Genomic DNA, 71,455 nt, shown 5'->3' with positions numbered 1-71,455 from the left:
AGTGTTTGAAAGTCTGGAGCAGATGTCAGCAATCTGAAATACATATTCATACAGTCATAGAATGGGTTAGGTTGGAAGAGACCTTAGAGATCATCTGCTCCAACCTCCCTGCCATGTGCAGGGATGCCTCTCAACTAGACTCCAGGCTTCATTCAAACTGGCCTTGAGGAAGGGAAGGGAAGGGAAGGGAAGGGAAGGGAAGGGAAGGGAAGGGAAGGGAAGGGAAGGGAAGGGAAGGGAAGGGAAGGGAAGGGAAGGGAAGGGAAGGGAAGGGAAGGGAAGGGAAGGGAAGGGAAGGGAAGGGAAGGGAAGGGAAGGGAAGGGAAGGGAAGGGAAGGGAAGGGAAGGGAAGGGAAGGGAAGGGAAGGGAAGGGAAGGGAAGGGAAGGGAAGGGAAGGGAAGGGAAGGGAAGGGAAGGGAAGGGAAGGGAAGGGAAGGGAAGGGAAGGGAAGGGAAGGGAAGGGAAGGGAAGGGAAGGGAAGGGAAGGGAAGGGAAGGGAAGGGAAGGGAAGGGAAGGGAAGGGAAGGGAAGGGAAGGGAAGGGAAGGGAAGGGAAGGGAAGGGAAGGGAAGGGAAGGGAAGGGAAGGGAAGGGAAGGGAAGGGAAGGGAAGGGAAGAGAAGAGAAGAGAAGAGAAGAGAAGAGAAGAGAGCAGATTAGAATAGAGCAGAGTGGAATAGAGCAGAATAGACTAGACCAGACCAGGTTGGAAAAGACCTCAAAGATCAAGTCCAACCTATCACCCAACACCATCTAATCAACCAAACCATTGGCACGAAGGGCCTCATCCAGGCTCTTCCTAAACACCTTCTGTGATGGTGACTCCACCACCTCCCTGGGCAGCACATTCCAATGGCCAATCTCTCTTTCTGGGAAGAATTTCTTCCTAACACCCAGCCTAAACCTGCCCTGGCACAGCTTGAGACTGTGTCCTCTTGTTCTGGTGCTGCTTGCCTGGGAGAAGAGACCAACCCCTTCATGGCTACAACCTCCCTTCAGGTAGTTGTAGAGAGCAATGAGGTCACCCCTGAGCCTCCTCTTCTCCAGGGTAAACAATCCTAGCTCCCTCAGCCTCTCCTCACAGGGCTGTGCTCCAGACCCCTCCCCAGCCTTGTTACCCTTCTCTGGACACCTTCAAGTGTCTCAATGTCCTTCTTAAACTGAGGGGCCCAGAACTGGACACAGGACTCAAGGTGTGGCCTAACCAATGCAGAGTACAGGGGTACAATGACTTCCCTACTCCTGCTGGCCACACTGTTCCTGATGCAGGCCAGGATGCCATTTGCCTTCTTGGCCACCTGGGCACACTGCTGGCTCATGTTTAGGTGGCTGTCAACCAGTACCCCCAGGTCCCTCTCCCTCACACTACAGCAAGTTGCTCACAGCCACATCCAGCCTGGCTGCAAAAACCTCCAGGCATGAGGCTTCCACCACCTCCCTGGGCAACCTGTGCCAGGCTCTCACCACCCTCATGAGGAACAACTTCTTCCTCACATCCAATCTGAATCTACCCATTGCTAGTTTTATTCCATTGCCCCAGTCCTATCCCCATGCAACATCCTGAATGATCTTAAAGCTCTCTTCCAAGCTAAGATATTCTGTGATGCATGAGTGGGGGAAAGGGATTTCCTAATTGGAAGCCATTTAGCTAACCACCAATAACCACAAATGGTTAGAGGGGGAAAAAGTCCACAAGCCTAGGAGGGGCTGAGAGAAATTATCCTTAAAGAAATGCAAGGAACTCCAGCAGCTTTCATGAGAATTTCCACTTATTCTCCTGACAAGAGTCTACACCTGCAAAAGGAAACTAGTTTGGAAAATGAAATTATAAAGGCTGTTAGAACTTGGTAAGGAGATGCTTTCTATTTGTGTCTGAGAGGAATAGTGATCAAATAAATTAAGGTTAAGGTTATTGGAAGCTCTTTCAGAGTGGCTTTGGTTGGGAATTCATCAAAGGAGAAACTAATTTCTCAAATTATCAGAGTAGAAACTAATTCATCAATGCAGAAACTAATTGCTCAAAGTTGAAACTAATTTATCCAAGTAGAAACTAAATATAAATGGGGGGGGTGGGGAGGGGAAAGAAACAGAGGCTTTCTCTTGCTTATTTCAAAGCAAAACCCAACTGTAATAAAAATGAGGCTGCCATTATTTAACCTCTGAGTTCGCCCTCTCAGAAGCTGTTTGATTCAAAGGAAAAAGTGATGTGCAGCTGAAATTCAGTGTCCTGGTTAAGAACAAAACCAACAAGATGGGAAAGAAATTAGAGTGTCAAACTTCCCTGCAGAAGAGTAATTGAGCTTTTTACTGGCTGTAACAAAGGGCCTTTAAACCTGTGCTGAGCCATTGGAGGCGCTGGGTTTGAATTGAGGGGCGAGAGGCAAATGATGATGCATCGCTTCAATTTGGTTGACAAATGCACTTTGTTTAATTAGCTGCAGGACTTGATAGACTCCCAGCAAATATTTAGTGGTCTGTCCTCTGAGGAATGATTTCCAATAGGAAGGCTCTGTGACAGCAATCGATTCAAGCTCTGATTGTGTGGTGGGTTGAAAATTCTCTCCCCCCCCACCCCCCTTCCCCCCCCCCCAACATTAAATTTGCCAGAGCAGCTCGGGTGGAAGCAAAAGAAACTGTAGTTACAGGCAAAACTGCAATCTGCAATGAAATGCTATCAATAGAGAAGAATAGAATAGAACAGAACAGAACAGAATAGAATAGAACAGAATAGAACAGAACAGAACAGAATAGAATAGAATAGAACAGAATAGAACAGAATAGAACAGAACAGAATAGAACAGAACAGAACAGAATAGAACAGAACAGAATAGAACAGATCAGAATAGAACAGATCAGAATAGAATAGAACAGAATAGAATAGAACAGAACAGAATAGAACAGAATAGAATAGAACAGATCAGAATAGAATAGAACAGAACAGAAGAGACCTTCAAGACCATCACGTCCAACCCACCACCCAACACCATCTAATCAGCTCGACCACGGCACCAAGCACTCCACCAAGTCTCCTTCTAAACACCTCCAGTGATGGCAACTCCACCACCTCCCAAAATGTGCAATATTTACAGGTATTTACAATTAGCAAACAGCACAAGGACCCCCCCCCCCCCCCCCCAGCCAAGGACCAGGGGAAGCTACCAGCTTCTCCCTCCCTGCCCTCCCCCTTGCCCCCTGTACAAAAGGGACAAGAGAGAGAAGCAGAGATGTTAATACCAGTCACAACAAAAGCAGTGCAGCCAAGGTCAAGCAGAAGCAAGTTAGTACCTCCCAGCCCAAGGAAGAGAGAAGAGAGAGAGATTGTTTTGGTACAACTAGTTTAAGTCCCTTATCTCTTCCAGTGGGATTGTGTAGAGCTATCCCTCACATCTGATCACTTTCACCCAGCAGTGACCATCAGGCTTTGCTGTCACCTTTCTCCTTATTTGTCAGCTGAGAGAAGGAAACTGATTTTTCCTCTGCTGAAGTTTAGGCAGCAGTTCCACAGCTAGAAAACCCTCAGCTGCTGTCAGCTGCTGAGCTCCCCTAAGCTGAAGTAGTGAAGTGGCACACCTACAGCCACCAGTGACAGACAGCTCTCCTGACACCACATGGCAGCAGGTCAGCTCCTCCAAGCAGTTGAAAGGGCGATGGCAATAGCCTCCCAAACACTCTTTAATCATTATTCTGTTCCCAAAGGTGTTGCAGCTGATTGATACACTAAAATTTCATTCTAGATGGTGATACAAAACCCCTAGCTCCCCTACTCTTCTGTTTGCTACCCACACCCAGCCAACGTTCTGCCTAGCTCAGACTGCCAGCTTCACTTCCAGTCACTGCACAAGCAACATTAAGCGAGTGTGGCACCCAAAACACTTGGTGTTTGATGTAGAAAACAACCAAACCCACAGAAACCCTGACTTATTTCTCTTCCTTTCAATCTTGAGCACTAAGAGATGCATGCTTGGTCAAAAGCACAAGGGAAAAAATAGCCATCTAATCAAAAAGTAATCATTATTTCAGTCACAGCATCACAAGGTGTTAGGGGTTGGAAGGGACCTTCTGAGATCTTCAAGTACTAGAACAGGACCACAGAATGAAGCACAGGTCACACAGGAACACATCCAGATGGGGCTGGAAAGTCTCCAGAGAAGGAGACTCCACAACCTCTTTGGGCAGCCTGTTCCAGTCTCTGTGACCCTCACAGTGAAGAAGTTCCTCCTCATGCTGAGGTGGAATCTCCTGTGCTGGAATTTATATCCATTGCTCTTTGTCCTATCCCAGGGCAGAGACTGAGCAGAGCCTGTCCCCTCCCTCTTGACCCCCAGCCCTCAAATATTTAGAAACATTTATTGAATCCCCCCTCAGCCTTCTGGTGGGGGGTGGGGAATGGGAATCCAATCCACTCCAACTGCTCATATCAAAGTTTGCCTTCTTGAAAGGCAGCTTATTTACACTTGTGGGAAATCAATCCCAGAGGTGTCACAAGTAGTAAAATTCAGTCCTGTGTCCAGTTCTGGGCCCCTCAGTTTAGGAAAGATGTTGAGTTGCTGGAAGGTGTCCAGAGAAGGGCAACAAAGCTGGGGAGGGGTCTGGAGCACAGCCCTGTGAGGAGAGGCTGAGGGAGCTGGGGTTGCTTAGCCTGGAGAAGAGGAGGCTCAGGGGAGACCTTCTTGCTCTCTCCAACTCCCTGAAGGGAGGTTGTAGCCAGGTGGGGGTTGGGCTCTTCTCCCAGACAACCAGCACCAGAACAAGAGGACACAGTCTCAAGCTGTGCCAGGGGAGGTTAAGGCTGGAGGTGAGGAAGAAATTCTTCATAGAAAGAGAGCTTGGCCATTGGGATGTGCTGCCCAGGGAGGTGGTGGAGTCACCATCACTGGAAGTGTTTAGAAAGAGCCTGGATGAGGCCCTTAGTGCCATGGTCTAGTTGATTAGGTGGTGCTGGATGATAATTTGGACTTGATGATCTTGAAGGACTTTCCCAATCTGGTTAATTCTATTCCATTCCATTCCATTCCATTCCATTCCATCCTATTCCATTCCATTCTATTCTACTCCATTCCATTCCATTCTATTCCATTCTATTCTATTCCATTCCATTCTATTCAACAGGCAAATTGGTATCACCCCTCCTGTTCAAAAAAATCATTTGAAACCAACATTGTCCAAGTTATTACCGACTCTGTGATGAATACAAAGCTGAAGGAACAAAAGGAGTCATCCCTGACCTAGAGATTTGCTGGAGCAAAGCATAGAAGCATCAAGAATATGAAACTGAAAGGGTGTTCTGCTGAGCCCATCACCCATTAGTCACCCTTTAGTTTTCTGATCAGTAACTCCCATTCTTCTTGGGACAGAAGGTGGAAAGTCTCCCTTCCACCCTGCCTCATCCCCCAGCTCCCAGCACCATCACAAGCCACTGCCTCCACAAACTCACTGTCACTTTCCACTGGATGTTTAGACATCAGATTAGGCTTCCTTCTCCCCCCAACAAATATTTGGTTCTGTTAGTCACTGGAAAGCACTCCCAGAGGGATGCAGTTTCAAGGGAATGTTTGTGACAACAGAGTGTTTGGCACCACATGAACTGCAAACAGGATTATTTGCTCAGTTTCACTGCCTCTTATTTCTGAATAAAAGGTGACTATCTGTAGCACTGTGGCCACCTGAACACCACCTCCAAGCCAGCAACACTTGTGGCAGAAGAGCACTGCCACACCAGAGGAAAACAACACAGATAAAGAGCGTTTAGAAAGAAAACAGCAACAGGCACTCAAGTATCAGAGAATGGTTTGAGTTGGAAGGGACCTTAAAGAGCATCAATTCCAAACTCTCTGCCATGAGCTGGGACACCCTGCACTAGCACAGGTTGCTGGAGGCTTCATCCAGCCTGGCCTTGAACACCTCCAGGGAGGGAACACCCACAACCTCTCTGGGCAACCTGTTCCAGTCCCTCACCACCCTCACTCTGAAGAGTTTCTTTCTAATCAACCCAACAAGGTGCTCTGCTACTAGCTCTGGAGTTAGATATTCTCTCAGTCCTCTTTCTCCCAGAGGAAATTTCCTTTCCTCCCAGAGGAAAAAGCTGCTCTCCAGGCACAAATGGATGCTGAGATGAGAGCCAAAACGTGCAAAATCAAGAGATCACATACTGGGACAGGCTGCCCAGGGGTGTGGTTGGGGCCCCATCCCTGGAGGCATTCAAGATCAGCCTTCATGTGGCCCTGGGCATCTTGCTGTAGTTGGAGGTGTCCTTGGTAAGTGCAGTGAGGTTGGACAGGATGACCTTTGAGGGTGCCTTCCAATCTGGTGCAGTCTGTGATTATGGCTGCCTTACCTGGATTAGGCCATTTAAAAGACTGAAATTCACTACTAATGTTGAAGGAAGTCAGTTATTTATTTGTAGTGTGGCACTGGTCACCACAGTCCAGCCTTGCCTTAAACAGACTCCCAACTGTCCTTCAGCTAGGTTTCATTCTTCTCCCAAATAACTAGGTCTAGAACAAGAGGAAATGGCCTCAGGTTGCCCCAGGGAAGCTTTAGGGAAATTTTCTTCACTGAAAGAGTGGTCAGGCACTGGAACAGGCTGCCCAGGGAGGTGGTGGAGTCCCCAGCCCTGGAAGTGTTCAGAAAATGTGTGGCCAGGGCACTCTGGGTCACTTGGTGCCATGGTCTAGTCATGAGGTCTGCGGTGACAGGCTGGACTTGATGATCTTTGAGGTCTCTTCCAACCTTGGTGATACTGTGAAGAAGGGATTTGATGTAGCACTTGAAGCCATGGTTTAGTAGTCATGAGGTGTTGGGTGACAGGTTGGACTTGATGAACTTTGAGGCCTTTTCCAACCTTATTGATTCTATGATTCTATGGATTAATGGCCATGGTGTTGGGTTGATGGTTGGACTTGATGATCTTAGAGACCTTCTCCAACCACACTGATTGTACTTACACATCACAATGTGCACCTTTTGGTATCTGGAGAGACAAGGCTGACTCTGCTTGCCAACAATTGCTGTCTACAACTACCTGAAGGGGGGTTGTAGACAGGCAGGGGTTGGTCTCTTCTCCCAGGCAGCCAGCACCAGAACAAGAGGACACAGTCTCAGGCTGCGCCAGGGGAGGTTCAGGCTGGAGGTCAGGAGGAAGTTTTACACAGAGAGAGTGATTGTCCATTGGAGTGGGCTGCCTGGGGAGGTGGTGGAGTCACCATCACTGGAGGTGTTTAGGAGGAGACTTGACAGGGTGCTTGGTGCCATGGGTTAATTGATTAGGTGGTGTTGGATGGTAGGTTGGATGCAATGATCTTTGAAGGTCTCTTCCAACCTGGTTTATTCTATTCTATTCAACACCCTGAACCCCCCTGTCAGTCACAACATCTGGCAGCTTTATCTGGGTTGTATTTATACAAACATCAATCCCACACTTGATGCCAGCAGAGTTTTGCTATATTGCGTGATCAATCACATCTTAAGAGGTAGCACACCTCAGCTCTCTGCAGATTAATTCTGCCAGAAAGGAATTTCTGCTCAAAGGTTAAATAAATCATCAAATATTTATACCCCACTGCAACTGCCTCAGCTTACATCAGCCCAGGCTCATCATCCTCTTCATCTTCAGAACAGAGACACTGAAGTGAAGAATTGTGACAGAAAAGGAGGAGGAGGAAATTAATTTTGCCATCTATGAAAGGATAAAGCAAATTTTAAACCCAAAATATGCAAGAAGTACAACAACCATGCCCATACTATTTCTTATATTTCACATATCACAGAAACATTCAGGTTGGAAAAGCCCCTCAGGATCACCAAGTCCAGCCCAGAACCCTACTCCACAAGGTTCACCCCTAAACCATAGCCCCAAGCACCACAGCCAAACCACCTTGAAACACATCCAGGCTTGGGGACTCCACCACCTCCCTGCCCAGCACATTCCAATCCCTGACCACTCTTGACATGAAAAAATGTTTCCTAATGTCCAGTCTAAACCTACCCAGTCACATCTTGAGGCCACTCCCTCTTGTTCTATCTCTAATTACCTGTGAGGAGAGACAAGCACCAACCTCTCCACAATGTTCTTTCAGGCAGTTGTAGACAGCAACGAGGTCTCCCCTGAGCCTCCCTCCTCTGTTTCACACTAACCATCCCCAGCTCCTTCAGTTGCTCTCCATCAGATTTATTCTCCAGGCCCTTCCCAGCTTCATTTCCCTCCTCTGCCCTGGCTCCAGCACCTCTACATCTCTCTTGGATTGAGGTGCCCAGAACTGGACACAACACTCCAGGTGTGGCCTCCCCAGAGCTGAGTCCCAGGGGACAATCCCCTCCCTGCTGCTGCTGGACACAGCATTGCTGATCCCAGCCAGGATGCCTTTGGCTGTCTTGGCCAGCTGGGCACACTGCTGGCTCCTCTTCAGCTGCTTGTCCATCAGCACCCCCAGGTCCCTTTCTGCCAGACAGCTTTTGAGCCACACTGCCCCAAGCCTGGAGGACTGCTTGGGGAAGTGTCTTTGTGTTGTCCCCACCCAAGAAACCACTTTGAAAGTCAAGGGCAAAAACAGGGATTTTTTTTTATGAGAGATGTTTGTCATCTCCTCCTCTCTGCCATCAGCTCCAAGACTGCAAAAGCCTAAGATCACACACAGGAAGAAGAAAAATCCTCCAATAATTCTTCTACAAGCACATTTGGTTTACATTCTGTTGCTTCATTGGATATCATTTAATCAGGGGCCAGCCAGCCAACTCTCCCTCTAATGATTTTGCTCCTACAAGTAATTTCTTTAGTGATTAGGAGTCTATTCATATCAAATGGGCTTTATTATTGCATTAATAATTCAGCAACTCCAACAGCAAAAGAGGGGGAAAAAAAATACATGAAAAAGAAAGAGAAAACCACAGGCAAGTAAATTCCAATCCCTCCACCAACCTGCCTGCCAGGTTGCTTCCCCTCCCACCACAGCTTTGTTTCTTCTCTGGTGTCACATATTTGATGACCTCTTAGAGGGCTGTTAAGAGGCAGAAAAAGGTTAAACACCCTGGGCATCTTAGATTGCTGTTGAAATCTCAGGTTCCATGGGAAATAAATGTCTGCTGCCTTTATTAATCACTGTTCCTTGGAGCTACTCAGCTTAAGTGTTTCTAAATAGCTTATAAATCAAGGCAAAGCTCGTGAAGAGTCTCGATTCTGTGGCCCTACATCGGGGCAGAGCTGCAGATCTTTCTGGAATGTGTTCCACAATTCCTCACCACAGTGACAGAGTCATCTCCAAGCAGCCACACTTCCTGACTGCTGTACAGAGCATGCTTCAGCTAAGAGGCTGCAGCTTACACACAATTCAGGTGGCACGACCTGGGTCAACACATTGCAGCCCTGTAGCTGTCAGGAGTGGACAAGGCATGCTGTGCATTAATGCAGCCTTAATGAGAGCAACAAAGAGCCAGAAACAAAGGCCTCGAGCACAAGCCCTATGAGGAGAGGCTGAGGGAGCTGGGGTTGCTTAGCCTGGAGAAGAGGAGGCTCAGGGGTGACCTCATTGCTCTCTACAACTACCTGAAGGGAGGCTGTAGCCAGGCACAGGTTGGTCTCTTCTCCCAGGCAAGCGGCACCAGAACAAGAGGACACAGTCTCAAGCTGTGCCAGGGGAAGTTTAGGCTCAAGGTGAGGAGAAAGTTCTTCCCAGAGAGAGTTGTTAGCCATTGGAATGTGCTGCCCAGGGAGGTGGTGGAGTCCCCATCCCTGGAGGTGTTCAAGAGGGGATTGGATGTGGCACTAGGTGCCATGGTTTAGTAGTCATGAGGTGTTGGGTGACAGGTTGGATTTGATGATCACTGAGGTGGCCCTGGTGGCCAAGAAAGCCAATGGGATCCTGGGGTGTAGTAAGAGGAGTGTGTCCAGCACATCCAGGGAGGTTTTCCTCCCCCTCTACTCTGCCCTGGTGAGACCACACCTGGAATATTGCATCCAGTTCTGGGTTCCCCAGTGCAAGAGGGACAGGGATCTGCTGGAGAGAATCCAAGGGAGGGCTACCAGGATGCTGAAGGGACTGCAGCACTGCCTGGTGAGGAGAGGCTGAGAGCCCTGGGGGTGGTTAGTCTGGAGAAGACTGAGAAGGGGTTTAATAAATGTTTCTAAATATCTGAGGGCTGGGGGTCAGGAGGGAGGGCACAGGTTCTGCTCAGTTACACCCTGGGATAGGACAAGGGGCAATGGATAGAAACTCCAGCACAGGAGGTTCCACCTCAACATGAGGAGGAACTTCATTGTGAGGATCACAGAGCACTGGAACAGAGAGGTTGTGGAGTCTCCTCTGGAGACTTTCAGGTGCAACCTATGCTGGATTCTATGGCCCTACTCTGGCAGGGGGGTTGGACTTCATGATCTCTGGGGATCCTTTCCAACCCCTGACATCCTGTGAGTCTGTCTGTGATCCTGTCTGCTGTGGCCTCTGTTGGCAACATTTCAGTGGTAATGCAAACAGAGCAGGGTGCTCACTGTGCAACCTTCATGGGAAGGTCAGCTGCACCACTGGAGGGGGCTCAGAGGTCAAGTCCATGCTTGTGAAGGACACAAAAGGTAGACTGCCAAGAAGCTGTGGTTGATGGGGACTGGGAGTGGAAGGGCCACTGGTCTGTCCATTGTAGAAGGTTGTGGAGACAGCACTGGAGTGAGCAGAATCATAGAACCACAGAACCATTCATTAAAGGCTAGTAGTCACGGAGTCCCCATCCCTGGAGGTGTTTGAGAGCTTGTAGTCATGGCACTTTGGGCCACCTTTTAATGGCCATAGTGGTTGATGGCTGGACTTGATGAACTCAGAGGTCTTTCCCAACCTTGATGATTCTATGATCCAGGACCAACTGGGCTTCCTTCTCTCCCCAGGGTTTGTCTGCTCTTTTTAAGTTTAAGCAGGAGTATCAAGTATGATCAAAACTCAGGGAGAAGATGTCCTTTGTACACAGTGTTTACCACACTTATTATCTTCTATTAGTCACATTTTCTCTCCTTAACAGAGCTATTTTGTGGATGAATGGTGAAGCATCAAGCACTGATATTTTCCCATTTCTACATAATACAACTGAGTGCTTCCAGCTGCAGCTAACAGAGCTCACACACCACACCTCCCTAGCTGAGCATAAGCAAACCCAAATATCCCCAGACCCTCTGTTCTCTCACAAATGATTTACCAAGAGGCAACAGAAACACACACACAGGGTATAACTGCATGGCTTTAAGTAACCCCCAGCTCACCTGAGCTGTCCATGCTTGTGTCAAGCCTAGATGATGATGTATCTGCAGCAGAAAGGACTGCAAACCTTGGACAGCTTCCTCCTCATCCTCCTCCATCTATGCCCTTACACACATCTGTCCAGCTGGGCAAGTTCTTCTGGTGCTAGATTATAACTGGTCTTGAAATGACCTGCTGCATTCCAATCACATTAAACATCAAATCAATGAACACCTCTTCTTCTTTCACCTGGCATTGGATTGGCTCACAGTGGAATGTAATACTGATTCTGATCATCCTTAACCTTAGGCTGCTCATCTTTAGTTACTTTCTGGATGCTACCCAGTGCCCACGACAGGCAGAAGCTGTCCCCCAAGGTGCATGTCAAATTCTGTGGCCATTAGGCCATCCTCCATTACATACCAGGGCAAGGAAATTCTTTGCCAGGAGACAAATCCTGCTTTGCTATCTCTGTTTCTCAAGAAACTCGATTTTTCCAAAGCCAGTGGCTTGCTTTCAGTGCAGTGCTGCCCCAGCACCTGCTTGGCTCACAGCAGGTTTTGTGCACGTGAGCTGGACTCCTCATGACCACTGCTTCAACACCAGTCACCACATATCCCACCTCTGTTACAGAATGGCTTAGGTTGGAAGGGACCTTAAAGGTCATCTATTCCAGCCTCTCTCCCATGAGAGGAACCCCTCTCAACCAGATCTGGCTGCTCAAGGCTTCATCCATCCTGGCTTTGAACACCCTCAGGAACGAGAGGTATCCACACCCTCCTTGGGCAACCTGATTCAGCATCTCTCCACCCTTCCAGTGAAGAACTTCTTCCTAAAATCCAATCCAAACCTACTGTCCCTGCAGATGAATGCAGCCTTAAATGTTAGATGTTACCACATGAAATCACAGGCTCACAGCATGTTAGGGGTTGGAAGGGCCCTCCTGAGATCATTGAGTCCAACTGCCTGCAGAGCAGGACCGTAGAATCCAGCACAAGTCACACAGGAGTGCATCCAGATGGGGCTTGAGAGTCTGCAGAGAAGGAGGCTCCACAACCTCTCTGGGGAACCCCAGCTCCCTCAGCCTCTCCTTGTAGAGCTGTGCTCAAGGCCTCTCCCCAGCCTCGTTGCCCTTCTCTGGACACCTTCAAGTGTCTCAATGTCCTTCTTAAACTGAGGGGCCCAGAACTGGACACAGAGTTCCAAGAAACAAAGAAACAAACCCACTTTGCACGGAGAAGAAAGCTTATTCTGTCTAGGAGTGTAAAACCCAAGCACACCCAGCATCCTTAGGGCAGCCTCATTAGGAGCTGGGGCACTGCAAGCCAGGAAGATTTGTTTGTCCTACCGTAAAGCTAGCAAGACTCCCATATACTACTCAAGATTTTGACAACAGAAATATTTCCAGGCTACTAAAAGAACCAAACTGTTCATGCTTAATAACCACTGCTGAGCTGTGTCCATTCCTCCTTGATTTACAAAACTGCTTTCTACAAATACATTAGGTTGATGTATTTAATGAAGAATGTCTGGGGAAACCATGGAAAGAGTTGCCACTGCAATTCGTCCTGAGGTGTCCTTCAAGCCACACCACAGAATCAGGTTGGAAGGAACCCCCTTGAAGGTCATATTCCCCAACCCACTCCCCCCCTGCAGTGAGCAGGGACATCCCAAATTGAATCAGGTTGCTCAGGGCCCCATCAATTTTAACCTTGAATGTCTCCAGGGATGGAGCTTCCACCACCTCCTTGGGAAATCAGTTGCAGTGTTCCACCATCTTCACTGTACAGAACTTCTTCCTAATGTCCAATCTAAGTCTGCCCTGTTCTAGTTTCAAACCATTGCCCTTCATTCTATCACTACAAGCCCTTCTAAATAGTCCCTCCCCAGCTTCCTTGTAGCTTCCTTCAGATACTGAAGTGCTAAGGTGTCCCTAGCAGGATTAAAATGTAGGTGTCCAGGATTAAAATGTAGGTGTCCAGGATTAAAATGCAAGTGTCCAGGATTAAAATGCAAGCGTCCAGGATTAAAATGCAAGCGTCCTTTGCACCTCACCCCTCTCTAATTCAGATGATTCATGGTGTAAAACTCCAAACAACTTTGAAAGACCCAGCAGTCTTCTTCCCCTCTGCAAGCTTCCCAGTGCTGGAAGTTCCTAAGCAGGTCACAAATAGTAATTCCTGTTGAATCAGTGCCACAATGTGTGATGCTTTCACTGAAGAATGCAAGTCCCAGTGGACTTCCCTCTCAGGTGGAGCTGGAGGATTTAATTCATTGGATTCCTACTGAATTCCTATCAAGTTTCATTGATGTGTGTGGATATATATGCAAGTGAAGATATTTATATGTATGTAGGATTGTTTAGCCTGGAGAAGAGGAGGCTCAGAGGAGACCTTATTGCTACCTGAAGGGAGGTTGTAGCCAGGTGGGAGTTGGTCTCTTCTCCCAGGCAAGCAGCACCAGAACAAGAGGACATAGTCTCAAGCTATGCCAGGGGAGGTTTAGGCTTGAGATGAGGAGAAAGTTCTTCCCAAAAAGAGTAATTTGCCACTGGAATGTGCTGCCCAGGGAGGTGGTGGAGTCACCATCCCTGGAGGTGTTCAAGTGGGGATTGGATGTGGCACTTGGAGCCATGGTTTAATAGTCATGAGGTGTTGGGTGACAGGTTGGACTTGATCTCTGAGGTCTTTTTCAGCCTTGTTAATTCTATTCTATTCTATTCTATTCTATTCTATTCTATTCTATTCTATTCTATTCTATTCTATTCTATTCTATTCTATCCTATTCCATGTTTTCCAACCTTATTGGTTCTGTGATTCTATATATATGACACGATCAATGTTGCTGTCAAGGAAGTTTTCAGCTAGATGAAGGCTGCATGTGTTGACACTCATGTGGGACTGTTCTCAAGACAAGTTTGTTGTCCATGACTCCACTGAGGTGACTGAAGGCACCCAACAGAAGGGCTCTGCTGCAGATAAATGACTTTATCCTCCTGCCTTTACACACCCCATGCACAGAGCCAGCCCAAGGAACCTGCCGCTTGTCTTGGTCTGCTGCTGCCTCTGCAACCCCATCAGAGAGGACCACCAGGTAGTGAGCAGCTGTTTCTTAGACATCTCTAAATGAAGATTTCCTCTTTTTTTCTTTTTTGAAGGTATAAGGATGAGGAATGTGATGAGAAATAGCCTGAAGAGCCCAGTCACAGCAGGAGGGAGCAGAAGACATGGCTGTGCTGAGAGATGCATCCAGCTGCTGAGCCTGTGGGTGTACCTGAAGGATCCAGACAGGTTGAAAGATGAGGGAAAGTGTTCCTGTGCTGGATACATCTGAGTGATGAGAGAAGTTTGCAAAAGTCAATCAGAGGAACAAAAAAAAAAAGTGCTTGGAGAAGATCAGCTCTAGAAGAAACTAAGACAAATGAGGGGAATCAAATCACAGTTGAGATCTTGGGTATGAGAACAGAACAGAATATAATAGACCAGACCAGACCAGGTTGGACTCAATGCCCTCATCTAGATCATCAATAAAGATATTAAAGAGCATGGGCCCCAGCACTGATCCCTGGGGCACACCACTGGTGCCTGGCTGCCAGCTGGCTGTGGCACCATTCACCACCACTCTCTGGGCTCAGCCTCCAGCCAGTTCCTAACCCAGCTCAGAGAGCTGCTGTCCCAGCCAGGGGCTGACAGCTTGGCCAGGAGTTTGCTGTGGGGGATGGTGTCAAAGGCCTTGCTGAAGTCCAGGCAGACCACATCCACAGCCTGCCCCACATCCACGAGGCACTCACCTGGGCATGGAAGGAGATCAGGTTGGTGAGGCAGGACCTGCCCTTCCCTCTATGCCACTAAGATCCTGAGGGGACTGGAACATCTACCTTAGGAGGAAAGGCTGAGAGAGCTGAGGCTGTTTAGCCTAGAGAAGACTTGAGGGAGTAGCTCATTAATGCTGTCCAGAGAAGGGCAACAAAGCTGGGGAGGGGTCTGGAGCACAGCCCTGTGAGGAGAGGCTGAGGGAGCTGGGGTTGCTTAGCCTGGAGAAGAGGAGGCTCAGGGGAGACCTTCTTGCTCTCTCCAACTCCCTGAAGGGAGGTTGTAGCCAGGTGGGGGTTGGTCTCTTCTGCCAGGCAAGCAGCACCAGAACAAGAGGACACAGTCTCAGGCTGTGCCAGGGGAGGTTTGGGTTGGATGTTAGGAAGAAATTCTTCCCAGCAAGAGAGATTGGCCATTGGAATGTGCTGCCCAGGGAGGTGCTGGAGTCACCATCACTGGAGGTGTTTAAGAAGAGCCTGGATGAGGCACTTGGTGCCATGGTTTAGTTGATTAGATGGTGTTGGGTGAGAAGTTGGACTTGATGATCTCAAAGGTCTTTTCCAACCTGGTTAATTGCAATCACTTCTAATCCTGCTCTAGCAGAGGAATTTGACTAGATGATCTCCCTTCCAACCCCTCCCCTTCAGTGTGATTTTGTGTGTGAGATGTGAAGAGCAAATAGAAAGAAAAGGAATAAAAAAGGGGGAAAAAGCCAAGAGAGAGGGAAATAAGGCCAACCATGAAGGAAAAAGTGTCATTAGATGTAGTGTGAGAAGTTGTGCACAGTGAGAAAGACAAAAGATGGCAATGGGAATGGTATGGAAATAAATAGTCTGATGTTAGCCAGATCCAACTTATTTGTTGGTGGATTTGCTCCTTTCTTTTTCCTCTCTGTTGGGAAAGAGGAGTGGGGAAGAGGGGAGGGATTCTCAGCCTGGCCCCTGTCTGAGCTCTTAAGTCCCAGTTAAGGCTCAAACCACCACAGTACTACAGGCAAGCACTAATAAGGAACAGAATTTTACCATACAGTTTTCCAGTTCCCCAGAAAACCTGCATCTGGTTGGGAGTCAATAGCTGGCAGAGCCTGAGTAAAAAGTATGAGCATTAATAAAGCCAAGTGATTGTGGTGTGCAAAGGCTCCAAGTCCAGAGGGATGCAGTGGCAAGCAGCAGCCCCTCACTGGTACAAGGCAGACGCTTTCCTCGACCCAAACACAGCCAACTTTCCATCCTTCAGCAACCAAATGCAAACATGCATGCTGTAGGTCTTGAGCAGGGCACTGTGGCAGACAAAAATAGCTCTGCCTGCAAGCCTTATCTCTACAGGCTCACAGCGTGGCAGTTGAGAAGCACGAGGAACACTTCCCATTCCTCCCCGGAACATCGAATCACACGCTCAGCCCCTGGCACAGTAAAACTAGCTGTGCAACCAGTGATGTGATTAGAGGAGCACATCAAGTCCTTGTAAAGATACTTGGCACTTTGGGATTCTCCAGACACAGCTCAAACCTCCAGAAAAGCCACAGTGCACAGCACATGGCAACAGGAGAAACAGCAGCAGAGAAGAAGAAGAGAGGGCACAGCGCCCACAGCTGAACTGAAGTGTGCAAACCTGGTGTATCTGGTATTGACTCTTCAGCAGCGTGCAGGGGAGAAGATTACAGAGCTGAGCTGCAGAAGGGTTAGAGGAAATACAGGTGTTGGAAATAAAAAGAAAGAATAGCTTTTTTTTTTATGGCTTGAGTTGGAAGAAGCAGCGAGAGCAGGCATCAAAGAGCTGTTTTCTCCCAGCCCTTTCCAACGTGCACGACCTCCCAGCTGCAGAGAAAGCCAACATTCTTCTTTGTTTTGGATCCTGCTGAAGTGCTGTCACAACAGCAGTCCAGGGAGATTAAAAGGCACCCAACACTGCAGTCACACTTTAAGCTCACCAAGCAGTCTGCTGTTCTCTGATAGCTTCTATTTTACTACAGAAATGTCTTCACATGGAAATGACTTGTGTGTGCAAGGAGAAGCTTCTCTCCTGAAGATGGCTGTGGCAATACCTCAAAGAAAACCCCAAAGAAAGCATCTGGTTGCCCACTAGAAGATGGAATGCTCTAATTTGCCCTTGTCTTGTATTTTCTGCTTTTCCTTTTTCGTGGCAGATAGATACAGATGAAAGAAGGAAGAGGTAAAACACAGTGAGAAACAGCAAGGAGGAGAAGGGCAAGGAGAGCAAAGTTAATTGCAGCACAAGATGCAAAGAAAGAAGAGGGAAAACAGTGAGAAACAGCAAGGAGGAGCAGTGCAAGGAGAGCAAAGTTAATTGCAGCACAAGATGCAAAGAAAGAAGAGGGAAAACAGTGAGAAACAGCAAGGAGGAGAAGTGCAAGGAGAGCAAAGTTAATTGCAGCACAAGGAAAGATGCAAAGAAAGAAGAGGGAAAACAGTGAGAAACAGCAAGGAAGAGCAGTGCAAGGAGAGCAAAGTTAATTGCAGCACAAGGAAAGATGCAAAGAATGTGAGGAATGCCAGCAAGCAAATAAATCAATAATCTACAGTCATCATCTACATTCCTGAGTTACCTTGCAAGCCCTGAACGCTCCTGACAACAGCAGAGATTTCCAAGGATGACTCCCCAAGCAATTTCCTTCTGCCAGCACCTTTCTGTTAACAAGGGAACCTCTCTGAAGGGAGCCTGCACTACCTCTCTTAACTTTTGTTAATACAAGCTTGGACCTTGCACTTCAATACAATACCTTGGACCAGCCCTTGGACCTCAATACAATCCCTTAGACCTCAATACAATACCTTGCACCAGCCCTTGGACCTCAATACAGCAGCTTGGACCAGCCCTTGGACCTCAATACAGCAGCTTGGACCAACCCTTGGACCTCAGTACAATCCCTTGAACCTCAATACAATACCTTGGAGCAACCCTTGGATCTCAATACAATAGCTTGGACCAACCCTTGGACCTCAATACAATCCCTTGGACCTCAACACAATACCTTGGACCAGCCCTTGGGCCTCAATACAATAGCTTGGACCAGCCCTTGGACCTCAATACAATACCTTGCAACTCAACACAATACCTTGCACCAGCCCTTGGACCTCAATACAATACCTTGGAACAGCCCTTGGACCTCAATACAATACCTTGGACCTCAATACAACACCTTGCAACTCAACACAATACCTTGGAACAGCCTTTGGACCTCAATACAATACCTTGGACTTCAATACAATCTCTTGGACCAGCCTTTGGGCCTCAATACAATAACTTGGGCCTCAATACAATAACTTGCAACTCAACACAATACCTTGCACCAGCCCTTGGACCTCCTTACAATACCTTGGACCTCCTTACAATACCTTGGACCAGCCTGGACCAATTTCCAAGCCCAAATGAATGTGGTGCTCATTAGCTGAAGAAACCATCAAGGTCATTACCAAGCAACTGCAGGGATGATGAACCATGTTCCCCCCCTCACCACTGCCCTCTAAAACACAGCAGAGCCCAGCAGCTCATGTGGAATAACAGCACAGATCAATAAAGCCAGCAGACTAATGTGGGTTTATGGGTGTTTTTCTTCACAATGGTATCAGCATGCTATAAAGTAAGAGTTTTATGGAGGAACTGGAAGCTGAGCAATGGAGACAAGAGGACATAAAAGTCAGGATTCCTTAGAAAGTTGGAATTATTCTGTATCATTAATGGGGGAGGGAGGAGAAGCCTTAAACCCAACAAAGAAAAAAACAACCACCACACCAAACAACACTAAAAATAGAAACCAACCAACCACAACAGCCACCAAGAAAACCCCAAACCAACCAACCAACCACATCAACAGCTACACACAAAACCCCCAAACAAACAAAACCAACAACCAAACAAAAACCCTACCAAAACCCCCTCAACTACACATCTAAAAGCACAGGATTGTCAGGGTTGGAAGGGACCTCAAGGATCAGCCAGTTCCAACCCCCCTGCCATGGGCAGGGACACCTCACACTACAGCAGGTTGCTCACAGCTACATCCAGCCTGGCTGCAAACACCTCCAGGGATGAGGCATCCACCACCTCCCTGGGCAACCACTGCCAGTCTCTCACCACCCTCATGGGGAACAACTTCTTCCTCACATCCAATCTGAATCTCCCCATTTCTAGTTTTGTTCCACACACACACCCCCCCCCCAGTCCTATCACTCCCTGACACCCTCAGAAGTCCCTTAAAGGACTGCATGCAAACCTTTAAGCAGATGAAGGTAGCATGAACCCTGGTGATTTTCAATAGAAGAGTTACAATACCTTGGCAAGGACAATATCATGGGCAGGGACACCTCACACTACAGCAGGTTGCTCACAGCCACATCCAGCCTGGCTACAAAAACCTCCAGGCATGAGGCTTCCACTACCTCCCTGGGCAACCTGATCAAGGATATGGCACAACAGAAGTGAATTTACAGGTCACAGCCACTAGCAGCAGGTGGAAGGACCTTACTGACAGCTACCCTAAACACATGTCAGGAGGGGTGTGCTTCAGCTTAGCCCGGGGCTTGCCCTGTGAACAGAGCATCACAAGAGGCTGAGTTGAACAGTGTGCTTACAGTTTAACCCAAAGAAGAATCTAGATCAGCCTGTGGTGCAAACTAAGCTATGATGGGTGGGGAGCAACAGAAATTCATCTCAGAAGTGTAATCCTGAGCCAGTGTCAAACCAGATCGATCCAAAGCTGCAAAACAACTCTGATTCTACACCTAAAAAGAACAAAACAAAAAAGCTTCTGAGTCCCATATCTAAGTCTGTCTCAGTCAAAATCGAGGTGGGAGGATTCCACATGAGCACTTTTCATAGAGTGGAATCATAGAATCAATAAGGTTAGAAAAGACCTCAGAGACCACCAAGTCCAACCTATTACCTAATACCCAACACCTCCTGTTAACTAAGCCATGGCTCTAAGTGCCACATCCAAGCCTTTTCTGAACACCTCCAGTGATGGTGACTCCACCACCTCCCTGGGCAGCACATCCCAATGGCCAATAACTCTCAGTGAAGAAATTTCTCCTCACCTCCAGCCTAAACCTCCCCTGGCACAGCTTGAGACATTGTCCTTTTATCTCAAGACACAACCATAATTCTCTCCAAACTGCTCTGCCACAAAGTAAAGTGCAGAAACCTATTTCTGAGCTGGATTGCACAATATGCTTTTGCCACCCTTGCAAATGAAGCTGATCCAATGAGATTAGGTAGCTGGGGGCATCTCTTCATGTGACTCAAGGAATTTCTTAATGCTCCTATGAAGTGCAGCAATTAGAACAAGGCTGTTTTCAGGGCCTCTCTGCTGCTGGACTCCCACCAGCTGTCCATGTGTATTTGGACTTCACAAGCAGCTTTTAACTAATGGATCTAATCCACTCTGGTAAAACCCCACCTGGTGTACTGCATCCAGATCTGGAGCCTCTATTACAGGAAGGATCTGGAGGTGCTGGAAGGTCTCCAGAGAAGGGCCACGAGGATGAGCAGAGGGCTGGAGCTGCTCTGCTATGAGGACAGACTGAAGGAGTTGGGGCTGTTCAGTCTGGAAAAGAGAAGGATCTAAGGAGACTTAATTGTGGCCTTCCAGTATCTGAAGGGGGCTCCAAGAAAGCAGGGGAGGGACTTCTGAGGGTGTCAGGGAGTGATAGGACTAGGGGGGATGGGAACAAAACTAGAAGTGGGTAGATTCAGATTGGATGTGAGAAAGAAGTCGTTCCCCATGAGGGTGGTGAGAGACTGGCACAGGTTGCCCAGGGAGGTGGTGGAAGCCTCATGCCTGGAGGTTTTTTCAGCCAGGCTGGATGTGGCTGTGAGCAACCTGCTGTAGTGTGAGGTGTCCCTGCCCATGGCAGGGGGGTTGGAACTGGCTGGAACTGGCTGATCCTTGAGGTCCCTTCCAACCCTACAAATTCTATGATTCTGTGTGATTACATTAGAGAAGCAGAAGAAGAAAACCTTCTGTACCTGTGTGCTGCTCTTCAATCCAAGCGTGCAGATATATGAAGAGGAGTAGACCAGCTACTCCAAACATCAGCAGAGACACAAAGACTTGCCTTAGGTTCATGACCCTAGCAGGGGGCTGCTCTGCAGCTTTAAGAAGGACACATGGCTCAGTTTTCTGAAGTTTTCAGTGTGCCTTCATCTTCTTCAGCATCTTCCCCGAGCCGCTGACCTGGAAGAACAAGAGATGGAGTCAGTTCTTGTGTTACATTTTGTTGTTCACCAGAGGCTGTGTAAACAGCACACCACACATGAGCTGCAGCTCTCACAGGGTATAGCTTTCAGTGCTTGGATTTCCTCTCATGATCTCAACCTTTCTACCCCTGGATGGGTTCCAAGCAAAGGTGTCTCTCAAAGTGGCTGTGGAGGCTATTCCACCTCCAGATCACCAAACATCATCCACTGCCATCATGGAGGGAGGTGACAGCCCAAACTAGACACCCAGGTGTCACACCACTACACCATCCTGGAGAAGAGGAGGCTCAGGGGAGACCTTGTTGCTGTCTATAACTACCTGAATGTAGGTTGGAGCCAGGTGGGGGTTGGTCTCTTCTCCCAGGCGACACAGAAAGAGGAATTGGCCATTGGAATGTGCTGCCCAGGGAGGTGGTGGAGTCCCCATCTCTGGAGGTGTTCATAAAGGGACTGGATGTGGCACTTGAAGCCATGGTTTAGTGAGTCATGAGGTGTTGGGCAATAGGTTGGACTTGATCTCAGAGGTCTCTTCCAACCTTGATTCTATGATTCAACCAGCACCAGAAGAAGAGGACACAGTCTCAAGCTGCACCAGAGGGAAGTTTAGGCTTGATCTTAGAAAGAAATTCTTCACAGAGAGAGAGATTTCCCTCTGGAATGTGCTGCCCAGGGAGGTGTGGGGTCGAGGTCCCTGGAGGTGTTTAAGAAAAGCCTGGATGAGGCACTTAGTGCCATGGTCTAGTTGATTAGTAAGGGTTAGGTGATCTGCTGGACTTGATGATCTTAGAGGTCTGTTCCAACCTGCTTGATTCTGTGACTGCCCATCAACCATCCCACCTCTCCATTGGACCCCCTCCAGCAGATCCCTGTCCCTCTTGAGCTGGGGAGCCCAAAACTGGATGCAATATTCCAGGTGAGGTCTCACCAGGGCAGAGTAGAGGGGGATGAGATCCTCCTTCAGTGTGCTGGACACACTCCTCTTAATGCACCCCAGGATCCCATTGGCCTTCTTGGCCACAAGGTACATTGCCGACCCATGGATAACCTGTTGCCCACCAGGACTCCCAGGTCCTTCTCCACAGTGCAGCAGAAAGAGAGTTCATGGAATGGCTTGAGTTGGAAGGGATCTTAAAGACCATCTAGCTCCAATCCCCCCTGCCAATGGCAGGGACACCTCCCAACAGTCCAAGTCAAATTAATGGATCATCTTTTGACTCAGGGGTGTAACCACATGGGAAGGACTTGTCAAGATGCCCATTCTTGCCAGTAAGTCCAACAAAAACTAAATGGAAGTTAAAATCTTACCAAAAAAAGGAAAAGATTAATCTTGCATAGAGGGCCTGGGAACAGGAAACCATTTACCTGATGCCCTGCACCTGCCCCCCGGGGGCCACAAAACTCAGGTCATAACAACTGAAGGCAGAAACCCCTGTGTGTCACATAAAGAAGGAAGCCAGCTCCTGCAGCTGAATGAGAGCACTGGCCTGCTGTGCTGGTTTGGACTGGTTTCAACAGCCCCTTTTCAGCTCCTGCTACCTGTGCTTAGATCTGTACCATCAGCACTGTTCTCAGCACAACCCCCGTGGAGAAAATTAACTCTATGCCAGCCAAAGCCAGCGCACCTGCGAAGGAAAGAGAGTCAAGATCTAACACAATGGACACCCTTGTGTGGCACCTGAGAGGAGCACACAGAGCTCAAAGCAAAAGCTCAGGATTTTCATGGAGGACAGCCTGCTGAAAGAGAGTTGAGAGGGAAATCCACTAGAGGAACAGAGCTTCAGTAGCTGTGCACCCAAGTGAGCAGCAGAAGGAAACCCAGGCACTGAACAGCTCTTCTCAACCCTGCAAGTCCTGCATCTGCCCCCAGTTGGTATTTTGAAATACCTCAGCTCTGAGCTTCTAAATATACACCCCAGGCTCAGCAGGAGCTCCCATTAAAAATAGCACTTGGATGAATGCTGTCAGTAGGTTAGAAAGGGAGAAGAGATTCCAAGAACAACAAAACTGTGTTCAAACCTTTATAGTTTACCACCACCTGAGATCCCACCTGGAGCACTGTGTCCAGTTCTGGAGCCTTTATTACAGGAAGGATCTGGAGGTGCTGGAAGGTGTCCAGAGAAGGGCCACGAAGATGAGCAGAGGGCTGGAGCAGAGGACAGACTGAGAGAGTTGGGGCTGTTCAGTTTGGAGAAGAGAAGGCTCCAAGGAGACCTAATTGTGGCCTTCCAGTATCTGAAGGGGGCTACAAGAAAGCTGGGGAGGGACTTCTGAGGGTGTCAGGGAGTGACAGGACTCGGAGGGATGGAACAAAACTAGAAATGGGTAGATTCAGATTGGATGTTAGGAAGAAGTTGTTCCCCATGAGGGTGGTGAGAGACTGGCACAGGTTGCCCAGGGAGGTGGTGGAAGCCTCATGCCTGGAGGTGTTTGCAGCCAGGCTGGATGTGGCTGTGAGCAACCTGCTGTAGTGTGAGGTGTCCCTGCCCATGGCAGGGGGGTTGGAACTGGTTGGAACTGGCTGATCCTTGAGGTCCCTTCCAGCCCTAACAATTGAATGATTCTATGATAGTTTGGTGTTTGTTCATTTCCTTGTTTGGCTGGTTGGCTTTTTTCCTTCCCAGTACTGCACCATTAAAACTCTGCACTTCTCTGAAGCACAAACTTGCCTGCAGTAAATGTAAACCAGTGTTTAAATATTAATCATCTTATGAGCAATTGTTCTGAGGAAGGCAGATAAGGAGACACTAACAGAATGTAAATGTTCTGTCTGAAGCCGCTTTTGTAAGGGTCACGAAGTGCCTGGTTGGAACCTGAAACACAGAAGAAAGATGAGCAGCTGCTTTGTCCCATCTAGCTTTTTCTGCCTTGATTCTGCAGAGGTTTCCACCCCACATTTCCATCCTGCATTTGGTGCAAGGATGAGCAGAGCGCTGGAGCACCTCCTCTATGAACACAGACTAAAGCTGTTGGGGCTATTCAGTCTGGAGAAGAGAAGGCTCCCAGGAGACCTAATTGTGGCCTTCCCATACCTGAAGAGGGCTCCAAGAAAGCTGGGGAGGGACTTCTGAGGGTGTCAGGGAGTGAAAGGACTAGGGGCAGTGCAGCAAAACTAGAAATGGGTAGATTGAGATTGGATGCTAGGAAGAAGTTGTTCCCCATGAGGGTGGTGAGAGCCTGGCACAGGTTGCCCAGGGAGGTGGTGGAATGGAGGTTTTGAAGGCTAGGCTGGATGTGGCTGTGAGCAACCTGCTGTAATGTGAGGTGTCCCTGCCCATGGCAGGGGGGTTGGAACTGGCTGATCCTTGGGGTCCCTTCCAACCCTGACAATTCTATGATTCCATGATATCCATGTACCTCTTTGAACTATTGTGGTGATGTGCAGGAAGCAGTGAAGACAGAGGAAAACCAAAGAAAATGCCTGGGAGAAGTTTCTGTGAAATGCCTTCTCCAAGGGTGTGGGTGGTGGAGCCTCCTTTCAGCAAGCTCTTCATTAGCTGCTGTCACTTGGACCCTTTGCTACACAGTACCCTCAGCGTTGCTGACTTACAGCCTGCCTTGTCTGCACTAAAAGGTTAACATCGATCTTTGCACCCAGCTTCACTCCTGTAGCAAGTGCACTGCTTGCATGTCCTCAGAATACTGCTCTGCTGATGCCACTGCAGCTCCCCAGTGTAAGCATTGCTTCAAGAACCATAGAATTGTTAGGGTTGGAAGGGACCTCAAGGATCAGCCAGTCCCAACCAGTTCCAACCCCCCTGCACAGGCCAGGGACACCTCACACTACAGCAGGTTGCTCACAGCCACATCCAGCCTGGCTGCAAACACCTCCAGGCAGGAGGCTTCCACCACCTCCCTGAGCAACCTGTGCCAGGCTCTCACCACCCTCGTGGGGAACAACTTCTTCCTAGCATCCAATCTCAATCTACCCATTTCTAGTTTTGTTCCATTGCCCCCAGCCCTATATCACTCCCTGACACCCTCACAAGTCCCTCCCCAGCTTTCTTGTAGCCCCTTTCAGATATTGGAAGGCCACAATTAGGTCTCCTCAGAGCCTTCTCTTCTCCAGACTGAACAGCCCCAGCTCCCTCAGTCTGTCCTCATAGCAGAGCAGCTCCAGCCCTCTGCTCATCCTTGTGGCCCTTCTCTGGACACCTTCCAGCACCTCCAGATCCTTCCTGTAATAGAGGCTCCAGAACTGGACACAGTGCTCCAGGTGGGGCCTCACTAGAGCTGAGCAGAGGGGGAGAATCACCTCCCTTGACCTGCTGGCCACACTTGTCTTGCTGCAGCCCAGGATGTGATTGGCTTTCTGGGCTGCAAGTGCACACTGCTGGCTCCTGTGGCTCATCAGTCAAAGGACTAACGAACACAAACCTCTTCTGTTTCCCCCCAGACAAAAGCTGTGTTGTTCATGTAACAGGACATAGACAGCATCTGGATTAGAAGAAGAGGAAAAAAAAAAAAGAAAAGAAGAAGAAAAGCCAAATAAATAAGACATGAAGGTCTGAATGGGTATCTTTGAAAGGAAGGAATTAACCTGCAGGTAGTAGAGAGCAGGAATCAGTTTCACTTGGAAAAGTTATTTGGGATTTGTAACTCCTAATAAAAAGGCAGCCGATCCAGGCACACTCCATGAATGGTGGCAGGCTTCCAAACAAGCTCACTTGTGTGGTTTTGTCACTTGCTTCCATCTCTGGCTGCACAAAACTCCTGCATTTTCAGCCTTTCTTTCTGGAAACTGCTGCCCTAGATTGGGCAAGAAAAGCTGACAGCAAAGCATCCCACACCACGTCTCCCTGAACGCTTCTGACGTGTGTGGGCTGCCACTGCTGCTCTCCACAGCCACTTGCTCTCATCAGCCCTGACTGCCCAGCTCTTGCCACCACCAGGAGGGCTCACACACCTACACAGTGGCATTCAGAACGCTTCATCCAGCTAAAAACTGCTTCAGAAAGGAGAAATGGAGACCCTACTGCCAAAGGATGTCAGGGAACACTGGCTTAACACTGGTTTAACCAAACTACACACTGGCTTGACCAGCCTACACTGGTTTAACCAGCCTGCATACTGGCTTGACCAGCCTGCACTGGCTTAACCAAACTACACACTGTCTTGACCATCCTACGCTGGTTTAACCAACCTACACACTGGCTTAACCAAACTACACACCAGTTTAACCAACCTACACACTGGTTTAACCAACCTACACACCAGTTTAACCAACCTACACACCGGCTTAACCAAACTACACACTGGTTTAACCAACCTACACACTGGTTTAACCAACCTACACACCAGTTTAACCAACCTACACACTGGCTTAACCAACCTACACACCAGTTTAACCAACCTACACACTGGCTTAACCAAACTACACACCAGTTTAACCAACCTACACACCGGCTTAACCAAACTACACACCAGTTTAACCAACCTACACACTGGCTTAACCAAACTACACACCACTTTAAACAACCTACACACTGGCTTGACCAAACTACACACCAGTTTAACAAACCTACACACTGGCTTAACCAAACTACACACCAGTTTAACCAACCTACACACTGGCTTAACCAAACTACACACCACTTTAAACAACCTACACACTGGCTTGACCAAACTACACACCAGTTTAACAAACCTACACACTGGCTTAACCAACCTACACACCAGTTTAACCAACCTACACACTGGCTTAACCAAACTACACACCACTTTAAACAACCTACACACTGGCTTGACCAAACTACACACCAGTTTAACAAACCTACACACTGGCTTAACCAAACTACACACCAGTTTAACCAACCTACACACCGGCTTAACCAAACTACACACCAGTTTAACCAACCTACACACTGGTTTAACCAACCTACACACCAGTTTAACCAACCTACACACTGGCTTAACCAAACTACACACCAGTTTAACCAACCTACACACTGGCTTAACCAAACTACACACCAGTTTAACCAACCTACACACCGGCTTAACCAAACTACACACCAGTTTAACCAACCTACACACTGGTTTAACCAACCTACACACCAGTTTAACCAACCTACACACCGGCTTAACCAAACTACACACCAGTTTAACCAACCTACACACTGGCTTAACCAACCTATAGTCCCACAAAGGATTTACCCAAACAAAAGTGCTGATGAGTTTCCCTTTAGCAATACCAGAGCCACTGCCTGCATCCCTGAGTATTGATGCACAGGAGAGCTGACCTTGCCTAAACACCACCAGGGTTGCATGCAGCACCATGTAGGATAGGATAGGATAGGATAGGATAGGATAGGATAGGATAGGATAGGATAGGATAGGATAGGATAGGATAGGATAGGATAGGATAGGATAGGATAGGATAGGATAGGATAGGATAGGATAGGATAGGATAGGATAGGATAGGATAGGATAGGATAGGATAGGATAGGATAGGATAGGATTAACCAGGTTGGAAAAGACCTTTAAGATCAAGCCCAACCCATCACTTAGATGTGTTAAATCTCCTGCCCTTGGACTCTGCCCATCTGTCCAGCCTGTCAAGGTCCCTCTGCAGAGCTCTCCTACCCTCTAACAGATCAACCCCTGCCCTCAGCTTGGTGTACAAGTCCTGCATCATCCCATTTGGGATGCACAGTCAAACCAGGAGCACTTCCAGGCAATTTAATCTATGCATAAGAAAACAGCTGGGTTTTTGCTAGAGTAGATTCAGTTATGGGGAGGTGGAGGTTCCCAAAAGGAAGCAGCAGTTCGTTGTGCTTTTTGTTGGTTTAAAGCACCCTAAAGCAAAATCAACTCCGCCATCAGACTCTGCTACAAATCATCTTTGTACCAGGAGCTTTCCTGCTGCTTTCAATCAGCTTAATTTATTTCAATTTAATTTCTCTGAAACTCTATTCCTTGTTTATGTGTTGGCTAGGCCTTGAGATTAGTCTCAAACAAGAGGACCATCAGTTTTAATTAAGGCTACCTGTTCTAGCACAGGTTAGGCTCGAAATACATCAAACCCATCCAACAATCCAGCGCTGTTCTGCCACCCCTTAGGAGTTTTAAAGGGGTTTTCAGCCTGAATAAGTAGTTTAATTTATTTAACATAGTGATTTGTAACCCACCTATGAAAAAATGATAGGGACATTAAAAAGGAGTCCATGTCTACAGGTCCTCTAGCAGCACTTGAGAAATGGCTGCACGAGCCTGACAAATGTGCTCCTCTAGTATTGAAAAGCAACAGCCATGGATAACACTCTCTAGCATCCTGGCAAAGAGAAAGTACCTGCAAGTAGTCTTTAATCAAGATGAATGCTCTCTTGTGGCTCTGAAGGAAGAGCCAACAAGCAATTACTTGCAACCTAAGTATTTTCAGCTGTATCCAGAGAGATGTTCCAAATCCCTAATCTAGCTGTGAATCTTTATTTGCTCCTTGTCCTGGGCAGCGTAGCTCCACTGGGTGATAGTTTGACCGTGCTGCTGGATGAGGTGCTTGCTATCCAGTCTAATTTGGCTATTGAAGATATTAATGCAGCCTAAGGAACTGCTGTGTGCCTCTCACCTGTGCTGAGCTCAGTTCTCGCTTTAGCCCAGCCTCCCTCCCATCTCTTTTGGAAGTATGGACACCAATGTCCCAACCCTTTCAACTGACACCTTGCCAGAAGATGTCATAGTGACTCACACCCCTCACACACATATCTGAAATCCCTTTATCACTACATGTTGTTCTCATCCATCAAGAAGAAACAATTCATCTGACACCACTTTATTCTTTATAGAATCACAGAACCAACCAGGTTGGAAAAGACCTCAGAGATCATCAAGTCCAACCTATTACCTAACACCTCATGGCTAACTAAACCGTGGCTACAAGTGCCACATCCAAGCCTTTCTTGAACACCTCCAGGGATGGTGACTCCACCACCTCCCTGGGCAGCGCATTCCAATGGCCAATTACTCTTTCTGGGAAGACCTTTCTCCTCACCTCCAGCCTAATCTTCCCCTGGCACAGCTTGAGACTGTGTCCTCTTGTTCTGCCTCTGGTTGCTTGGTAGAAGAGACCAACCCCCACCTGTCTACAGCCTCCTTTCAGGAACATAGCCATACAACATAGGCCCCTTTGCAGCAAAAAAATAATAGAGAAACTTGACCAGTTTCTAATCACTCACTTCTGAGGCCAAGCTGTTTAATAGCACTCTCACTTTGAAGAGTTTCAGGAATCCACATCCCACTAATGTAAAATCCTTGCATTTTCCCCCGTTGTGTTTTGGGTCCAGTTCAAAGAGGCACATTCCTCTGCTGGGCCAACACAAGCAAGGGGAACAGCACAGCCACCCAAAAAAGGGGAAGACTCCATCTCCTCCTGCTTTAAGCATGGTTCCTCATTCCAGCACATTGTCCACCTTTGTCTTCCTGGCACCTCCAGCACTCAGGCTGGCTTCCTCCTGTTCCAGACCACACAGAACCAAAGGCATCTGGCTGTAGCATGTTTGGCTAACTCAAGACTTCTTTAACTACCACACTTGACACTCTGACTAACCTCACCAACACCTAGCTCCAAACTCAAAACCATGTAAAAGCAGAACTTCAGATGGCCTCAAACTATTTAGACACCTTTCTTATCAACTTACCTCCACCTATTTTTCCCTTTCACCTGAATAAAATCAAAGCAAACCACAAAACCAAACCCAGATGACCAAGGTGAGTGGCTGGCCAGGAGAAAGTGATGGAAAAAAACCCAAACCCATGCTTTTTGTGACAGTCAAAGCATTCACATTGCTGTGGGTTACCAGAACTTCCCACCACCCAGCATCACCTTGGACACAACTGAATTCATGAAAGCAAAATGTGAAAAGGGACACAGAAAGCAAAGCACAGCCCCAGAGATGCTTCCCCCCACCACCTCCTTCCTTACCCTTGCTTACATTTTCTGATGCTTCCACTGCAATATCATGCAAGAGAATTTTGCACTGGCTCAGGCTACTTCCAGTTCAGTCAGCAGAAGGAGACAAGGATATCTTTTCAGTTCAACACTCCCCCTCCTTCTCCGCTTCTCATCTGTTAGCTTGTGTCCTACTTCATGCTTAGGTGATCCTCCAGGATCACCTTTCCACTGCCCACAGCTCAACTTTCTGTCTTTGCACCCAACTAGCAGAAGGTGCAGGTCCAGCTCTCAATGCTTGCACAGTTCCTCAGAGCAGAGACTGCTCCCCTTTGTTGTGCTTTCTTGCAATAGCTGCTAGGAACAAACACACCATATCTGCCACATCTGCCAGGAACAAACACACCATATCTGCCACATCTGCTAGGAACAAACACACCATGTCTGCCACATCTGCTAGGAACAAACACACCATATCTGCCACATCTGCTAGGAACAAACACACCATGTCTGCCACATTCTCTCCCCAGAAAATTATTACTGAGTACTATGGTTGGGTGAAGTCATAGTCAGAATTGGCTGGAAAAGCCCTTGAAGATCAGTGAGTCCAACCATTCCCTAACTCTACCAAAGCTGGGGCTAAATCATGTCCCTCAGCACCACATCTCTGCCTCTTTGAAACACTTCCAGGAGGGGATGCAAAGACCTCTCTCAGCAGCCTGTTCCAATGTTTGAGGACCTTTGCAGGTATGAAGTCTCTTCTAATGTGCAGCCTAAACCTCCCCTGGTGTAACCTGAAGTCTTCTCCTCTTGTCCTCTCACTTCTTACTAGCAACCCCTACACAGCTCCAACCTCCTTTCAGGGAGCTGTAGAGAGCAATGAGTTCTCTCCTCACCCTCCTGTTCTCCAGGTTAAACGACCCCCAGCTCCCTCATCCACTCCTCACCAGACCTGTTCAGCAGACCCTTCCCCAGCTTCACTGCCTCTCAGGTCAAATCATTTTGTTTGGAAAAGACCCCAGATCAAGACAGCCACACCCAGTGCTGCTGAGAAAGTTTGTCCAAGCAGAAAAAGCAAAAGCAAACCCCCCCCCAAATCAACCCAACCAACCCAACCCAACCTCCTCAGCCCTTCCTGTCCACAGGAATTTACTGGGAGAATTAGGGGCTAGAGAGGAGAGCGGTTAACAGTCTGTGAGGCCTCACTACAGGGGCTGAGTGCAGACAGAGCAGCACAGTGATGTGTTTCTCTCTCACCCCATGACAGAGAGCAGTTCAGGTGCTAAAGAGGGAGATAGTCAGCATCCAGGCTCACCAGCACATCAGTCCTGCTGACACCACAGCAGCTTCTTCACCTGAAGAGCTGCTTGTAAGCAGCTTGTGTCAAAATGTAACTGAAGACACCATCTGGCCTGCACAATTTTTATCACTGGCAATAACAGAAGATTACTCCCTGCCAACCTTGCAAATCAAGTTAAGAGTTCCATAAGACACAACTAATGAAATATTTTGTATGAAATACGTGGAGCTTGCTTCTCAAAGCAGAGAGCTGGTGAAACAAAGTGAGCACTGAAAACCCCTGAAACAATACAGCCCCTTTTGAAAGCTTAAATTCACAAATCCAAGAGCAGCCAGGAAACTCCAAAGACCACCACCACCAAAGTACCTCCCCACCACACCAAGCTACCCACATTGAACATTTCTCCGCTCCTGCTGTTGCACTGCAGACCACAGTGTCCTTATGAGAACTGAGTATTGTTGTTAATGCTCTTCGCAGCACACAACATGTTCAAGACAGGGTTTGCCTTTGATTTGGCCACTTTTAATCTATCAAAGTCCCTAGCTCCTCATTATCCTTGCTTGTTGATGGGTTGACTTGAGGATCTTAGAGGGCTTTCCCAAGCACAACAACTCTATGAATATATTACTGAAGGGGGTGTGTGTGGGGGGAAAGCCTCCTTTTAACGAAGCAATGCTTGTAAACAAGACTCATTTTAGTAAAGAAGCTTCCAATGCCATTAAATCTTCCCTCAGGAGTTGTACTGGGGGGTGGGAAGCAGCCCATGGCACCTGCCCTGCCTCTGAGAACACGCACAAAGCCAACCACTGCCATGGTCCTGCTCATTAATCCTCAACCCTGTTGAGCTTCAGACCATATTTAATCCACACAGTGCCCCTCACCCACTTGTAGGTCCTTTCAAAGCTTCACTTCTGCTAATTAATCTTTATAGCTTGTGCTAACAACAGGTAAAGGCAGAGGATCCTACTTCGCCATATGTAGGTTGCTACATCAGCAGCGTGGAAAGTTTTGCTGACTTAAAGGGGGCAGAGAAGACACTCCAGGAGTGAAAGTGAAAGCTTTGGAACGTCACCAGTTTAGCAGAACACCGCCAAAGATTTGATTTTGAGGGATAAAAACCCCAGCCTGATTACTCCTGTAAGAGAGGGAGGGGGACACCTTACTGCTCCTCGGCACACAAAGAGAAGTTTGATATGCTCAGCTCTTACCTGCTGGAAGTCACCTGGATTTTGGGGGAAGTGAAACGAGAAGCAGAGCTGAAGAAACAATAACTCGTGGGTGAGAAACTCAAGGAGGAGGAGGAGTAGCCCCGGGGCGAGGTCCTGCTCCGTGCGCCTCGGCTGCGAACAGAAGGAAGCAGGACCTCGCCCCGGGGCCACCCCCCCGCCCCGCTGTCATTTCCCACCCCCATTCCATCATAAACATACCGGAACCACCTTGCTGCCTTCTCCTGGGGCTACACCGGTGAAAAAACCGCTCTCTCTAGATCCTTAGCAGAGAAAACCCCGCAACAATCCCCCCCCCCCCCCCCCCCCATCGCCATCCCCTCACCTTCCCGCAGCTGCCGGGGACGCTCTTCTGAAGCCACCCACAAAGTTTCACCGCCAAACTTTAGGGTTGGAAAAGGTTCCCTGAGCGGCTGGGAACCCCCCCTCACACCCTCCTGCGATCCTCGGTGCTGTGTGGGGGGTGGGTTTCGGAGAAATCCAAGCGTTTAGAGCCGGTGCTGTCGAACGAGGAGCTGCACAACGCTCCCTCCTCCCCGAGCCCCCGAGCCGAAGCGCTTTGCTAACAGGGTTTGTTTGCTGTCACATCTCCAGGGCTAAGCTCTCCTCATGCCAGCGAGAAGAAACGGCTCTAAGCTGCCAGGTAGAAGCAAGTCATAGCTGCTGATTAGCTGCTGAAACAGGTAAGGTCAAAACTTTGGCTGTGGGAAATGGGAGAAGGAACACACACACACACACAATAATGTGTAATTTGTGGCTGTTAGAGCTTCAGATGTGCCTGCACTGTCAGATACAACACACCAGCCATGGAGAGAGATGGCATCTGGGGTATTGTTTCCAGTTTTGGGCACCCCACTTCAAGAAGGGCAGGGAAACACTAGAGAGAGTCCAAGGGAGGTTCTGAGAACGATTGAGAGAGCAGAACATCTCTCTTCTGAGGAAGGGCTGAGATACCTCAGGCTGTTTAGTCTGGAGGAGAGGAGACTGAGAGGGAATCTTTTCCATGTTGATCAATATCTGCAGGGTGGGTGTCAAGAAGAAGGGGCCAGTCTCTTTTCAGTGGTGCCCTGTGATAGAACAAGGAGCAACAGATACAAACTAGAACCCAGCAAGCTGCACCTCAACATGAGGAAAAACATCTTTGTTGTGAAGGTGATAGAGCTGCCCAGAAAGATTTTGGAGCCTCCTTCTCTGGAAACTTTCAAAACCCACCTGGACATGGTCCTGGGAGGTTTACTCTAGGTGTTCTAGGGAAGCTGGACTTGATCTCCAGATCTCCAAGCACTTCCATGCTGCTGTTCTGTGATTCTGTAGGATGAGGTAAGCACAGAGGAGCTCTGACTTTCCAGAGCTGTGCTCAAACCACTACTGTTTGGCTCTATCCCCTATAGGCATCTGTCTGCAGTGCCATGTTCCTAGAATTACCCCAGCACTTCTGAAATGCTCCCTGAACCACTGCTCCATCACTCACTTTGGGTGTGAGGCTTTTCTTGGAATAACAGCAATATAACACTTCACATTTTTACAGCATCTGTTACCCTAACAGGTATCTAATCATCTCACAGCCAGCACACAGGGATCACATCTCCAACCAGCTCAGCAGGATCAGCTTTGAGGTGAAGCTGAACATCACCAACCAGCTCAAGACAGTGCTCCAGAGCAGGCAGCTGGAGCAGCCATGCTGCCTCTGTGTAGTTTGGATTCTGTGGGTACACAGAGTCCCTCCATGGTGCTACAAATATTCTCCCTTTTTATCTCACTTCAGGATCTCCCTAGTCACAGTTCAGTACAGAAGGCAGCAGCTCAGAGCAGACCCAGGGAGCAAAGATTTTTCCTTCTGTTCCTTTAAAGCCAGCCATGGATCCACTCAGGTGAGTAAAGACTATGCCTGACACCTTGTCTGAGCCAGCTTGTCTGGCTCTACAGTAGATATCATAGCATCACAGAATTGTCAGGGTTGGAAGGGACCTCAAGGATCAGACAGTTCCAACCCCCCTGCCATGGGCAGGGACACCTCACACTACAGCAGGTTGCTCACAGCCACATCCAGCCTGGCCTTCAAAACCTCCATTCCACCACCTCCCTGGGCAACCTGTGCCAGGCTCTCACCACCCTCATGGGGAACAACTTCTTCCTAGCATCCAATCTGAATCTACCCATTTCTAGCTTTGCTCCATCACCCCCAGTCCTATCCCTCCCTGACACCCTCAAAAGTCCCTCCCCAGCTTTCTTGTAGCCCCCTTCACATACTGGAAGGCCACAAGAAGGGGCAAAGGGGAGGATGGAGAGAAGGAAACATGCCAGTTGTTTGGTGTTTGAGATGAGCTGAGTGCAGTTACCCTTTTAGACAGCCTGTCAGGCACATGTGATATCTTGATAACCACATGCCCTGACTAAAACAAACCAACAACCACCCAACAAAAAAGCAACCTTATGTTCAAATTACAGATCTACCACTCCCTGATGGCCAGTGAGATTTCAGAGAAAACACATCATTCCTACTGCATTTTGGTTTCCAGAGGTTGAAAGTTTGTGGTGGGTTGAAATTTTGTGGTGGGTTGACATTTCCACACCCACCCCCCCACCCCCCAACATTAACTTTGCCATACTGGCTCAGGTGGAAGCAGATGGAAGCTGTGTTTACAGGCAGAACTACACTCTACAATGGAGTGCAATGAATCTGTGCAATATTTACAGGGATTTACAGCTGATAAACAGCACAAGAAACCCCCCCCAGGTCAAAGGCCAGGGGAAGCTACTAGCTCCTCCCTTTCTGCTGCCCCCTACCCTCCTGTACAAAAGAAGGGAGAAAGGAGCAGAGAAATTTGCTGTTAGGCTCAACCCAAACAAGGCAGCCTAAGACTACCACAAGAGGTAATACTCCCAGAAGACTGCAGTGAAGGTCACTTCAGCTTCAAATGATACACAGATGAACCTTCTGAGTGTTGTAGGTTTACTTTCACTCAAGAAGTCCATGCTGCAAACATATTTCTTCTTCAGGTAGCTCTAACTCAGGCAGCACCCATCAACTGATTAAAGTTCCAGAGAGCCCTGGAATGGATCTGATTTCTTGATTATTTCTTTTTTCCTTCTTCCCCCCCTCCCCCCCAGTTAAAGGAATAAATTATTTCCTTTGGGATGAAGCCAAGCCTTGTTTTACAACTTAATAAAGAGCAAGAACCCCACCCCCACCCCTGCATTGAGCTGATACAATTCTTGCTCCACCACAGGGGCTTCCAGCACAGGCAGCATGTTCCAGCCATGGGTTTAAGAAGCCTTTCCAGATGAAAAATTCACCGTGCAGGTGAAATGAGACACTGGGGTAGGAAGCTCAACGCCGCCGCCAGTGTAATCAGCACCTTCTGAAGCCTGACATGGAGCAAAAAGGGAACCCAATTAGAGAAGGGTGGCGGCAGCCTGTCTGTGTCAGCAGGGTGGGTACAGAGCCAGCGCCTGCATCAGAAACTCTACTCCTGGCAGGTTTCTGCATGTTTCCTGTGACTTCTGGTAGGCAAAGGGCTCAATGGTTAAAGCAGCAGAGTCATCTCTTGCCAGCAGTGGGCCGGTGGTGGTGGTGATACCCTCCTGGCAGGAGCAGGAGCAGGAGCGGTTGGTTTGCAGTGGAGGCAGGGAGCACGGCACGGCCTGAAACTGAAACCCCACCGTGGCTAGAAACTGAAACCTGCCCAAAATTGCAGGGCAGTTCACTGAAATAAAAGCACCTTTGGTCTATAGTAAGAGCAACTCAGGCATCTGAGGAACATTTTCTGTGCAGAATGTTTTCAGCTCAGCCCAGCAGTGATGGCTGTGGAAGGAAGTTTGGTGTGGAAGGTAGGTCACAGCTGCCCATGTCATAGAATCACACTCATAGAATCAATAAGGTTGGAAAAGACCTCAAGGGTCATCAAGTCCAACCTTTCACCCAAGACCTCATGACCACTGAACCATGGCACCAAGTGCCACATGCAGTCCCCTCTTGAACACCTCCAGGGACGGTGACTCCACCACCTCCCGGGGCAGCACATTCCAATGGCTGCTTCTGCACATTGTGAAAGCCTGATGGGACTGATGGGAGATGGGACAGAAACCACAGGTGCCAGCACTGTGAGCTGTTAGGAACCCCCCAGCCCCCTGGCTGAACTTCCCATGCAGCCAGTTTCCCAAAGCCAGCTCAGCCAGCCACCCAGACAGACACATTTCAAGGAGTCAGAAGTTGGAGGCTTTATGTTTAAAGAAAAATGTCATATGCAAACCATGACTTAAGGAGCAGCTGTGGCAAAACTCTGTCTTCTTGGCCTGCTCCTTTTCCAAAGGGGAATCAGAGAGCCACAGAGTGGCTTGAGTTGGAAGGGACCTTAAAAATCATCCAGTTCCAATCCCTTGCCATGGGCAGGGACTTCTTCTGCTAGACCAGGTTGCTTGGAGCCTCATCCAGCCTGGTCCTAAACACTTTCAGGGATGAGGTGTCCAGAGCTGCTTCTCAGCAACCTGTTTCAGTGTCTCCCTGCCCTCACAGTAAAGAACTTCTTCCTTGTGCAATCTAAATCTACCCTGCTCTGTTCTCAAACCATTGCCCCTCAGTGCTACATGGCCTTGTCAAAAGTCCCTCCCCAGCTCTCCTGTAGTCCCCTTCAGGTACTGGAAGGCTGCTCTGAGGTCTCCCCAGAGCTTTCTCTTCTCCAGACTGAACAGCCCCAACTTGCTCAACCTGTCCTTGTAGGAGAGGTGCTCCAGCCCTCTGATCATGAAGGATTAGACCTTCAGAGGATTGTTTTTTTTAATTAGGTTAGGCAGGTTCATTCCAAGTGCCTTTACCACTTACTGCAGGGAAATTTGGGCTGGGCCACACTGGCACCATCTTAGTGCCCTGTGTTGTGTATCAATAGAGAGCTGAATAGACAAAACTTTGGTGATGGAAAGCATTTAATCGTTATGAAGGGATCCTGTTTTTTTGCTCTGGGGCATAAACCTTTCATCAAGTGGTTTGATTTTATTTCCTTGAGCTTTTCCCTTCTTTTTTCCCCCCTTTTCTTTTAATTTTCAGCTAATTAGCTAAGAAATACAGCACCTACAAAATGCTCCTCCCTTTGAGGGCTAAAATTTGCCTCTGCTAAGCATTGCTGTGGGGCATTGGGTTTGTTTCTTTGACCAAAAAACAACCCCAACAAAAACTTGCTGGTAACTTGGTATAATGCTGGCTCCTAAGCTTGCACTGGCTCCTGTCAGGAAGAGAATTTTGCACTTCAATAGACAGTGCCTTCAGCATCATAGAATCATAGAATCAATAAGGTTGGAAAAGACCTCAGAGATCATCAAACCCAACCTATCACCCAACAACTCCTGACTAACTAAACCATGGCTTCAAGCGCCACGTGCAATCCCCTTTTAAACACCTCCAGGGATGGTGACTCCACCACCTCCCTGGGCAGCACATCCCAATGGCTAACAACTCTATCTCTGAATAACTTTCTCCTTGCCTCCAGCCTAAACTTCCCCTGGCACAGTTTGATCTTGAGATGGAACTTCCTGTGATCTGCTTCATGTCTATTACCTCTCATCCTATCATAAAACACCACAGAAAAGAGCCTGACCCCTTCTTCTTAACACCTACCCTTCAGATATTTATGAACATCAATAAGATCCCCTCTCAGTCTTCTCTTCTCCAGCCTGAACTGTCCCAGGTCTCTCAGTGATCAGGCTCCAATCCTTTCATCATCCTCATAGACTGGTTTGGACACTCTCTAGTATATCCCTGCCCCTTTTAAACACCTCCAGGGATGGGGTTCCACCGTCTCCCTGGGCAGCCTGTTCCAGTCTTTGAGAACCCTTTCAGGGTAGAAGTTTCTTCCGATATCCAACCTAAACCTCCCCTGGTGCAACTTGAGGCCATTTTCTGGTGTTTCTTGTTTCAAGACAGAAGAGACCAACCCCTACCTCACTCCAACCCCTTTTCAGGGAGTTGTAGAGCATGGGAGGGTCCTGCATAGCCCATCTAAAAACCAGGGGGTCACATTTCCACTGAAAAATGTCTCATCTCACTCCTAAAATGAGATACGAGGACTGGCACCCTACCACAGAATCACAGCCCACAAGGGAATGAATGAGGCCCTTATCTAGCCTGGCTTGAAATGTGGTTTCTAAAGCATGGAGGAAGCTCCTTTGAAAGCCTTCATCACTTTTGTGAGGAAATTCCCAAAGAGGTTCTGTTTCTCCAGGCCTTTTGAGCAGTGTTTGCAGAGGCCGTGTGACGTGGTCATTCCTGCCGTGCCAAGTTCTAGAGAAGGGGAACCATTTGTCTTTGTTCTGCCCAATAATGCTTCATTATGACACCTCCTGGAAAAGAACAGCCTCTTGTATCAGGGTGCCTAGCTGGGAGACAGCTTCTTTGGTGCTTCAGTTATCACACCACGGTGCTCACACCACATTAATGGTGAATTTCTTAACCATTTGATTGAAAGTCAGAGAATGCCCTGGGGTACCAGGGACCATGAAAAGCCATCCAGTCCAGTTCTCCTGCAAGGACTTCTTTAACTAGACCTTATTCCTCTCTACAACTACCTGAAAGGAGGTTGTAGACAGGCAGAGGTTGGTCTCTTCTCCCAGGCAGCCAGCACCAGAACAAGAGGACACAGTCTCAGGCTGCACCAGGGGAGGTTTAGGCTGGAGGTCAGGAGGAAGTTTTACACAGAGAGAGTGATTGCCTATTGGAGTGGGCTGCCTGAGGAGGTGGTAGAGTCACCATCACTGGAGGTGTTCAGGAGGAGACTTGATGGGGTGCTTGGTGCCATGGGTTAGTTGATTAGGTGGTGTTGGGTGATAGGTTGGACGCGATGATCTCGAAGGTCTCTTCCAACCTGGTTTATTCTATTCTATCAGGTTGCTCAGAGCTACATCAAGCCTGACCTTGAATGTCTTCAGGGATGGGGCCTCCACCACCTCCTTGGGCAACCTGTTCTGCTGTTCTGCCACCTTCATATTACTTTAAAGCCATTCATAAAGATCTTGAAGGGTATCACAGTATCACAGTATCGCCAAGGTTGGAAGAGACCTTGAGGATCATCGAGTATGTTCTCCATGCCTGCTCTTCACTTTTGACTGAAGGGATCTCCTTCAGATCTCCTCCATCCTCACTGTGGAGTCTGTATCCCTCAGCTTTAGGCATTAAACAAACCCCACCAACACTAAGCCCCCTCTTGGAGCAATTTTGCCACCTTTTATGGGACTACTAAATGTCAGAGAAGTGAAATCTCAATATCATGCTTTGCTCTCTGCATGTGAGACAGACAACATTCCCTTACTCCCAACAGCCCTCTTGACAATCCCAAGTTCTGCCCTGATCCAACATCTGTTGACAAGCTGTCTATATAAATGGACAGTGAAACAAAGTGATAGCTGAAAGCCAGTGTGCCTCCAAAGCGATTCACAAGCTGCTGAAACAAGACACCACACCATTAAATATGTAGTTCAGGCCTTCTGCTTCCCCTTCCATCCCAAAATACCTGGAATAAAAAGCAGAAATAGGGTGACATGACAGCCTGTCAGCTGCCCTGAAGCACTGATAAAGGAGGAATGAATGAAACGAAGGAGTGTGGAGTTCTCTCAGCCTGTGTCAGCACTGTGCTGCACATTGCCTGTTTGCATTGCTTATTAGGCACCAGTGGCCATATTCTGAACCTATTCTGACAGCCTGGATTCCAACACTGAGCGAGTTATGACATCAGGACATCCACATGTGCCAGAGAAAACATGTTACTGAGAAATTCTAGGGCAAATGAAGGTAGAAAGGAGAAGAAAGAAGGGTAGAAAGGAGAAGAAAGAAGGGTAGACAGGAGAAGAAAGAAGGGTAGAAAGGACAAGAAAGAAGGGTAGAAAGGAGAAGAAAGAAGGGTAGAAAGGAGAAGAAAGAAGGGTAGACAGGAGAAGAAAGAAGGGTAGACAGGAGAAGAAAGAAGGGTAGAAAGGAGAAGAAAGAAGGGTAGAAAGGAGAAGAAAGAAGGGTAGAAAGGAGAAGAAAGAAGGGTAGAAAGGAGAAGAAAGACTAGGCAGAGTGGCCGTGAAATAGGGAAGAGTCCAACAGAGAACCACAGATATCTGTTAAAAACCCAGTGGTGTGGGCACTAGTCCCAAGGGTTTAGCCAACATGGAATGATTCACTCATGGCCAGCTGTCAGTACTGGCCTTGCCTTTGCACCTCCACAAGGCATTACACATGGGAAGTTTAAGGAGAATCACAGAGAATGGTTGGGATTGGAAGGGGAACTCTCTCTGGAGGTCATAGTAACATAGTATCATAGTACCAGTCAGGGTTGGAAGGGACCACAAGGATCATCTAGTTCCAACCCCCCTGCCATGGGCAGGGACACCCCACACTAGATCAGCCTGGCCACAGCCTCATCCAGCCTGGGCTTAAACACCTCCAGGGACGGGGCCTCGACCACCTCCCTGCACAACCCATTCCAGGGTTTCACCACTCTCATGGGGAAGAACTTCCTCCTCCCCTCCAGCCTGAATCTCCCCACCTCCAGCTTCATTCCATTCCCCCTAGTCCTATCACTCCCTGAGATCCTGAGAAGTCCTTCCCCAGCCTTCCTGTAGGTCCCCTTCAGATACTGGAAGGCCACAATGAGGTCACCTGGGAGCCTTCTCTTCTGCAGACTGAACAGCCCCAACTCCTTCAGTGGTTTGAGCCTTCACCGGGATTTAAGAGCTCAGATGGGGGCAAGGCTGAGAATCCCTCCCCCTCTCCCCCTTCCTCTTTCCCAATAGAGAGGAAAAGAAAGGGAAGGAGCAAAGCCACCAAGCAATAATTTGGAGTTGGATTGGAAGTAGAGGTAAAGAATTTTCTTTAAGCAATACATATATGTATATGAACAATAACAGGAAGGGTTCACAAGGGTAAGGAACAAGGATGGATGGGGAAAAAATAAGAAGACAAACCCAGTCTCTTTGAAGAGGTGTGGATGTAGCAGGGAGAAGGATCTGGCCTGACCACATGGCAGAGAAGCAGGGAGCCAGCAGCAACTTTCTTCCATCCCTGTGAAGCAGAAGTAAGAGCACAATGGGTGCAGTGTCCTCCTTTTTATAGGCTTGCTGGACAGGGAGGGGGAGTGGAACAGACTAACTCAGTTTCCCAGGGGGAAAAACCCCCTGCTGGGAGGGCAATGCTCTCACAAGCCCTCCCCCCTGCCCTGCTTTCAGGATGGGCATAACCCATCACACCTAGGAATGTGTCCAGGTGGGTTTGGAATCTCTCCAGAGAAGGAGACTCCACAACCTCTCTGGGCAGCCTGCTGCAGTGCTCTGTCACCCTCAAAATGAAGACTTTTTTCCCTTATGTTTATGTGGAACCTCCTGTGCTCCAGTTGGTGTCCATTGTCCCTTGCCTTCACACAGGACACCACTGAGAAGAGTCTGGCTCCACCTTTTAGATACTGATCAGCATAAATAAGATCCCTGCTCAGACCCTGGTCTCTCAGCCTCAACTTGTAAGACTTTACAGTTCCTTCATCATCTTAGTGGCTCTCCTCTGGACTCTTTCCAGTAGCTCCTTGTCCTTCTTGAACTGGGGATCCCAGAACTGAACCCAGTACTCCACTTGTGGCCTCACCAGGACAGAGTAGAGGGGCAGGAGAATGTCCTTGAACCTGCTGGCCACACTCTTCTTAATACACCCCAGGATGTCATTGGCCTTCTGAGCCTTGAGGACACATTACTGGCTCCTGGTGGACTGGTCCACCAGCACTCCCAGGTCCTTTTCTCCAGAGCTGCTCTGCCCCTCACCTCTGCTGATGCAGTGGTGTCCAAGCCTCCCTACAGGATGGAGGCAGCACACTGGCTAGCTGAAGATTTGGCAGCAATTTTGCTGCTCATCACATACTTTCTTCTAGGGAGAAGTTGAGGACACATAAACATAGAATTTGAGGGGCCTAGTGTCTGTTTTCTGCCAAAGCTATCCCCACAGCTGGGTGTTTAGAGGAAGATATCACACTGGTGATGTCTCTGGTGAGCCACCTCCTTCTTGCCATAATCTTTGAATCTAATTGCTGTGCTACCACAGCCAGATCTGTTAGCAGTGCTCAGTGGAGCTGACCATCATGTGGTGATGTTTCATGTGAGATCTAGCAGGGTGGATAAAGCTTCACATCTCATTCTCTCAGTCCTCCTCCTGGCCAGATCATTGTTTGGAATTATGTGAGCTCCTGGGCCTGGGAATATCCTCAGATATTAAAAGCTCTTTGTTAGGATTGGAGAGAAGATGGATTTGGGAGTTAGCAGCATGGGCAATTAAGCTGCATCTTCATAATAGTGGAATCAAGCTTGCCAAACCCTAAAGTGGAGAGCTCTACACACTAAAGAGGAGAGTAGCCTGGGAAAACTAAATATGCCTCTAATGTTGGACTGTTCAAAGAGGAGGAGATCTGGAAGAGCTGTTTCAGCTCAGGCTGTGAGTGAGGCTTGGAGCTGTGCTGGAAGCAGGAGCGATGGCAGAACGTTCTCTAGCCAAGGGGATTTCCCTTCTGTCACATCCCCAGAGCCACTTTTCCTGCCTTCAGGCTCTGCTGCTGCAAGCTGTAGAAGAAAGAGCAAATGAACACTGTGATGGAGCCCCAGGATCATAAAATCCTAACACATCTCACAGGTTTCCTGCTAATTTCCCTTGGCTCAGCTCAACTCAGCTGTGTATGAACCACGTGCTCCAGGATTTACCTTACTTTCTCTCCTGTAATGAAGTTTCTCAGGAAGGATTTTCTTTATTTGAAGGAAACTTTTTTCTTATAACCAGTCTGGTTTCCTCTTACTGATTTCTTGCCCTTTTCTTCTTGGTCTTTTCCCACAGGACACAGAATAGTTCACTACCCTCTCTGTGGCAACCTGTTGCGTGCCTCCCACCCCCTACCATTCCATGATTCTATGGTAAATCATTGCCTCCTGCTAAGGAAACCATGGCCCACAGCAGAGTGTTTCCTCACCAGGAAGAAACCATCCTTTGCCCTGTGTCTCAATTCTGCAGTGAATTTATCTCACTCCAGAATACAGTGCAAGCCACTTTCTTTCTGTCCCTGTCTCACTGTAGGCTTCTGAACAAAGATGGTTTTTCTCAAGGATGCTTTAAATGATCCATCCTCCTGGCCAGGCCTTTCTTGACCTTCATGGCTGCTGACCTCACCTTTTCCAGATGGTATCACGAATTTTTGCATCTCTGTCTTTGGAATGAAATGCAAGAATGCTTAAAAAGCAACGTGGGACAGACTCTGAGCCTCTGCAATTGCACTTGTGCAGCGCTTTCATTGGTGGGCACGATCATTCTGCAGCTGGGGAGGGAAGTATGATCAGAGAATCAGAGAATCATTTAGGTTGGAGATGTTTGTGTCCAGTTCTGGGCCCCTCAATTGAAGAAGGACATTGAGAGACTTGAAGGTGTCCAGAAAAGGGCAACAAGGCTGGGGAGGGGTCTGGAGCACAGCCCTGTGAGGAGAGGCTGAAGGAGCTGGGGTTGCTTAGCCTGGAGAAGAAGAGGCTCAGGGGAGACCTTCTTGCTCTCTGCAACTCCCTGAAGGGAGGTTGTAGCTAGGAGGGGGTTGGTCTCTTCTCTCAGGCAAGCAGCACCAGAACAAGAAGACACAGTCTCAAGCTGTGCCACGGGAGGTTTAGGCTGGCTGTTAGGAGGAAGAGATTGAAGGGAGCAACCTAATCTAGTGTGAGAGGTTCAGTATCTATGCCTGATCTTGTGTGAGGTGTCCTTCACCTGCTTAAAGGATTGCATTCAGTCCTTTAAGGGACTTTTTAGAGTGTCAGGGAGTAATAGGACTGGGGAGGATGGAGCAAAACTAGACATGGGGAGATTGAGATTGGATGTTAGGAAAAAGTTGTTCCCCATGAGGGTGGTGAGAGCCTGGCACAGGTTGCCCAGGGAGGTGGTGGAAGCCTCATGCCTGGAGGTTTTTGCAGCCAGGCTGGATGTGGCTGTGAGCAACCTGCTGTAGTGTGAGGTGTCCCTGCCCATGGCAGGGGGGTTGGAACTGGCTGATCCTTGAGGTCCCTTCCAACCCTGACAAATCTATTTGGAAGAAGCTGCCAGACATGTAGGTCCTGCACACGCTCAGCATCCTGAACCTAACATCTGTGGGCTCTCATAGACCCCGTTTCCCAACTTCAGTTGTTTTCAACCTAGTTTTTGATCATATATGCTAAGGTCAACAGGTGTTCAGGTCCATGCACATACACATGAGGATATCCTTTTGATTTATGAATGTATCTCTACATTCCTTTGTTTCCAATTTCTAAGCCACCTAAAAGGAGCTGAGCTTCCCAAACCAATTGAAACCTCCAGCAGCAAGTGGAAGCAGCAGGAATTTGTGTTTGTTCTCCTTGATCTCTTCCACAGACCTCACACTGGTGTTAGGTACAGAGTTGCTGCTGTGTTGGGGTGGTAACACTGACTGCCAAGCTGTGCTTGGCAAACAAGTAATAATCAAGCAAATAAATAATACTCAAGCAAATAAATGGGAATAGGCAGGGTTTTCAGGATTGAATCATAGAATCAATAAGCTTGGAAAAGACCTCAGAGATCAGCAAGTCCAACCTGCCACCCAACACCTCCTGACTACTAAACCATGGCTCCAAGTGCCACATCCAATCCCCTCTTGAACACCTTCAGAGATGGGGACTCTACCACCTCCCTGGGCAGCACATTCCAATGGCCAATTACTCTTTCTGGGAAGAACTTTCTCCTCACCTCCAGCCTAAACTTCCCCTGGCACAGCTTGAGACTGTGTCCTCTTGTTCTGGTACTGTTTGCCTGTCTTCACTCGAAACCAAGTGTGATCAGCTCTGTGTGGGCATAAAGAGCACCTTGGTGTTAGCCTTGCCACTGATCATTGCTGTTCAGTCTTTCTGAGGCCATTAAGTGAGTTCATCCCTAGCAGAGTATGTGATACTCCAGCCTAAACGTCCCCTGGCACAGCTTGAGACTGCGTCCTCTTGTTCTGTTGGTGCTTGCCTGGGAGAAGAGACCAACCCCCATTTGGCAGGAAAAGCTGCAATTTGAACTACATAAAATTCAATCCCTGGGAGTGTCCATGTGAAATGAGTTCTCCATCCTTGTAATGCATAGCAGCTTTGGGTGTAGGGGTAGGTGGAATATTGAGGTGGAATGGTTTTCTTCTACTCAGCAGATCCCCAGAGATCACAAGGATGATCAGAGGGCTGGAGCACCTCTCCTGTGAGGACAGACTGAAGGAGTTGGGGCTGTTCAGTCTGGAGAGGAGAAGGCTCTGAGGTGACCTAATTGTGGCCTTCCAGTATCTGAAGGGGGCTACAGGAAGGCTGGGGAAGGATTTCTCAGGATCTCAGGTGGTGATAGGACTAGGGGGAGTGGGATGAAGCTGGAGGTGGGGAGATTCAGGCTGGAGGTGAGGAGGAGGTTCTTCCCCATGAGAGTGGTGAAGCCCTGGAATGGGTTGTCCAGGGAGGTGGTTGAGGCCCTGTCCCTGGGGGTGTTTAAGCCCAGGCTGGATGAGGCTCTGGCCAGGCTGATCTAGTGTGGGGTGTCCCTGCCCATGGCAGGGGGTTGGTACTAGATGATCCTTGTGGTCCCTTTCAACCCTGACTGATACTATGATACTATGGTACTATGACTGATGGCTTATAGCATGCTATTTCCCTTCAGATGTGATAATGCACTCTCCTGTATCCCAGGAATGGACATTTTTCCACTTGGGATGATAGTAATCACTGATCAGAGCAGGTCAACAAATTCTGATGTGTGATGTTGTAAAGAAGTGTAAATATTTGCCAGTGTTTGCACACAGCTATTGCATAAAACCTATGGGGAACCCCTGCCACAGCAGTAGTCTGGTGCTGCGAGATGGAGATCTTATTGCCAGCCAGCAGCTTCTAATGGGCACAGGTAACACACTATGTCCTGGCATGTCTGTGCTCTCCTGCAGGAGCATGAGTAACTGTCAAGTTAATGCTGCCAAAAGCTTTGGCTTGAGAGTTCTGGAGGCAATGGTGGCTGTGGCTCACTGTCATCACCCAAGCCAGCGCCCTTCTCCACCTTTAGAGAGGCTGAGTCATTATTTCCACAGAGTCTGACAGCCACTTCTTGCTCCCTTGCCAGCCCTCCAGCACATTGAGATTTTGATCTGTTTCTTCCAGGACCTGTCTCAGAGGGAGTGTAAGGCACAGAACCAGAGAATCATTTTGGTTGGAAGAGACTTGCAAGGTCATTGACTCCAATCATCAACCTAAGCCCACCATGCTCACTAAACCATGTCCCACTGTGCCACGGCCACAGGTTCCTTGAACCCCTTCAGGGATGGGGACTCCACCACCTCCTTGGGCAGCCTGTTCCAGGCCCTGACCACTCAGGCAGGAAAGAAATTTTTCCTCATCTCCAACCTAAACCTCCCCTGGCACAATTTCAGGCCATTCCCTCTTGTTCTGTCACCTGATACTAGGGGGAAGTGACAACCCCCACCTCACTCCAGCCTGCATTGCAGCCCCAAGAAAGCAGAGGCTTGTTGTGGAGGGGTTCTAATGACCTGGGGATGCTATTATGCAGAAATTCCCTGTGGCTGCTGTCAGTCCCTTGCTCAAGCAGCAAAGGAGCAGCTCCATGGCCTCTCCAACACGCCAGTGTATGAAGTCACTGCAGTAAGTCTTGAGCTTCTCACATAGCTCCAAATGCAATGTGCTTGCAGGAGCTGCAAGGGAAAAGGTGTTTTATCTGTAAACACCTAACCCTACTGTCAGCCATAGCTGTGTGAATCTGCAGGGACTCTTCTAAGGCTGCTGGGGCAGCTCTAGAGTTTAGCACAGCCCTCCATAAGGGCTCTCTTATGAGGCGAGGCTGAGGGACCTGGGGCTGGTTAGTCTGGAGAAGACTGAGAGGATTTAATCAATGTTTATAAATATCTGAGGGCTGGGGGTCAGGAAGGAGGGGACAGGCTCTGCTCAGCTGCACCCTGGGATAGGACAAGGGGCAATGGATGGAAACTCCAGCACAGGAGGTTCCACTTCAACATGAGGAGGAACTTCTTCACTGTGAGGGTCACAGAGCCCTGGAGCAGGCTGCCCAGAGAGGTTGTGGAGTCTCCTTCTCTGGAGACTTTCAAGACCCATCTGGATGTGTTCCTTTGTGACCTATGCTGGCTTCTATGGTCCTGCTCTGGCAGGGGGGTTGGACTTGAAGATCTCCAAAGGTCCCTTCCAACCCCTGATACCCTCCGATCCTGTGATCCTATGACAAGAAACTGATACATGCTCAGGAGGACAGTGGCTCTCTCTGAAGGTTAAGGTACACACAAACATTTGAGGAGCTTAAGGAACCAAATTAGTCTTTCCACATGAAAACCTGGAGCAGGCATGAAGAAATTAATTACCAGAGCAAGGCAAAAAAAAACCAACCCACCAACCCAACAAAGAAGCATGAAGGAAAACAATTAGCAGTTGAAAATGCTCTGGAGTCCAGCAGCCTTGGAGAATGTATTGAGCTGGTGATGGTGGCTGCTGTCACTGAAGGCAATTATTGGGTATCATATAAACCCTTTTCCCCCTCCCCTACCTCTCTTTCAAACCAAGGCAGAATTGTTTATGTTTTAGGAAGCAGCCATCAATAGTGAAATTAAATAGCTGAATGGATGCAGGAACATGTGCTAATAAAACGTGAAGGAAGTAATCAGGGAAGATTATCAGTCTTGTCAGCTTGATATTTAGCAGGGAGGAGGGGAAAAAGAAGAAGAAGGGAAAAAAAAAAGAAGCCAGCCTGGTGCCAGTGCACTTTCCTCGTTGCAAGCTGAGCCTCTCTGGCATAATATTAAATGGCAGAGACACATAAAGGGTTTAAGAGCTTCCCCACAGAAGGGAGCTGAAGACACGCACAGAATGGAGATTTGCAGTAGATTAGTGAAGTGTTTTACTCCTAATGCCAGAGCAGGGCAGCCAGGATCAGCAATAACCTCCTGGGATTGCACAGACCAGCCTCCAGTCACGCTCTTGACCTGATTTGGAGACTGATGAGTTAGAGTCATAGAATTGTCAGGGTTGGAAGGGACCTCAAGGATCAGCCAGTTCCAACCCCCCTGCCATGGGCAGGGACACCTCACACTACAGCAGGTTGCTCACAGCCACATCCAGCCTGGTTGCAAAAACCTCCAAGGATGAGGCTTCCACCACCTCCCTGGGCAACCTGCACCAGGCTCTCACCACCCTCATGGGGAACAACTTCTTCCTAGCACCCAATCTCAATCTACCCATTTCCAGTTTTGCTCCATCCTCCCCAGTCCTATCACCCCCTGACACCCTCAAAAGTCCCTTGAAGGACTGAATGCAATCCTTGAAGCAGATGAAGGCAGCATGAGCCCTGGTGATTTTCAGTAGATGAGTTACAACACCTTGCAGGAATTACATTTGCCACAGAGCATCCTTTTTCATTCCTGCATTGTTGTGATCACACTTTCTGCTTCAGAGAGTGCTTCTCTCACCATCACAGCTCTGAATCTACCCATTTCTGTGGTTTTTTCCATTCCCCCCAGTCCTATCACTCCCTGACACCCTAAAAAGTCCCTTCCCAGCTTTCTTGTAGGCCCACTAAGATACTTTTTGCAAAGAGGTGAGGCTTTATACTCTGGCCTAAAGCAAAGCAAGACTTGACCAGCCTGGGAGAGAAATGCAAGACACACTGATCTCTTTTGCCCTGTCCCCAAGGAACAGATGAATGATAGCATCATAGCATCAGTCAGGGTTGGAGGGGACCACAAGGATCATCTAGTTCCAACCCCCTGCCATGGGCAGGGACACCCCACACGAGAATGATGGCAGTGCCCAGCTATAAAATAGTATTCACAGACTGCACTGGGTTGGAAGGGACCTTTAAGGTCATCTTGTCCAAGCCCCCATTGACCAGGGGTTATCTAGCTGGAGGTCCCTGGCACCAATCCCCACACAGGCAGCCAAAAAGGAGGTCACTGCTTGGCACTACAACCTTGCACTGGATGCAGATAACACCCAGTGCTGGAGCACAGCCTCTGCCTGCTGCTAGAGCTCAACAGATGGAGTAGCTGCTAAGCTTAGCTTGTAGGATTGAGAAATGGATATTTTTTGTTCAATAAGCAAGGCCATGTGCAGCTGACCTGAGCATAGTCTACAGATCACAAATAAAATGTATTACTTACCATTGTTTTTTAGGTCAGCATATTGCATGGCACACTCTCATCTCTTTCCTGCTTATATTACTCCCAGAAATTTGTTTGTTTGGTTTTCCCTTCTGCTCCCAGAGCTGAACTTCAGCAACTGGAATCATAGAATCATAGAACCAGTCAGGGTTGGAAGGGACCACAAGGATCATCCAGTTCCAACCCCCCTGCCATGGGCAGGGACACCCCACACTAGATCAGCCTGGCCAGAGCCTCATCCAGCCTGGGCTTAAACACCTCCAAGGACAGGGCCTCAACCACCTCCCTGGACAACCCATTCCAGGGCTTCACCACTCTCATGGGGAAGAGCTTCCTCCTCCCCTCCAGCCTGAATCTCCCCACCTCCAGCTTCATTCCATTCCCCCTAGTCCTATCACTCCCTGAGATCCTGAGCAGTCCCTCCCCAGCCTTCTTGTAGCCCCCTTCAGATCCTGGAAGGCCACAATGAGGTCACCTCAGAGCCTTCTCTTCTCCAGACTGAACAGCCCCAACTCCTTCAGTCTGTCCTCACAGGAGAGCTGCTCCAGCCCTCTGCTCATCCTCCTGGCCCTTCTCTGGACACCTTCCAGCACCTCCAGATCCCTCTTGTCATAGGGGCTCCAGAACTGGAGGCAGGACTCCAGGTGGGGTCTCCCCAGGGCTGAGTAGAGGGGGAGAATCACCTCCCTTGCCCTGCTGGCCACACTTCTCCTGCTGCAGCCCAGGATCTGATTGGCTTTCTGGGCTGCAAGTGCACACTGAGAGCTCCTGGTGAGCTTCTCCTCCCCCAGCACCCCCAAGTCCCTCTCCTCAGGGCTGCTTTCCAGCCAGTCCCTGCCCAGCCTGCATTTGTGCCTGGGGTTGCCTTGACCCAGCTGCAGGACCCTGCCCTTGGTCTTGTTGAACCTCCTGAGGTAGGCTTGTGCCCACCTCTCCAGCCTGCCCAGGTCCCTCTGGATGGATCCCTTCCCTCCAGCCTGTCTGCTGCACCACACAGCTTGGTGTCATCAGCAAACCTGCTGAGGGTGCACTCAGTGCCACTGTCCATGGCACCCACAAAGATGTTGAACAAGCCTGGTCCCAGGACTGATCCCTGAGGGACTCTGCTTGTCCCTGGCCTCCCCTGGGACATGGACCCACTGACAGCCACTCTTTGGCCATCAAGCCAGTTCTGTATCCATCTAGTGGTCACCCATCAAACCCATGTGTCACCAGCCTGGAGACCAGGAGGTGGTGCAGGACAGTGCAAAAGGCTTTGCTCAGCTCCAGGTAAACAACATCAGTTGCTCACCCCTCAGCTATTGATGTTGTCACCTGTTCATGGTGGGCCTGGCTCAGAAAGCCTCCTAAAATGATTAGTCTTTGATGAGATGGCTTAAGACAGCTTGAACAATGGATTTGCATCTATTTTCACTTTTGTCCCTGTGGTTTTGTGTTCATAGAGTTCATGTTTCTCTTGGAGGAGGTGGCTTGAGTTGGATAGCAAAACATAGGCGGTAATAATTTTGTGTTTGTTTTGGAGCTTTTCTTGTAAGTGGCATTTTTCTTAAACAAACAAACAAACAAACAAAACCCAAACCCCCAAATAATAAATAATAATAACAATAGCAATAATAAACCCAAAGCACAACAAAGCCAAAGTCAAACCACAATAGAAACACAGAAGTTACAGTGTGAATGGGTGGGTTTGGAAGGAACCTCTGAAGATCATCCAGTGCTAAAGGAGGATCACTCAGATTAAATCACCCAGGAATTCATCCAGGTGGGTTTTAAATGCCTCCAGACAAGGAGAATCCACAGCCTCTCTGGGCAGCCTGCTCCAGTGCTCTGCCACCTCAAAGTGAAGACTTTTTCTCCTTATCTTTACACAGAACCTTCTCTGCTCCGGTTTGTGTCTGTTGCCCCTTGTCCAGTTTGTGCCAAAGCCTCACTGTGAATCATAGAATCATAGAATTGTCAGGGTTGGAAAGGACCCCAAGGATCATCCAGTTCCAACCCCCCTGCCATGGGGGGAGGAAGGGTTGATCAGAACATTAAAATTGCTGATCCCAGTTTGAGAAGGACAGGGATCTGCTGAGAGTCCAGCAGAGGGCTACGAGGATGATGAGGGGACTGAGCACTGCCTGGTGAGGAGAGGCTGAGGGACCTCAGGCTTTTTAGTCTGGAGAAGAGAAGGGAAGGGAAGGGAAGGGAAGGGAAGGGAAGGGAAGGGAAGGGAAGGGAAGGGAAGGGAAGGGAAGGGAAGGGAAGGGAAGGGAAGGGAAGGGAAGGGAAGGGAAGGGAAGGGAAGGGAAGGGAAGGGAAGGGAAGGGAAGGGAAGGGAAGGGAAGGGAAGGGAAGGGAAGGGAAGGGAAGGGAAGGGAAGGGAAGGGAAGGGAGGAGAGGAGAGGAGAGGAGAGGAGAGGAGAGGAGAGGAGAGGAGAGGAGAGGAGAGGAGAGGAGAGGAGAGGAGAGGAGAGGAGAGGAGAGGAGAGGAGAGGAGAGGAGAGGAGAGGAGAGGAGAGGAGAGGAGAGGAGAGGAGAGGAGAGGAGAGGAGAGGAGAGGAGAGGAGAGGAGAGGAGAGGAGAGGAGAGGAGAGGAGAGGAGAGGAGAGGAGAGGAGAGGAGAGGAGAGGAGAGGAGAGGAGAGGAGAGGAGAGGAGAGGAGAGGAGAGGAGAGGAGAGGAGAGGAGAGGAGAGGAGAGGAGAGGAGAGGAGAGGAGAGGAGAGGGGATTTAATCAATGTTTATAAATATCTGAGGGCTGGGGGTCAGGAGGGAGGGGACAGGCTCTGCTCAGTTGCACTCTGGGATAGAACAAGGAACAATGGATAGAAACTCCAGCACAGGAGGTTCCACCTCAACACAAGGGGAACTTCTTCACTGTAAGGGTCACAGAGCACTGGAGCAGGCTGCCCAGAGAGGTTGTGGAGTCTCCTTCTCTGGAGACTTTCAAGGCCTGTCTGGGTGCATTCCTGTGTGACCTGAGCTAGATTGTATGGTCCTGCTCTGGCAGCGGGGTTGGACTCGATGATCACTTTGGGTCCCTTCCAACCCCTGACATCCTGTGATCATGAGGGGGAAGTGTGTATGGCTTGAGAAAGCTCTCTGTGCACTGGGTGTGGACCCAGAGGGACTGCAAGGGAAAGATGTAAGTAATTGGCAATCTGAAAGACATCAACGAGGTTGCCTTCTGAATGCAGCCAATACAATTTATGATTTCTGTCAAACTAGGTATTGATTCCTCTGTCTCAAGAATCAGCAGCTTTCCCTGCTGATTGAATTCTAATTACTCACTCCATAGTTACATTGATTTTAACAGACCTCTGGACAGTTTTGTCCCAGGCTGGTTTCAAATTACACTTAAAGGATTCGTCACAGCTATGGAGATAAAAACTTCCATCCGACAGAACTTCAGAAAGAAAGGAACTGCTCTTGCTTCCTTCTGCACAGCACAGACTGGCCCTCACATTGTACCTTGTTCACCCACGGGGGTCAAACAGCATTAGGCTGCATGACATCTCTGGGGAGAAGAGTCACAAGAGCCCCATGAAGACTCCAGGCTTGGCGCAGAGCGGGTGGAAAGCTGACCAGCAGAGAAAGACCTGGTGCTGTTGGCTGGAAGCTGGCTGAACAGGAGCCAGCAGTCTGCCCAGGTGGCCAAGAAGGCAAACAGCATCCTGGCCTGGATGAGCAGCAGTGCGGCCAGCAGGAGCAGGGCAGTGATGGTCCCACTGTACTCAGCACTGGTGAAGCCACACCTTGAGTACTTGGTTCTCACTCCAAGAAGGAAATTAAGGGGCTGGAGTGTGTCCACAGATGGGCAACAAAGCTGGGGAAGGGTGTGGAGTACAGTGCTGGTGAGGAGCAGCTGAGAGACGTGTGGTTGATGAGTCATGAGCAGAGGAGGCTGAGGGGATACCTCATCACTCTCTACAACTCCCTGAAAGGAGGTTGGAGCCGGGTGAGCATTGGCCTCTACTCACTGGAACAAGCAACAGGATGAGAGGAAATGGCCTCAAGTTGCACCAGGAGAGGTTTGGGTTGAATATTAGAAGACATTTCTTCCCAGAAAGGGTTCTCAAACAGGCTCCTCAAGGGAGCTGGTTGGATCCCTGTCCCTGGAGGTGTTGAAAATATGAAGACTCCTGGTGCTGGGTGACCTATTTTAGCCCCAGGTTTGGTAAAGTTAGAGAGTGGTTGGACTTGATGATCTTAAAGGTCTTTTCCAACCAAAATGATTCCATGATTCTATTATTCTAAGCCAGCTGGTTTTGCTTGTCTGAACCCAGTAAGGAGTATGTATACAGCACAGTGGGATTAGATTCATGGTACAAGTTAGTAGTTTGAAACAAAAAATCCATTCATTTCCCATGTATTTTATCAAAGTCAAGAAAAGCTTCTACCTGCACTCTCCAAAAGATGAGCAACCAATACCAAAGATAGATCAGTCAAATTGGTGCTGGTTGTACACCTGTGTAAGGAACTCTTATCCTGTGTGGGGAGCAAAGTCCCCCACCAACAAGCAGGCAAAGTGTGATGGGCAGTAAAGACTAACAGCAAAAAGGTTGATTGTAGCTTTTGCTCACTTTGGAACTCTTTGGCTGCATCCCATTTGAGTGTGTGTGTGTGAGAGAGAGAGATAACAGGAGATTTTTCTTCACTGAAAGGGTTCTCAAACACTGGAACTGTGTCTGCCCAGAGCAGTGGTGGAATCACCATCCCTGGGAGTGTAGAAGCAGCCTGTGGTCCTGGGGCTTAGGGACGTGGCTTAGTGTTGACCCTTTAGTGCTGGGTAGAAAATTGGAATGGGTGTTCTTGAAGGTCTCTTCCAACCAAATATATTCTGTAACACACATCTGGGTGGGTATTGTGGCTCCACCTTTACACCACAAGACATGGGTGATTGGCAGCAAGATGCCTATTTTAGCCACCTGGTGATGTCCCCAAGCCTCTCTGCCTGCACCCAGGGTCATCCCTTCAATGATTTTTCCTCCTGCCTGCCTCATTCACATATAGGCACAGGCATTTGCATAAATCAATACCACAGTGTGACTGCTTTGCAATTAAGTTCAGGGAATCCTTTTTGGCCTCACAGTTTTATTTCCATCTCTCTTGGGCAATGGCTCCCTACTCTTTTGACTTATTGCTATATAAAGGAACATTCAATATCCAGTCAGGCTGAAAGCTGCTGCTGCCACTCATCAGCTTTAATAAGACATAGAATAGAATAGAATTAACCAGGTTGGAAGAGGCCTTCAAGATCATCAAGTCCAACCTATCATTCAACACCATCTCATCAACTAAACCATGGCACCAAGCACCCCATCCAGGCTCTTCTTAAACACCTCCAGTGATGGTGACTCCACCACTTCCCTGGGCAGCACATTCCAATGGCAAATCTCTCTTCCCTGGCACAGCTTGAGACTCTGTCCTCTTGTTCTGCTGCTAGTTGCCTGGGGGAAGAGATCAACCCCCACCTGGCTACAACCTCCCTTCAGGTAGTTGTATACAGCAAGAAGGTCTCCCCTGAGCCTCCTCTTCTCCAGGCTAAGCAACCCCAGCTCCCTCAGCCTCTCCTCACAGGGCTGTGCTCCAGACCCCTCCCCAGCTTTGTTGCCCTTTGTCTGGACACTTGCCAGCGTCTCAACATCTTTCTTGAATTGAGGGGCCCAGAACTGGACACAGGACTCAAGGTGTGGCCTCAGCAGTGCTGAGCACAGGGCAGAATGACCTCCCTGCTCCTCCTGGCCACACAGTTCCTGATGCAGGCCAGGATGCCCTTGGCCTTCTTGGCCACCTGGGCAAAATATGTTATTAGATCTTCTTTCCTTGAATCATCTACAGATTCAAGGAAGCCTTTTAGGAATGTTCAAATCAAGAATATTTCCAGGGATGCTTTCAGCCAAAGGGACCTCAAAGTGTTTTAGCCCTGAAGGCCCACGTTCTCCTCGCAGGCTTTCTCCAGGCTTCAGTTTTTTCCCCCCTTCTGAAGCTCATTGTTGTGGTGCCACACGTGGGGGAAGCAATAGGATATCTACAGATCCAAGCCACATCTGATGCTTTTATTATTGTGGCTAGAGCTAAACTACCAGCTGCAGTCACACCCTGAAATACTGTTCCTGGATGCATCTCTCTTGTTGATTTCAAGACCATCCCGGGGCAGGGGGAGACACAGGCAAGGCCCTGCCTGCTTCCAGCACCATCAGTTCCCTGGAAGGAAAGCAGGGCGTGCAGAGCCCAGCTGTGATGTGCCCCCACTGCTCTGCCCTCACCCTGTGACCCAAAAGGAATGATCTGGAGGTGCTGGAGGGTGTTCAGAGAAGGCCCCCGAGGATGAGCAGAGGGCTGGAGCTGCTCTGCTGTGAGGACAGACTGAGAGAGTTGGGGTTGTGCAGTCTGGAGAAGGCCCTGAGGAGACCTTCTTGTGGCCTTCCAGCATCTTAAGAAGGCTATGAGAAAGTTGGGGAGGGACTTTTTAGGGTGTCAAGGAGTGATAGGACTGAGGGAGATGGAACAAAACTAGAAATAGGTAGATTCAGATTGGATGTGAGGAAGAAGTTGCTCCCCATGAGGGTGGTGAGAGCCTGGCACAGGTTGCCCAGGGAGGTGGTGGAAGCCTCATCCCTAGAGGTTTTTGCAGCCAGGCTGGATGTGGCTGTGAGCAACCTGCTGTAGTGTGAGGTGTCCCTGCCCATGACAGGGGGGTTGGAACTGGCTGATCCCTGAGGTCCCCTCCAACCCTGACAATTCTCTCATTCTATGACCCTGCCTTGTGCCTGCGGCCCTCTGAGATGGACTTTTACCTGCTCTCTGCTGCAAGGAATGGGACTTCAGAGTATAATTTCCTGTGTAAATAGCAGAGCTCTGTGTGTGTGTTAGAGCAAAAACTAATGGGGAAAGCAAATTTAATTAAAACCAGACAATGGAGCACTGTGTCCAGTTCAAGGACAGGGAACTATTTGAGAGAGAGTAAAGCAAAGGGCTACAAAGATGATGATGATGGGAGTAGAACATCTCTCTTATGAAGAAAGGCTGAGGGACTTGGGGCTTTGAAGGCCAAGGGAGAATCTTATCAATGCTTATAAATACTTCAAGGGTGGGTGTCAGGAGGATGGGGCCAGGCTTTTATCAGTGGTGCCCAGGGACAGGCCAAGGGGTAACAGGTGCAATTTGAACATAGGAAATTCCACCTAAACATGAGGAGGAACTTCTTTTCCTCGAGGATGGCAGAGCACTGGAACAGGCTGCCCAGAGAGGTGGTGGAGTTTCCTCCTCTGGCGGCTTTCAAGGTCTCAAGCTGTGCCAGGGGAGGTTTAGACTCGAGGTGAGGAGAAAGTTCTTCACTGAGTGAGTCATTTGCCATTGGAATGTGCTGCCCAGGGAGGTGGTGGAGTCACCATCCCTGGAGGCGTTCAAGAGGAGATTGGACGTGGCACTTGGTGCCATGGTCTAGCCATGGGTCTGTGTTGATAGGTTGGACTCGATGATCCTCGAGGTCTCTTCCAACCTTAGTTATGTTGTGATACTGTGATACTGGACACCATCCTGTACATCCTGCTCTAGGTGAACCTGCTTTGGCAGGTTGGACTTCATGATCTCCAGAGGTCCCTTCCAGCCCCTAGCGTTCTGTGATTTCGTGATTCCACAGCACGTGCCTATCATGCATTCTGAATCAGCCCTTTGCTACACACAACCTCTCTGGAAGTGGCACACAGAAGTTTTACTACAGTGACAGATTGTTTTCTTTTCTAATGAGGAAATGAACAATGAGTTATCCTCCTTTAACTCTGCACATAGGAAATAATTCCATTAGCCAGGACAGTTTGACGATTTTAGCTGCTATTTTCCAAATGATAAAGCTTCCCATGGAGATGAACTTTCTTACAGTCCCTGGCAAACTATCTGGTGATTACTCTGCCAAGAGTAGTAAATGATCTAAAAATATGTACATCATCTTTTTAAGAGGGAAACAAATTAAAAGAGCCCTTTAAACCTCAGAGCTTGAGTGGTTTGTTCGCTGTTAGGATAAACACATCAACTTAGGGTTTACTCTGAGCAGCCTAGCAGAAAACAATCTGCATAAATAGATGAAATTTGATCAGACAATGAATAAAAGATTCAAAAAGCAAATTGGTTTGCTTTAGTTTCCATGAGGAGCAAAAAGAAGAGAATTGCCAGGCTATTTCTTTCCCCTTTAAAACCCTTTATTTTATAGGTAATGGCGAACAGATGATTCCGTCAGACTTCACTTGCAGTGAATTCAAGACAAGATAATATCATCATCCATCTTCCTGATGAACCTCATCATTTTATCCTCAACCCAAATCCAAGGAGAGAAGAAAAAAACACAAAAGCAAAACAAAAAAACAACCCCCAAAATCAACCCCAAACTGATCAAGCCTTTCATCCACACATCACTTCGTTTAAAAATTACAGCTGAAGGTTAGGAAGTATTTAAGGTCAAACTTCTAAGCTACCATCTGGAGCTCATTTAACAATTGCCAGGAACATCTGCCACTGCTGAGCATGTCTGAGACAACCCTCAGCCAACATCACCTTTTCTTTTAAGGACAGAACCCTAGGGTCACAAAAGCTTTGGCTGGGAGGCTTTGTTGGCAGCAGTCAGGATTGAGGGAAAGTTTAGTGCAGTTTGGCAACCAGTGGAAGCGTTAATAGATAAAGAGAGTTTTGTAGGCTTGACATGGATATAAACTCCAGCACAGGAAGTTCCACCTCAACATGAGTGTGCCCAACAGTGTGCCCAGGTGGCCAAGAAGGCCAAGGGCATCCTGGCCTGCATTAGGAATAGTGTGGCCAGCAGGAGCAGGGAAGTCATTGTGCCCTGTACTCTGCATTGGTTAGGCCACACCTTGAGTACTGTGTCCAGTTCTGGGCCCCTCAGTTTAAGAAGGTGTCCAGAGAAGGGCAACAAGGCTGGGGAGAGGCCTTGAGCACAGCCCTGTGAGAAGGGGCTGAGGGAGCTGGGGTTGTTTAGCCTGGAGAAGAGGAGGCTCAGGGGAGACCTCATTGCCCTCTACAAATACCTGAAAGGTGGTTGTAGCCAGGTGGGGGTTGGTCTCTTCTCCCAGGCAACCAGCAGCAGAACAAGAGGACACGGTCTCAAGCTGTACCAGGGGAAGTTTAGGCTGGAGGTGAGGAGAAAATTCCTCACCGAGAGAGTCATTGGGATGTGCTGCCCAGGGAGGTGGTGGAGTCACCATCCCTGGAGGTGTTCAAGAGGGGATTGGATGTGGCACTTGGTGCCATGGTCTAGTCATGAGGTCTGTGGTGACAGGTTGGACTCAATGATCCTCAAGGTCTCTTCCAACCTTAGTGATACTGTGAGACTGTGATGAGGAGGAACTTCTTCACTGGGGGGAACAGCACTGGCACAGGGTGACCAGAGAGGTTGTGGAGTTTCCTTCTCTGAAGACTTTCAAGACCCATCTGGGATCTGGATTCTATGGTCCTGCTCTGGCAGGGGATTGGACTCAATGATGTCTAGATGTCCCTTCCAAGCCCTAACATCCTGTGATCTCTCAAATAGCACTGCCAGTTGATTTTGGTTAGGAAAAAAATGGATTTTGAGGGAAAAAAATTGATTCTGTTGAGGCAAAATTGATTCTATTGAGGAAAAAAGTCTTCCCAGCATTTGGAACAGGCTGCCCAGGGATGTGGTGAAGTCACCATCCCTGGAGGTATGTAAATGATGCATGGATGTAGGGCTCAGTAAGGTGGTGCAGTGGTACTGTTTTCATTGTAATTGTGGGATTGTGAGCTCTTGGGGAGCAGCTGGGTGTGATGATCTAAAAGGTCTCTTTCAATCCCAACAGTTCTATGATTTCCATCTTTGCCAGACACATCCAAAATACTTCAGGGCTGTGTGGAAGGAGAATGTTCTGAACTGATGAGGACTGAAATGTAGTCAGAGAATCACAGAATGGTAGGGCTTAGAAGACACCTCTGGAGATCATCTAGTCTAACCTACCTGCTAGAACAGGTTACCCAGATCAGATTGCACAGGAATGTGTTTCTATGTGAGATGAAGACCTCTAGCTCTAAATACAGAAGGAATTTCTTTTCTCCTCACAGCCTGTAGGGAAGCTGTCCCCTCCAAATGATGAACAGGGCACATAAAATGCCTGTTAAGGTCTAATGAAAATGTTAACTAATAGGAGATGTTTGACATGCCTGCATCACTAATTTAGTGACCTGACCAGACAGAACAGACACTTCCAGGCATGCCTGGTGTGTCAGGTTTCTGTAGTTTGGCAAATGGCATGCAGGGGATTGTTTTCCATAGGTGGAAAGAGCCACACAATACATTATTCAGTGCTTCACCTGTCCCCTGTAATAACCACTATGTGCCACTCAAGAGAATGCAAATGTGTATTAATAGGTGTAATAAATAACTTGATTCTACTTGCAGAACACTGAATCCGTACTTTGATGGGGGCTGGAGAGCAAAGCAAATGGAAATGATTGCCTCCATTCAGTTGAAAAGCTGTGCATGTGACTAGAATCCCCACATTGATTATAGATCAATTTACCTTTCAAACTGAAAAACAGGGGTTACAGCTTGCCTCTTGCTCCTTATGAGCCTTTCAACATTTTGTATCCTAACAGAAGGCAGAATTGAATCCTTGTCAGAGGAACAGGAGGCGTGTAGAAGCTGGTAGTTTTCTGGTGGTGTGGAGAAGATTCATGAGAAATGGCCTGAGGTTGTGCCAGGGGAGGGGTAGGTTGGAGATTGGGAAAAATGTCTTTGCTGGCAGAGTGGTCAGGGACTGGAACAGGCTGCCCAGGGAGGTGGTGGAGTGCCCATCCCTGGAGGTGTTCCAGAAACCTGTGGACATGGCCCTTGGGGACATGGTTTAGTGGCAATGGAGGTGTTGGACCAATGATCTTAGAGGCCTTTTACAACAGAAACCGTTCTGCTTCTCTGGTCCTACAGCGTGCCATGTCTTTCTTGATCACCATCAAACACAGAGCTCCTAAGGGTTTATCATCAACCTGGGGGCCTTACACAACCTTTCCTTGTCTGTCTGCAAGGAGCTTGCAGCCCAGCCTGCAAACAAGGCCCTGCTTGTTTTCCAGACTTCAGAGCACTGTGATCACATCCATGACACAAAGCAGCTTGAATGTGACATCCACCTGAGCTTTTATTGCCATTTCTGCTCAGGAACATTCAAGTATCAGCGAAGCCTATTGCTTTGAAAAGCTCTTGATGGCTTTTCTTGAAGTAAAGAAATAGTTTTTCTTCAGTACTGCCCTCGGGGTGGCTTCCTCTTGGATGGAGCAGAGGGCCCGGGGCTGCCAGCTCTCCTCTTCCGGGCTCGCCGTGGCCCCTGCCCACGGGAGCGTCCCCTGCCCTGCTGGGATGTCGAGGGGCTTGCCCCAGCCTCCCCAGCCTCCTCCTGGGGCTCCTCTGGCTCCCCGCGGATGGAAAAGGGAGCAGAGGGAGGGCTGCCGGGACCCCGACGCAGAGCTGCTGCGGACGTGCTGGGCTGCTCCTCCGCCATGGTTCTCTGGAGGCTGCTGGAAGGCACCGGCCGAGGAGGGACGGACTCTCCCCGGGCCGCGGCGGGGCTGCCCTCCCTCTCGCTGGCATCACGGCCGCCCTCCAGCCCCAGCAGCCGCCGGGCCTCCCCGCTGCTGCGCTGCACGGCGACGCTGATCAGGAACCTCACAAACGTCGCCGTGCGCTGCTCCAGGGATCCGGTCATGAGCTCCTGCAGCATCTCTGCGTCCATCCCGAAGATGATCAGGAGGGCCATGGCCACGTCCTCCACCAGGTCTGCCCGAGAAGGTGGACTCCCGAGCATCCTGTGGAGCTCTTCTCGCAGCCAGGCCTGCAGAGGCTGCAGGAGCTCTGAGTGGTCCCTGAACAGGGCTGCCCATGTGCTGCACAGAGGCTACCCAAGGCAGCCGGGGGAAATGTTCCCACAGCCTGTGGTGGTGGTGGTGCTGAAGGGCTGTGGGCAGCTGGACAGGCTCCTGGCTGCAGCAGCAGCTGTCATGCTAGAAAAGAAGAGAGAGACCATGGTTAGGGGCTGGCCTGATAGAGGTGGCAGAAATGCACAGATCCCTCAAGAAGGAGCCCTCCCAGCTCCCCAGGCTGATCTATCCTCACCCAGCTCACCTCTGCTCCTGTGAGCACACCTCCTGGCTGCCCCCACAACTGGCACATGATGAGATGATGTCCTCTTCAAGGCTGTCATCAGGGGAGAAACATTAATTCCTGAGCCTTCCCTGGGGCTGTGCCTGCTGCTTCTTCACCCCCAACACCTTCAGGAGTGTCTTCTGCCAGGGTTGTGCTCCCAATGTCCTCCCTGGAGCTGCAACTGGCCAGCTGCATCCTGTGCTGACACAGCTGGAGGTGGTCAATGTCTTCAAGCAGGAAGGCTAAAAGGCAGCATCCATGGCACCTGTGTGCACCTCTTGCTGGGGGAGATGGAGGAGCAGGAGGTTGCTGCAGGCTGCAACTGGCAGGCTGCAACTGGCAGGCTGCAACTGGCAGGCTGCAACTGGCAGGCTGCACTGCCCTTGCCAGGGCTTTGGCAGTACCTGGGGCATTCTAGTGCTGCCCTCAGGAACCATTCCCACAGCCTGTGCTGGTAGTACTGAAGGGCTGAGGGCAGCTGGACAGGCTCCTGACTGCAGCAGCAGTGGCTGTCACACTAGAAAAGAACAGAGAGGCCATGGTCAGGGACTGGCCTCGGGGGAGATGGCAGAAATGCACAGATCCCTCCAGAAGGAAGCCCTCCCAGCTCCCCAGGGTCAGCTATCCTCACCCAGCTCACCTCTGCCCCTGCAACCACACCTCCAGGCTGCCCCGGCCTGGCTGCTCAAGGGAGCCATGGGTAAAGGTCCCACAGCCTGGGGTACAGCAGCAGATGCCAGGCTAGAAAAGAACAGAGAGAGCATGGTCAGGGGTGGCTATGGGGTAGGGGAAATGATGCACAGATCCCTCGTGAAGGAAGCCCTCCCAGCTCCCCAGGGTCAGTTATCGTCACCCAGCTCACCTCTGCTCCTGCAGCCACACCTCCTGCCTGACCTGCCCACCCAAGGGAGCACCAGGCACCATTCCCTCAGCCTGCAGTGGTGGTGCTGAAGGGCTGAGGGCAGCTGGACAGCCTCCTGGCTGCAGCAGCAGCTGTTACATTGGAAAAGAACAGAGAGACCATGGTCAGGGGCTGGCCTGGGGGAGGTGGAACAATGCAGAGATCCCTCCAGAAGGAAGCCCTCCCAGCTCCCCAGGGTCAGCTATCCTCACCCAGCTCTCCTCTGCTCCTGCAAACACACCTCCTGCCTGACCTGCCCACCCAAGGGAGCAGCAGGCACCATTCCCTCAGCCTGCGGTGGTGGTACTGAAGGGCTGAGGGCAGCTGGACAGCCTCCTGGCTGCAGCAGCAGCTGTCAGGCTAGAAAGGACAAGGAGACAAGGGTCAGGGGCTGGCATGGGCTAGGTGGAGGAATGCAAAGATCTCTCTAGAAGGAAACCCTCCCAGCTGCCCAGGGTGGCTATCCTCACCCAGCTCACCTCTCTGGCTGCAAGCACAGCTCCTGGCTGCCCCAGCCAATCACGGGAACCACAGGCACCATTGCCACAGCCTGTGGTGGTGGTGCTGAATAGCTGATTGCAGCTGGAAAGGCTTCTGGCTGCAGCAGCAGCTGTCATGCTAGGAAAGAACAGAGACACCATGGTCAGGGGCTGGCCTGGGGGAAGTGGTATAATGCACAGATCCCTCAAGAAAGAAGCCCTCCCAGCTCCCCAGGGTCAGCTATCCTCTTGAGCTCACCTATGTTGCTGCAAGCACACCTCCTGGGTGCCATGGCTGCTAAAGGGAGCTGTGGTCACCATTCCCACAGGCTGTGGTGCAGATGCAGCAGCAGTCACACTAGAAGAGAGAGACCATGGTCAAAGACTGGGCCCACGAAAAGGGGGCAGAAATGCAGAGATCCCTCCAGAAGGAAGCCCTCACCACTCCCCAGGGTCAGCTATCCTCACCCAGCTCACCTCTGCCCCTGCAACAACACCTCCTGGCTGCCCCGGCCTGGCCGCTCAAGGGAGCCGTGGGAACAGTTCCCAAAGCCTGGGGTCCAGCAGCAGCTGCCAGGCTAGAAAAGAACAGAGAGACCATGGTCAGGGGTGGCTATGGGGTAGGGGAAATGATGCAGAGATCCCTCATTAAGGAAGCCCTCCCAGATCCCCAGGGACAGCTATCCTCACCCAGCTCACCTCTGTTGCTGCAACCACACCTCCTGGCTGCCCTGGCCTCTGAAGGGAGCAGTAGGCACCATTCCCACAGCCTGTGGTGGAGGTATTGAAGGGCTGAGGGCAGCTGGACGGCCTCCTGGCTGCAGCAGCAGCTGTCAGGCTAGAAAGGACAAGGAGACAAGGGTCAGGGGCTGGCATGGGCTCGGTGGAGGAATGCAAAGATCTCTCTAGAAGGAAACCCTCCCAGCTGCCCAGGGTGGCTATCCTCACCCAGCTCACCTCTCTGGCTGCAAGCACAGCTCCTGGCTGCCCCAGCCAATCAAGGGAACCACAGGCACCATTGCCACAGCCTGTGGTGGTGGTGCTGAATGGCTGATTGCAGCTGGAAAGGCTTCTGGCTGCAGCAGCAGCTCTCATGCTAGGAAAGAACAGAGACACCATGGTCAGGGGCTGGCCTTGGGGAAGTGGTATCATGCACAGATCCCTCAAGAAGGAAGCCCTCCCAGCTCCCCAGGGTCAGCTATCCTCACCCAGCTCACCTCTGTTGCTGCAACCACCCCTCCTGGCTGTCCTGGCCACTCAAGGGAACCATGGGCACCATTCCCTCATCTTGAGGTGGTGGTATTGAAGGGTTCTGGGGAGCTGGACACCCTTATGGCTGCAACGGCAGCTGTTACACTGGAAAAGAACAGAGGGACCATGGTCAGGGGCTGGCCTGGGGGAGGTGGAACAATGCAGAGATCCCTGCAGAAGGAAGATCTGCCAGTTCCCCAGGGTCAGCTATCCTCACCCAACTCACCTCTGCTCCTGCAACCACACCTCCTGCTTCAGCTGCCCACCCAAGGGAGCCCCGGGCACCATTCCCACAGCCTGTGGTGGTGCTGTTGTAGGGCTGAGGGCAGCTGGACAGCCTCCTGGCTGCACCAGAAGCAGTCACCCTAGAAAAGTACAAAAAGAGGCCATGGTCAGGGGCTGGCATGGGGAGAAAAGCATGAATTACACATATCCCTCCAGAAGGAAGACCATCCCACACCCCAGGGTCAGCTATCCTCACCCAGCTCACCTCTGCTCCTGCAAACACAACTCCTGGCTGCCCTGGCTGCTCAAGTAAGCTGCGGACACAATTCCCTCAGCCCAGGCTGCAACAGCAGCTCTCATGCTAGAAAAGAACAGAGAGAGCATGGTCAGGGGCTGGCCAGGAGACAAGTGACAGAAATGCACAGATCCCTCCAGAAGGAAGCCCTCCCAGCTCCCCAGGGTCAGCTATCCTCACCCAGCTCACCTCTGCCCCTGCAACCACACCTCCTGGCTGCCCCGGCCTGGCTGCTCAAGGGAGCCATGGGAACAGTTGCCACAGCCTGGGGTACAGCAGCAGCTGCCAGTCTAGAAAAGAATAGAGAGGCCATGGTCAGGGGTGGCTATGGGGTAGGTGGAATGATGCACAGATCCCTCCAGAAGAAAGCCCTCCCAGCTCCCCAGGGTCACCTATCCTCACCCAGCTCACCTCTGCTCCTGCGGCCACACCTCCTGCCTGACCTGCCCACCCAAGGGAGCACCAGGCACCATTCCCTCAGCCTGTGATGCAGCAGCAGCTGTCATGCTAGGAAAGAACAGAGACACCATGGTCAGGGGCTTGCCTGGGGGAAGTGGTATGATGCAGAGATCCCTCAAGAAGGAAGCCCTCCCAGTTCCCCAGGGTCAGCTATCCTCACCCAGCTCACCTCTGCTCCTGCGGCCACACCTCCTGCCTGACCTGCCCACCCAAGGGAGCCACTGGCACCATTCCCTCAGCCTGCGGTGGTGGTGCTGAAGGGCTGAGGGCAGCTGGACAGCCTCCTGGCTGCAGCAGCAGCTGTCAGGCTAGAAAGGACAAGGAGACAAGGGTCAGGGGCTGGCATGGGCTAGGTGGAGGAATGCAAAGATCTCTCTAGAAGGAAACCCTCCCAGCTGCCCAGGGTGGCTATCCTCACCCAGCTCACCTCTCTGGCTGCAAGCACAGCTCCTGGCTGCCCCAGCCAATCAAGGGAACCACAGGCACCATTGCCACAGCCTGTGGTGGTGGTGCTGAATAGCTGATTGCAGCTGGAAAGGCTTCTGGCTGCAGCAGCAGCTCTCATGCTAGGAAAGAACAGAGACACCATGGTCAGGGGCTGGCCTGGGGGAAGTGGTATAATGCAGAGACCCCTCAAGAAAGAAGCCCTCCCAGCTCCCCAGGGTCAGCTATCCTCACCCAGCTCACCTCTGCTCCTGCAGCCACCCCTCCTGGCTGTCCTGGCCACTCAAGAGAACCATGGGCACCATTCCCTCATCTTGAGGTGGTGGTACTGAAGGGTTCTGGGGAGCTGGACACCCTTATGGCTGCAATGGCAGCTGTTACATTGGATAAGAACAGAGGGACCATGGTCAGGGGCTGGCCTGGGGGAGGTGGAACAATGCAGAGATCCCTGCAGAAGGAAGATCTGCCAGTTCCCCAGGGTCAGCTATCCTCACCCAGCTCACCTCTGCTCCTGCAACCACACCTCCTGCTTCAGCTGCCCACCCAAGGGAGCCCCGGGCACCATTCCCACAGTCTGTGGTGGTGCTGCTGTAGGGCTGTGGGCAGGTGGACAGCCTCCTGGCTGCACTAGAAGCAGTCACCCTAGAAAAGAACAAAGAGAGGCCATGGTCAGGGGCTGGCATGGGGAGAAAAGCATGAATTACACAGATCCCTCCAGTAGGAAGACCATCCCACACCCCTGGGTCAGCTATCCTCACCCAGCTCACCTCTGCTCCTGCAGCCACACCTCCTGTTTGCCCTGGCCGCTCAAGGTAGCTGAGGGAACAATTCCCACAACCTGAGGTACAGCAGCAGCTGCCAGGCCAGAAAAGAACAGAGAGGCCATGTTCAGGGGGGGCTATGGGGTAGGTGGAATGATGCACAGATCCCTCCAGAAGAAAGCCCTCCCAGCTCCCCAGGGTCAGCTATCCTCACCCAGCTCACCTCTGCCCCTGCAATCACACCTCCTGGCTGCCCCGGCCTGGCCGCTCAAGGGAGCCATGGGAACAGTTGCCACAGCCTGGGGTACAGCAGCAGCTGCCAGGCTAGAAAAGAACAGAGAGACCATGGTCAGGGGTGGCTATGGCGTAGGGGGAATGATGCACAGATCCCTCCAGAAGAAAGCCCTCCCAGCTCCCCAGGGTCACCTATCCTCACCCAGCTCACCTCTGCTCCTGCGGCCACACCTCCTGCCTGACCTGCCCACCCAAGGGAGCCGCTGGCACCATTCCCTCAGCCTGCGGTGGTGGTGCTGAAGGGCTGAGGGCAGCTGGACAGCCTCCTGGCTGCAGCAGCAGCTGTCAGGCTAGAAAGGACAAGGAGACAAGGGTCAGGGGCTGGCATGGGCTAGGTGGAGGAATGCAAAGATCTCTCTAGAAGGAAACCCTCCCAGCTGCCCAGGGTGGCTATCCTCACCCAGCTCACCTCTCTGGCTGCAAGCACAGCTCCTGGCTGCCCCAGCCAATCAAGGGAACCACAGGCACCATTGCCACAGCCTGTGGTGGTGGTGCTGAATGGCTGATTGCAGCTGGAAAGGCTTCTGGCTGCAGCAGCAGCTCTCATGCTAGGAAAGAACAGAGACACCATGGTCAGGGGCTGGCCTGGGGGAAGTGGTATAATGCAGAGATCCCTCAAGAAAGAAGCCCTCCCAGCTCCCCAGGGTCAGCTATCCTCTCCGAGCTCACCTATGTTGCTGCAAGCACACCTGGGTGCCATGGCTGCTCAAGGGAGCTGTGGGCACCATTCCCACACCCTGTGCTGCAGATGCAGCAGCAGTCACACTAGAAGAGAGAGACCATGGTCAGAGGCTGGCCCCAGGGAAAGGGGGCAGAAACACAGAGATCCCTCGTGAAGGAAGCCCTCACCACTCCCCAGGGTCAGCTATCCTCACCCAGCTCACCTCTGCTCCTGCGGCCACACCTCCTGGCAGCTCTGGCCACCCAAGGGAGCTGTGGGCACCATTGCCACAGCCTGGGGTGGTGCTGCTGAATGATTGTTTGCAGCTGGACAGTCTCCTGGCTGCAGCAGAGGCTGTTGTGCTAGAAAAGAACAGAGAGACCACGGTCAGGGGCCAGCCTGGGGGAGGTGGAATAATGCAGAGAACCCTCAAGAAGGAAGCCCTCCCAGCTCCCCAGGGTCAGCTATCCTCACCCAGCTCACCTCTGCCCCTGCAACCACACCTCCTGGCTGCCCCGGCCTGGCCGCTCAAGGGAGCCATGGGAACAGTTGCCACAGCCTGGGGTACAGCAGCAGCTGCCAGGCTAGAAAAGAACAGAGAGGCCATGGTCAGGGGTGGCTATGGGGTAGGTGGAATGATGCACAGATCCCTCCAGAAGAAAGCCCTCCCAACTCCCCAGGGTCAGCTATCCTCACCCAGCTCACCTCTGCTCCTGCGGCCACACCTCCTGCCTGACCTGCCCACCCAAGGGAGCCGCTGGCACCATTCCCTCAGCCTGCGGTGGTGGTGCTGAAGGGCTGAGGGCAGCTGGACAGCCTCCTGGCTGCAGCAGCAGCTGTTACATTGGAAAAGAACAGAGACACCATGGTCAGGGTCTGGCCTGGGGGAGGTGGAACAATGCAGAGATCCCTCCAGAAGGAAGCCCTCCCAGCTCCTTAGGGTCAGCTATCCTCACCCAGCTCTCCTCTGCTCCTGCAAACACACCTCCTGCCTGACCTGCCCACCCAAGGGAGCACCAGGCACCATTCCCTCAGTCTGTGATGCAGCAGCAGCTGTCATGCTAGGAAAGAACAGAGACACCATGGTCAGGGGCTTGCCTGGGGGAAGTGGTATAATGCAGAGATCCCTCATTAAGGAAGCCCTCCCAGCTCCCCAGGGTCAGCTATCCTCTCCGAGCTCACCTATGTTGCTGCAACCACACCTCCTGGGTGCCATGGCTGCTCAAGGGAGCTGTGGGCACCGTTCCCACAGCCTGTGCTGCAGATGCAGCAGCAGTCACACTAGTAAGGAACAAAGAGACCATGGTCAGGGACTGGCCCGGGAGGAGGTGGCAGAAATGCAGAGATCCCTCGTGAAGGAAGCCCTCCCAGCTCCCCAGGGTCAGGTATCGTCACCCAGCTCACCTCTGCTCCTGCAACCACACCTCCTGGCTGCCCTGGCCTCTGAAGGGAGCAGCAGGCACCATTCCCACAGACTGTGGTGGAGGTATTGAAGGGCTGAGGGCAGCTGGACAGCCTCCTGGCTGCAGCAGCAGCTGTCAGGCTAGAAAGGACAAGGAGACAAGGGTCAGGGGCTGGCATGGGCTAGGTGGAGGAATGCAAAGATCTCTCTAGAAGGAAACCCTCCCAGCTGCCCAGGGTGGCTATCCTCACCCAGCTCACCTCTCTGGCTGCAAGCACAGCTCCTGGCTGCCCCAGCCAATCAAGGGAACCACAGGCACCATTGCCACAGCCTGTGGTGGTGGTGCTGAATAGCTGATTGCAGCTGGAAAGGCTTCTGGCTGCAGCAGCAGCTCTCATGCTAGGAAAGAACAGAGACACCGTGGTCAGGGGCTGGCCTGGGGGAAGTGGTATAATGCAGAGATCTTTCAAGAAAGAAGCCCTCCCAGCTCCCCAGGGTCAGCTATCCTCACCCAGCTCACCTCTGTTGCTGCAACCACCCCTCCTGGCTGTCCTGGCCACACAAGGGAACCATGGGCACCATTCCCTCATCTTGAGGTGGTGGTATTGAAGGGTTCTGGGGAGCTGGACACCCTTATGGCTGCAACGGCAGCTGTTACACTGGAAAAGAACAGAGGGACCATGGTCAGGGGCTGGCCTGGGGGAGGTGGAACAATGCAGAGATCCCTGCAGAAGGAAGATCTGCCAGTTCCCCAGGGTCAGCTATCCTCACCCAACTCACCTCTGCTCCTGCAACCACACCTCCTGCTTCAGCTGCCCACCCAAGGGAGCCCCGGGCACCATTCCCACAGTCTGTGGTGGTGCTGGAGGGCTGTGGGCAGGTGGACAACCTCCTGGCTGCACTAGAAGCAGTCACCCTAGAAAAGAACAAAGAGAGGCCATGGTCAGGGGCTGGCATGGGGAGAAAAGCATGAATTGCACAGATCCCTCCAGAAGGAAGACCATCCCACACTCCTGGGTCAGCTATCCTCACCCAGCTCACCTCTGCTCCTGCAGCCACACCTCCTGTTTGCCCTGGCCGCTCAAGGTAGCTGAGGGAACAATTCCCACAGCCTGGGGTACAGCAGCAGCTGCCAGGCCAGAAAAGAACAGAGAGGCCATGTTCAGGGGGGGCTATGGGGTAGGTGGAATGATGCACAGATCCCTCCAGAAGAAAGCCCTCCCAGCTCCCCAGGGTCAGCTATCCTCACCCAGCTCACCTCTGTTGCTACAACCACACCTGCTGGGTGCCCTGGCCTCTGAAGGGAGCTGTGGGCACCATCCCCACAGCATGTGGTGGAGGTATTGAAGGGCTGAGGGCAGCTGGACAGCCTCCTGGCTGCAGCAGCAGCTGTCAGGCTAGAAAGGACAAGGAGACAAGGGTCAGGGGCTGGCATGGGCTAGGTGGAGGAATGCAAAGATCTCTCTAGAAGGAAACCCTCCCAGCTGCCCAGGGTGGCTATCCTCACCCAGCTCACCTCTCTGGCTGCAAGCACAGCTTCTGGCTGCCCCAGCCAATCAAGGGAACCACAGGCACCATTGCCACAGCCTGTGGTGGTGGTATTGAAGGGTTCTGGGGAGCTGGACACCCTCATGGCTGCAATGGCAGCTGTTACATTGGATAAGAACAGAGACACCATGGTCAGGGGCTGGCCTGGGGGAGGTGGAACAATGCAGAGATCCCTGCAGAAGGAAACCCTCCCAGCTCCCCAGGGTCAGCTATCCTCACCCAGCTCACCTCTGCCCCTGCAACCACACCTCCTGGCTGCCCCGGCCTGGCCGCTCAAGGGAGCCTTGGGAACAGTTGCCACAGCCTGGGGTACAGCAGCAGCTGCCAGGCTAGAAAAGAACAGAGATGCCATGGTCAGGGGTGGCTATGGGGCAGGTGGAATGATGCACAGATGCCTCCAGAAGAAAGCCCTCCCAGCTGCCCAGGGTCAGCTATCCTCACCCAGCTCACCTCTGCTCCTGCGGCCACACCTCCTGCCTGACCTGCCCACCCAAGGGAGCCGCTGGCACCATTCCCTCAGCCTGCGGTGGTGGTGCTGAAGGGCTGAGGGCAGCTGGAAAGGCTTCTGGCTGCAGCAGCAGCTCTCATGCTAGGAAAGAACAGAGACACCATGGTCAGGGGCTGGCCTGGGGGAAGTGGTATAATGCAGAGATCCCTCAAGAAAGAAGCCCTCCCAGCTCCCCAGGGTCAGCTATCCTCTCCGAGCTCACCTATGTTGCTGCAAGCACACCTGGGTGCCATGGCTGCTCAAGGGAGCTGTGGGCACC

General features: G+C 50.3%; 1 long non-coding RNA gene across 2 annotated transcripts; it reads left to right on the top strand.

Moving 5' to 3' along the window:
* Nucleotides 1-32,980: 32,980 nt before the first annotated feature.
* Nucleotides 32,981-39,602, top strand: LOC137458798 (uncharacterized). Of its 2 annotated transcripts, none has more exons than XR_010991964.1 (3): nucleotides 32,981-33,330; nucleotides 34,413-34,518; nucleotides 39,524-39,602. It is a non-coding gene; the product is annotated as an uncharacterized lncRNA (long non-coding RNA). The 2 variants fall into 2 exon arrangements; XR_010991965.1 differs by lacking the exon at nucleotides 39,524-39,602 and adding an exon at nucleotides 35,759-35,825.
* The last annotated feature ends 31,853 nt before the right edge of the window (nucleotides 39,603-71,455 follow it).

The sequence above is a fragment of the Melanerpes formicivorus genome, unplaced genomic scaffold (genome assembly GCF_026170545.1).
Source record: "Melanerpes formicivorus ecotype bairdi unplaced genomic scaffold, bMelFor1.0.p_v2 SCAF_279, whole genome shotgun sequence".
NCBI classification, from domain to species: Eukaryota; Metazoa; Chordata; class Aves; order Piciformes; family Picidae; genus Melanerpes; species Melanerpes formicivorus.
The sequence above is the reverse complement of the archived record's forward strand: the minus strand, read 5'-3'. Positions and strand labels throughout refer to the sequence as shown.